This window comes from Pinus tabuliformis, chromosome Q, assembly GCF_031772625.1.
Source record: "Pinus tabuliformis cultivar Carrire ecotype Pingquan chromosome Q, CPIR1, whole genome shotgun sequence".
Lineage (NCBI taxonomy): Eukaryota > Viridiplantae > Streptophyta > Pinopsida > Pinales > Pinaceae > Pinus > Pinus tabuliformis.
The window spans coordinates 383,255,602-383,317,716 of record NC_142296.1 but is presented as its reverse complement, the minus strand read 5'-3'; the positions used below and the strand labels follow the sequence as shown (position 1 = coordinate 383,317,716).

The following is a 62,115-nucleotide window of genomic DNA, read 5'->3' as shown; positions in this document are numbered from 1 at the left end:
TTATTCCCTTGCTTCCTTACATCTTCTGCAGCCATTTGATTTGCATCTTGCTTTCGTGTGCTATCCACTATCACTTGCTCTGCATTTGGCTTCTGTGTACCCTCAACTGTAACTTGGTTTGCTTCTCTCTCTATCTCAGCAGGCTCTTATCATTGGATGTGGAATTGTTTTTATTTTGGGCTACCACTTGCCTGTTTTGCCACAAATTTGGTCTCGCGTCATCTTTTATGATTTCCATGCTTTGACTTGGAATTTGGAAGGTTTGGAAATAACCTGACATGCTAAACGCTAAGAAAAAAAAAATGCACATAAATCCTGCAACCAGTAGAAATAAGAATGACAATTGTTTCTCTTATAGATATTTCCCCAAGGCCATTTTGTATAGGCTCCCTATAAGAACGATGTGCCTAGTTCAGCAACACTCGCATCATGATCAGAATTTATAGCACATCTGCATAGCTCTCTCTCCCTCAACAGATTTATGTTGTACAGGACTAAATTCTCTGGGCAAACACTCTGTTGTAGGCAAGAAGTCGAGGCTATTGTGGGAAAGGAGCCTTGAGATCTGGGATTTCATTAAAGAAAGAAGCACAACTTCATTATCAAAAAGATCATTGAATACCACTCGTGAGAGGCGTACAGGCAGCAATATTTTGATGTGATAATCGAATGACGATCATTTATGAAGTGCTTGGAGTTTTCACGCAGCGTATATTCTGCTCTCCAGTGTGCATGAGCCCACACAAAGATTTGTGTTCAGGATGTCGCCCCTAGAAGTTCCTGGTATCTTACGGGACAGTTGTACAGGGTGCCAATTACTGGGAACAATCTCTCATACAACCAAACAGAATTGATATGGAGAAATCTAGTTATGGGAACGATGAAATATTCAGGTCCGTGAGGTCACCCTTGAAGCTTCAAAAGGACCAAAAAAAACACTGACATTGTCTCTTTTATGTTCAGAGATTCATCATCCTACGCTCACATGTTAGCACTAGCAGATGCAGATTTCGGTGAGAAACTGAGTTTAGGGAATTCAAAGACAAACCTTGCACAACATCGAGCAGAACGGATTCAATCACAAGATGAACCCAGTTTATTCGGCTACATATATGATTTCTTAAAGGCTTATTTCACTTACAATCTTGTTTGTGTGAATAATTTTCCTTTTCAGTTTGGCCAAAACCTTTTTTATATATATATATTTATATATATATATATATAAACCAAGACTATAACCTGTTGTCATATATTGATATAGCACATAGATTGAAGGACAGTTTTACAAGTTACCACAACATCACAACCCAAATGACCTTTTAATGATTTGTTTACTAGTTAACTGAATGAAAAGATATTGTTCACAAATTAATGCTTAATTCCTCATGTTCAAATTTCAGTGCCCCCATCCGTGTGCCTTCTTAGTATATATCTCCAGGCCCTTCAACTCAATTACCCTTGCCCCTCTTTTCCATTTGAAACAGGGTTTTAAAACCCAACCACTGCTAATTTTGCAGACTGGGTTTTCAGTTTCCTCTTTAGGTTGTGTTAGTGGTTTCTTCGATTCCCTATTCGTTGTTAAAAGACTAGTATATAACTTTCTTTTCCATCCTCATATTATATATAGACAAGTGCCACTGTAGTGGCAATGTCCCTACCGTCCATGAATTTGAAATTGCCTATGATAAGTGGCTATATACATGGTATGTAGTTTAATTGTTTTATGTTTTTTGGTTAAATTTATTTGAAATTAGGGAAGGATGTGCTGGAACTACAAGTTTGAGCAGTAAATTTTATACAATCTGAGCAGTGAATTTTATACAATCTGAGTGTCTAGGGATTTTTTTAGGGTGCTGAATCTATAAATGCATGCAAAATAACAAAAAATCAAGATCGGACCAAATAATATATATATATATATATATATAATATATATCCGAAATTTAGACAAAACACTCCAAAACATAAAATAGTTAAACAACCCCAAATATAACAACTGTGATTTCCATTCCAGCTTAGACAACTGTTATAGATCCTTCTTTATTGAAACTTCAAGGAGGTATACCAGAGATGGAAGATAGTAAGCAGAAAGTAATTTGCAAAGAAAAATGTTGTTGAAGAAATAAGCAGTCATGCAAGGTGTTCGAATTGCTATTGCCAATTCTTACTTCTTATTATTTTTTTAAAAGAGCATGATTGGATGCTATCTATTTTTGAACTCAAAAGATCGGCCAAACCATCCTTTGAGGGTTAGGCACATGTGCATAATACAGGAGCATTGACAGATATGACTGATTTATAATTAATGCTGAGCAACATGACAGTGAATGGCCTCCTAGAGTAGTGACCTGAAGTTGTCACGAACATTTGTCCGGCAACTCTTCGCAAAGGGGTGCTGCCAATGAATGTGTTTAAATGTCTCCAATCTCATACATTATGGACATTTGTCATCCATTAGACCAGTCTTATCGATCAGGACTATGGCAGTATTTAAATAATATATTAAATCCTAATAGGCATAGGATCCTATATAGACTCAATATAATGATATTATGCCTTTCAAGTATAACAAATCACAATTCATGCTCGTATCATTACAAGACATGATACGATATTTTACTTTTAGAAAATAAAACAACACATATCTTGTAATGGCTTCTTCATGTGTTCATTCCAAATTAACAATGGTGTGCAGGCAATATGTCAAAGAGTGGGACTTTATATTCACTGAGGTATTAAAGAAATTATATGCATGAAACTTATACTAGCGCCTTCTAGTGGAATTGATAGTGCAATAATCCGTTGCTTGCCAATATTTTGGTTTTGGTACCACCTTATAGCATATCCGGGTTCAAATGCTATTTTCCATGGTGGACAGTTGAATCTGTTTCAACTCTAATTGTTATCGAGGGGTTTCACAAGGTTGTCACATGAGCATCTGTGATGCCCATTTTGACTTAGATAGCTACCCATACTAAGGCTCTATTTTGCAGTTCCATGTTATTATTTATGAACATTATGTAATATTGATGCATTTGGTTGGACACGTGAAACTACTAATAGATTTGATATTGATGAAGGAAATGGTTGATGTATGGCCTAAATGTATGACTCACTTAGTGGTGAATTATCTAGTGCGTGACTTATCAGAATTATTTTGTTTCATATATGGCTCAAGAGGATATGATTTGTTTAAATGAATGACTTAGTGAAATTATGATGAACTACAAGATTGACACGTGGATACTAGACTTAATAACATGATGATTATATATCTTGTTGTTATATAAATGCATGAATGAGAGCTAACCCACAGGGGGAAAGAACTATATGATAGCCAAGATCTACTCTTCCATTGAGGGAAAGTCGAGACATCTCATGAGGAAGGTATAATGTACATTGTTCTATTACATTTGGTATCTACTTGATATGCACTCATATGACATGAGTAAAATGCAAATGACAGGTGGCAAGATGACCTGACTGGATTATTCGATGACAAGTCCAACCAGCTCTATAGTGTGGTTTGTATTAGGGCGTTGACCCTAGTTGTAAGGAGGGGTGGAGGCATTTCCGACCGTGTATCCTCTGAAACTTGGAATCGTGGGAAGGAAGTGGTGGACACGCTCCCTAGACATGTGATGACAATTGCCAGTTGCCTGCTGGGGAAGTTAGGTCGATATAGTCGACGCTTCCACCATGTCAGTTTTATCAGTGGTTAGTATGGTCGTTGCCACTGATAAAGCAACAGAGGATGGATAGGGTGGGAACGGAAGTAGGTCAGGATGGATAGGAGGATATAGATCAGTTGGAGACTCTTGATGGGAAGTAATGTCATTGTCTGACTTATCAAATTTTACTGCTATAACTCTCTGGTTTGCTATGCTTTCGAACTCCTTGTATCTTTTCATTCTAACTTTGGGACGAAGTTTTTTGAAGGAGGGGTGTATGTAATGCCCCACTTAAATCTTATCATGCAAATTTTATTAATGTTTACATTACCTGAAAATATTGAGAAATATTGGTGAATACCTTCATTTTGGAAACTATAAATTTATTTACTAATATAAAATTCATTATTTCTATTTTATTCAAATTCCCAACTTGCCTTCTAAAATTGAATCTTAGGTAGGATATGGTCTCCTTCCATTATATCAAATTATATATATATATATATATATATATATATATATATATATATATATATTCATCTCACATTCCCAAATGTACTCTCACATTTACTTAGGAGAAGACATGGTCCTCTCCATTTAATTACATCTCACATTCTCAAATGTACTCTCGCATTTACTAGGGAGAAGATATGGTCCTCTCCATTTAATTACATCTCACATTCCCAAATGTACTCTCACATTTACTAGGGAGAAGACATGGTCATCTCCATTTAATTACATCTCACATTTCCAAATGTACTCTCACATTTACTTGGGAGAAGACATGGTCCTCTCCATTTAATTATCAATATATATATTCATCTCACATTCCCAAATGTACTCTCAGATTTACTTGGGAGAAAACATGGTCCTCTCCCATTAATTTCCCAATTTTATATTCATATCACATTTCCAAATGCACTTCCAGATTTACTTGGGAGAAGAGAAGTCAACTGTAAAGATGGAAGAGAAGTTATTAACATTAATGAGAGGTGGTTGAGATGTAGAAGAGAGGGAGGGTATAAAAGGGAAGGAGGAAGGGAGAAAAGGGATGTGGGGGTCTTGCTTTGATTTTGGGGTTGGCTGTGATTTTAGGATTGTTGTGATTTTGGAGACCTAAGGAACCTGTGGAGGTTTCTTGGGTTTGTTGAGAGGAGGGAAATATTGTTCATCTTGGTCTGGATTATTCATCTTGGACACACACTACATCTGGTTGGACTTGGGCTCGGAGGGCTAGGGAACCTGTGGAGGTTTCCTAGGCTAGGAATTATTTCCTAGTTGGCTGGGAGGTAAATCTAGTTGGGTTAGTCAAGAGGAGCGTTCAGTAGGAGCAGCAGCTCAAAGGCATCTCCACCAGCCACCGGTACAGGTATTCCTCTATAGATTACTCATGTAAATTTATTGAAATAAAATGTTCACTATAAGTTATAGGGATTAGAATGTAAATGGTAAAATTTTCATTGTTTAAAAGTCTTGTAAGAAAGTAAATTATTGCCTCTTATTGCATTTAAATTCCAGAGAAATAGATCTGTTAGAAGATCCTAGGATAGGGCCTCACAATATTGTAAAAACTGGAATATTCTTAGATGTCACTATGGGTATTTCTCTTGTTGACATGTATGTCAAGTTTAAGTGTATAGAGTCAGCCTTCAGAGTGTTCAATATAATGCTTGAAAGGCATATAGATTCTTGGAATTCAGTGATAGTCGGATGTGTACAGAGTGGGAATAGTGATGAGGTTGTACAATTGTTTCATAAAATGCAATTGGAAGGGTTCAAACTAGACCAGTTCACTTTTTCAAGTTTTCTTAGGGCATGCACTGGTCTAGTAGCTCTTAAATTGAGCACAACAATTCATTGCAAAATCACCAAGTTTGGCTTTGAGTCTAACGTCTTTGTATGGAGTGCACTTGTTGACATGTATTGTAAATGTGTAATGTTGCACCATTGTTGCCAAATGTTTGATGAAATGCTTATATGAAATGTATCATGGACTGCAATGATTGTTTTATATGCTCAACATGAGCATGGAAAGAAGGCTTTGAAACTCTCTTGTGAAATGTTCAGGACAGGAATGGGTGCAAAAGAGTATACCTTCACAAGTATACTTCTTGCCTATTCCAGCCTAACAACCCTGAAACATGTAAAAATGGTTCATGCTTATATTGTCAGGACTGGATTTGGCATAAGTCTCTTTGTGTAGAGTGGCCTTGTTGAAATGTATGGAAAATGCAACAGTATAGTTGATGCATTTCACGTGTTTTAACATAATGTTTTCTTGAGATGTTGTTTCATGGAATGAAATAAGAGTGGGATGCATGTTGAATTTTCATGGCAAGGAGAACCTAACATTATTTGTTCAGATGTGGTTTATGGGTATGAGTCAAATGAGTGCACTTTACCTAGTGTTCTCAGGACATGTGTTAGCCTAGCAAATGTAGGACAAGGTGAATGCATCCACAACTACATAATAAAAAATGAAAATGAGTCCAACATCTGGGTTGCAACATATCTTCTTGGTATGTATACAAAGTTTGCAAGCATCAAGTCTACTTGTAAGGTTTTTACCAAAATAGTTGAATGCAACTTGATTTCATGGACTTCCTTTATTCTAGGATACACCCGGAATGGGTATTGGGAAGAGGCATTGAAAAGCTTTGGCCAAATGCTACAGACAAGTTTGAAGCCAGATCAATTTACTGTTGCTAGCGTCATTGGTGCTTGTGCAAACTTAGCAGTCCTAGAAATTGGAAAGCAGGTCATTCTTTTGCTATCCAAAGTGGGCTTGGCATAGATATCTCTGTTGGAAATGCCATTGTTGACATGTATACAAAGTGTGGAAGTTTGGGAGATGCACGAAAAGTATTTGACGAAAAATGTGAATGTGATGTTGCCTTGTGGAACAAAATGATTTCTAGATATGCTCATCATGGATATGGCCAGGAGGCTCTCCAACTCTTCGACCATATGCAACAAGTAGGTATGGAGCTAAATAATATTACTGTTCTTTTTGTTCTTTCAGCTTGTAGTAGTATTGGATTAGTGGATGAAGGGCGTAGGTTGTTCAATTCCATTGATCGAGATTATGGAATCACATTAATAATGGAGCATTGTGTGTGTAGGGTTGACCTTCTTGGTTGTGCTGGGCAATTGAATGAGGCTGAAGATTTTATAAATAAAAGGTTGTTTGAACCAAATGCTTTGGGATGGTGGACCTTGTTGTTTTCCATGGAAATGTGGATTTAGGGAAATGAGCAGCATAACATATTCTCAAGTTGGAACCACAAGATTCTCTATCATATGTGCTTTTGTCGAATATATATGTTGCAACTAGAAGGTGGGGTTGTCTTACAAATGTGAGGAAAAAGCTGAAAGATAGAGGACTGAAAAAGGAACCAAGAGTCAGTTGGATTGAGGTTAAAGGTAGGGTGCATAGTTTCACTGTTAGAGACAGAAGGCATCCACAAATAACAGTGATCTATGAGAAGCTGGAGGAATTAACCAAGTTGATGAAGGAGGAAGGGTATGTGCCCGATACAAACTTTTTTCTACATGATGTAGAGGATCAATAGAAAGAACAATTTTTATCCTGTCATAGTGAGAAACTAGCGATTATGTTTGGGATTATTAGTATTCCTGGGAGAATTCCTATTCAAATCATGAAGAATCTTCATGTTTGTGGTGATTGTCATATTGCTTCCAAACTCATTTATAAAATTGCATGGTGATAAGTTATTGTGAGGGACGCCAGATAGAATCATCATTTCAAGGATGGGATGTGTTCTTGTGGATATTTTTGGTGGTACTAAAACAAGAGACAATTATATGTATGTGATTCCCTCTTATAAGGAAAACTGATTGATTCCTAGTCCGTAGCCTCTTGCATCGACATTGTATACTCTAAGCATTGGAAGACGATCAACACTAAATTAACAGTTGATCCTTGACCTTGCTAGAATTAGGATCAAAGCCCAATTAGTGTCTCTAAGAAGACACGGGTAGTATAAAATTATATTGGGTTGGTAGTTCCAACCTTACTATTGGCAAGCACTATTGTGATTTAGTTTCGTGCCCTTCAATGTTGTCTTTGATTTCTAGTATCTTGTTACCTGGAGATGGAGTACACAATTACCATTGCAGAACATGATTTGTTGTATGTAGATACAATATCAGGGAAGGTATTTAGGTTTTGCAAGATTGGATACCTGCTTGAAGAAAGATCATAAAATGGTGCTGATGGGATCCAGGCAAGGGATTGGATGTTAGGTGAAGGCCTTCACACCCTTATAAGATCACCAGGCTAGTCTAAGAATTTGTCCACCAAAAAGTTCTCGTAAAAGATGACCACTTTTACCGTGTACAAAATATGCATTGATATCTAGACCATTTCAGTGGTTGGAATGAGTGATGAATGCCAGTTTAAAGGTAACTAGAAATCTCCACCTCATTATTTGATTATTAGATATTATTTGGAAAAAAATTCGGAAGCATTATTGCCTCTAATAAAGGTGTTGGAGAATTGAAATTCAGCGACATAAACTTCACTTGTAAAAGATTTTCTTTATTACTCTTATGTAATTAATTCATATAATATCAATTTTCAGGATATATTGTAATAGACCCAAATTTCCACTTTGTAATTTTTGGCTTTAACATATTCATGGATTCAACAATTTATGGAGGGTACTAATTTTTGCTCTGAAACTTTTGCAAAATGTGCAAAAGTATTTGTTAGAGAGAAAAAAAATAGGTTTTTGTTTTGGCCAAGATAAATCCCCTACTTTCTTGAATCATGAATGAAAGATTATAAATCTTGGGGAGACTGTTTCTTATTTGGGCAGGTCCTTCGGTAAATAGTTTTTTCAGTTGTTAATTATTGGAGATGTAAGACAATAAATTGGAAACCAAATTCAAATGTATATTAAATATTGATCTCAAAGAATGATGTACATAATGTACATATAAATACATCAAAAAATTGTTGATTCAATTTCCAAGTCTTCTTGGACTCTAATAACCACTCACCATAACACAAACCTAATCCTGAGGATTAGGTGTCTAACATTCCCCCCTTAATCTGAAGGGATGTATCAAAGTCCAAGAATGAGAGCTCAAAATGAAAAAATGCATCTTAGCCAAGAGCTGAATGTCTCTCAGAAATGGTTTTTAAAGGATGACCACAAACCAAGTATGTTAGTTTTTAAGAGAAAACCAAAAATGATGCCCACGTCTAAAACCTTCATAGAAGTTCTCAGATCAATAAAAATTTTCAAATTTGGAACCATTAATGTAGTTCCTGGAACAATTCCGAATATGAAAGTGCTCATTCACAAACAACTCATTCAGTAAAAACTGAAGTCTCTTTGGCTACAACTCTGGCTCTAACTGGGATAGGTTGTGGCTCAGTCTCACTTGTGGATCTATGACTCAGACTCGCTTGACAAATCTTCAAACCTATAGTAGACCATCAACAATTCCCCCCTTGTCATATATAGGGTGATAAGATGAAGTACTTTTCATCACTGCAAGACTAGTAAACACTCTCAAACATATCCTATGGTATGAATTGTAAATCTTCTTGGTTGTTTTTGACTAATCCCAAGAAGCAATCCATCCAAAATTTAGTTTCTCTCTTGTAGTAGTCTTCTTTCTGGAACATTTGTTTAAATGGTGATTGTGATTTCCATAATGCTCACATGGGTGAAGATCAAAACATTGATCTTTCACATGTCCAACTCTATTACAATGTTTACATTGATCAATTTGTTATGGAACAACACCATCCAGAAATTTAACACTACAAAATTTATAGGTTTAGAAAAATCAAGAATATGAAAAAGATACATTCAGGACATCCTCATTATATCTCAAACCAGTTCTATGCTTGTTTTGTGTAATTTTTTCCCATTGTCTTATAAAGTTTTTGGGAATGATAGGTTGCACATCTGTATGCAAATGACTCTTGCACACCCTTGCTTGAACATTACTTTCTGTTGCATCCAAATTTTCTCCTGAAGTTGCTTCATTACTCTTCCATTGCTATTTGAAATTAGGATCATCTGGTTGTAGTTGAGACTCAATCTGGAGAAATTCAACTGTCTCCAATGCATCACATAAACAAACTCTAATATCAACCAGACTTACTTTGTTGATATTTACAGTTTCATCAACAGTGGAACTAATGAGATTGTTTAAGATTTCTATTACATTTTTAATTTGAGCCACTTTAGTCAATCTCAAGTGTCGGTTTACAACATAATTTGACAAGTAACAATGGTCTTCAAGTACACAAAGCCAGTGATACTAAAAAGACAATGACACTACTTGCTTCCTCCTAAACCACTTCTCATAGACTTTCACCAAAAATATGCCACCAAATAAAATATTTTACTTTTAAAAAATGCTTCAAAACATGATTATGCCAACCCTGTGAGTTACTCCGACGCACTTTTACCTTGGCTGCTTTTAACTTTGGAAAATAAAATTTGTTGAATATAATTTTCCAAAGCAATTGCTTCTTGGCATGACAAACAATTATTACTACCTTAAATACACTTGTCAAAAGTCTTGTGATCTCGAAGACAGAATATTAAATGTTGCACATAAATGAAAACTGCTAGCAATTGTTAAATAATCCTTCATCAACCCTTTAGAATACATCTTTGCAAGTTTACTACATCGGGAACCAAAGTTATGTTCTCAAACAATGTAACAAAAGAATATTTACTTTGGACAATTTTACCTAGTGCAACCTTTTCTCCTCCACAAATCTTATTTCTTCCGCGTTGTTCTTCAAACCATAAGTGCAAAAAACAGCAGCCAAGTACCCAGAATCAGAGCCAATATGGATGTAGAAGTAGAAACAAGAGATGAGGCATGAATCAGAGATGAAATATTTGGACTTAGAAGGAGAAGATGATGCCACCTTCAAATCCTTTAAACTTTTTTCTGTGGTGGTAATTTTCCATGCAAATCCAAGCAGTACCTCTGAAACTTCGACTTCTTTCTCTGAAAATGCTGGAGACGAATGCCAATTCCTGTGGGCTCGTCATCCAAGTCGGAGAAAGAAAAGATGAGGTAGGTGGGAAGGGCTAACCCATTATGTGGTCTCATACACATCTTCTTCCTCATCAACACACTTTGCTACTTCTTCTTATTATGGCTATGTGAAGAATATGACGCCGATTAACGCAAGATAGGATTTTTCTTCCTTGACAAACAGTGTTGCGCTCTCGATACTACCTTCTCTGCCTTACCTTATCCTGGTTTATCTATTTGAAAGTTCTTTGGGAACATTGATCATGCTTCCTCCATCCACGCTGAAACTAACGTATCAATTTAAAGCTATGAAAAAAGATTTAGTATGCGTACGGTCATAAAGTGGAAACTCCAAAGATTAGATAGAACACAGAGGCTTGATGGTAGACAAGCAACAATTAAACAAATCATAAAAAATAATCTGGTCGTGTCACATCTAGTTCTCCTTCTTTTTTCAGAGAGAAAATCAGGATAGTTATATTAAGATAATATAGAAATCAAAATACATACAATATATCTGTGTAAGAGCAGCACGACAATACATCTAGTTCTCCTTCAGTAACGCGACTAGTTACAAAAATAGCGTATGCAATTTCATGGCGAGGAGAGCTTTAATTATTTACGGAGACAAATTGATAAATTAAATATGGAAATTGATTTTCAAGCCTCTCTGTGATTGCGCTCTTCTTCAATATGAACCTTATCGGACAATGCCCAATCATGCACGCAAGGGTATTCTCAACAACTTTGACATTGCGGGGTTTTCTGGGCGTCTTCCAATCATTTCCTTCAAACAGTGCTACATTCACCATATCGGACCACAGTCTAGTAGAGTTTGTAGGTCAAACCACGCCAAAATCCTAAGGCGATTTCTGGCGTAATCCTCATGGCACAACACAACTTTTCCAGAACTTTGCTACCCTTCATTTAGCACAAAAAGCACAACACACAATTCTAAATACGAGTGTCTGAATGATGATCTTTGTTCGGATAGGATTCATGCGGACCTCCTCACTCGATTTCATTTAACTCAAAAAAGAAACGAGTCTTGCAGTTAGATGCATCCGACAAGCAACATTCTTGGTTTCACCAAGCATTTCACCACTGCAACAACCATCAAGGAGCATTCATGAAGGCCACAAATCAAGGAGCATTCATGAAGGCCACAAAACTAGTGGCTCTAGGGAAGGTCACAAAACTTGTGAACTAAGGTATTTGACAAGGTAGATAAGCCTCCTGTAAGACAATAAATTGGAAACCAAATTGTATATTAAATATTGATATCAAAGAATAAGGTACATAATGTATATATAAATACATCAAAAAAAACTATTGATTCAGTTTCCGGATCTTTTTGGACTCTAATAACCACTTATCATAACACAAACCTAATCCTAAGGATTAGCTGTCTAACAGAAGATGAATAATAGCCAAGTTTTAAAAACAAAAATTCAAACTTGGATTAACCTTGACCTATTGCCTTACAAGAAGATTGCAATTATTGATAAATTTCTAGCAGCAGAGGACATTTGTTTCTTTATCCTTTTTCCTTCTCAAATAACCTATAAATGGCTCCAAAAGGTACTCCAAAGCTTTTATTGGGCAAGCAAGGTGGGTGAAAAGGATTGATATGGTGTCTTTGAATTTTTGGTAATTACACTTTACCCTAGTGATCAAAGGGGCACATTAGGAAACACGAGATTTCCATTGTTCCTGTGGATTTGTACAACAGCTTCACAAGATTTCTATTGTTTTGGGATTTCCATTAGAGACTGATGTACTTTGTGCCTATAAAAATTTCCATTATTCTCCGTCGTTCATTGGCATTGAGCAACAACAACGGATAACGTCCATTTAATGGCCCCAGCACGGCGACCTTACATTATTGGCATTGAGCAAAAACAACGGATAACGTCCATTTAATGGCCCCAGCACAGCGACCTTACGTTCGTGTCTTCAAGTACGAAGGGTCCACGCTGAACTGCACCGGAAGGGGCCGTAGGCCCAGCTGGCTCAACTATGGTTTTTTTTCACCAAACATTCATAGGTGGGCCCACTCGAAGGGGCCTAGCCACCTAACTTAACTATGGGTGCTGACGCAGAAGGAGCTAGGAGAATCAAGTCTGTTGAGAAAATATAACTTAATATGAGAAATTTAGATAGATAAATAGAAGCTGTGTTGTCATTAACTTTTAGGGGAGATTTGCGTGGGTTTTTTTAAGTGGCCATTGATGGCAAAACCGTGAAACAGAAGTCGTTGAGAACATAAGAGGCGACTATTTCAAGAAATAAAAAACGTTGGTTTCATATTAACGAAAAATATCTGTGCCCAAAATATCCTGATGAAATCAGTACCCTTTTCTGATAGCGTAACTTGAACTTAAATCTTGCAGTTAACGTAATAAATCAAAGCAGGATTCAGCGATTGTGTGCATGAAATCAGAATGATATCCACGCACATAAAATAAATATTCTCAAAAATATCAACGTGGCACCAAAATATCTTGTTCATTGGTATTGCATCAACGTGGGACCTGTATTTCTTTCCCTATTTGACCTGTTTCCATCTCTTTGAGTGCAATCTTAACGGCTTAAGCCTTTGCGTGCAGTTTCCGCATCAATTTCACCACTAATTTGATGGCAGGTGGCGAGCCCAGACGCTTGGCCTCTGGGAGCTGGTGGGCTGCTCCAAAAGTTCAGTAACCATTCCCAGTGCCCACCTCTATAAGAATAAACATCCAGCAAGGTCTAAAGTTATCACTTTACCTGCCTTACTAATAGCAGTTCTCAGAGTCTTTAAGAATCAGCTCTGTTAAGCTGCCCATAGATCTGTCGAAAATGTTTAGTCTCACTTTTACGTGTTCTTCCAATTCTAGCAATAACATCCTCTGTCGCTCTGAATGTTTTGCGGAGCAAGTACACGGTCCGAAGATATGCCTGAAAAATAACATCCTCTGTCGCTCTGAATGTTTTGCGGAGCAAGTACACGGTCCGAAGATATGCCTGAAAAATCCCAGGAAAGAAGTTTGTCGAATGAATGCCATGAAGCTGCCTTCTTTGAGAATTTCACAGCAGCAGAGGACCGGGTTGTGTAAGGCCTACAGTGTGCAAACCCAGACTGTTGTTGAAAAAGAGTTAATGCACCAAAGCCCTGCTATTAGTGAAGTAGCGATTCAAGGAGTGCCGGTTTTTGTGATGCTGCCTCTGGATACGGTGAAAGCCAATGGCACCCTTAATCGAAGGCGCGCCCTGAATGCTAGCCTCATGGCGCTGAAAAGTGGAGGAGTGGAAGGCTTAATGGTGGACGTGTGGTGGGGTTTGGTGGAGAAAGATGGCCCTGGTAACTACAACTGGTCCGGATATAAGGAGCTCGTTCAAATGGTTAGCAAGCATGGGTTGAAGCTTCAGGCAGTAATGTCTTTCCATCAATGTGGAGGAAACGTTGGCGACACTTGCAAGTAAGCATATTGTCTTAATCTTTCCAAGCGTTTACCTTAAAAGTCCAGTGAATTATGCATGTTTTTTGTGTCAGAGAGAGACTGATGTATCCCCAATTCCGTTATGTAGCAATATGTCAAATTCTTTCTACTGCGCTCAATATCAATTTTTTAACACACACAACAACTTAACTACCTAGTCGGTAGCAAAGAATTGAGAGATTGAAATGTTTGGGGGCATAACAGTCCGGAATCAAATTCAATTTGTACTTAGCTAGCCAATTAAATAGTCGGTTCAGCTATTTGCAGAGCAGCTTCGAAAAGTTTCTTAGCTCTTCGCCAGTCCTGTTCATATTTGGGAAGAATTGTAGGCCGCCCCGGGAACGGCGATGCGCCACAAAATTTGTTGGGCGAAAACGAGCACGGAAATTCTGAAAGAAGAGTTTGAGGCTCAAGTTTATCATGTTAAGGCCGTCATTGTGCTTTACTTATACTGCTGTTTGTTCTGTTGTGGATGTAGTATTCCCTTACCTCGCTGGGCTTTGGAAGAAGTCGAGAGCAATCCAGATTTGGTATACACCGATAAGGCTGGAAGGAGAAACAAAGAGTATATCTCGTTAGGGTGCGACACCCTGCCTGTGCTTAAGGGAAGAACGCCGATTCAGGTATACGCAGATTATATGAGAAGTTTCAGAGATACGTTCAGAGATATGCTTGGAAAAGTCATAGTGGTATGCCCATCTAATTCTCTCTCCAATTAATTGAAACGTAGATTTAATTTCCATTTCAAATCTGCGGTTGATCCGAACAGGTTTTGTTTGTTACCTTCCTGAGATTGCAAGTTTTACAAATATGCAGGAAATTCAAGTTGGAATGGGGCCTTGTGGAGAGCTGAGGTATCCCTCATATCCTGAGAGCAACGGCACCTGGCGTTTCCCTGGGATTGGCGAATTTCAGTGCTATGACAAGGTAAAGCAGCTTTCCTCTTCCCGGACAATTGGAAATTCAAATCTGTGATACAAATACGAGAATCCAATATATTTCTCTGTATGACCGACTTAAAATTACAGTAACCACCTAAATGTTTGGAATCCAATTTTTGTACAGTACTTGAAGGCGTCCTTAATCGCCCGTGCAGAGGCCGTTGGGAATGGCGAGTGGGGGCTAGACTGCCCTCGCGATTCAGGGAATTATAACCAGTTTCCGGAAGACACTGGCTTCTTTCGGAGAGAAGGAACATGGGACACCGATTATGGCAGATTCTTTCTCAATTGGTATTCGGAAATGTTACTTGCTCATGGTGACAGAATTCTGAGTGCTGCAGAAGGCGTTTTCAGGGGCAGCGGTGCCAAATTATCTGGAAAAGTTGCAGGGATCCACTGGCACTACGGCTCAAAATCTCACGCTGCAGAGCTGACTGCGGGATACTATAACACCAGAGAAAGCGATGGGTATCTCCCCATTGCACGCATGTTTAAGAAACACCGAACTGTTCTGAACTTCACCTGCTTCGAGATGAAAGATGAAGAGCAGCCACAGCACGCACGGTGCAGTCCGGAGAGGCTTCTGAGACAGGTTACGGAGGCTACCAGGAAATCAGGTGTGGGTCTTGCTGGGGAAAATGCGTTGCAGAGGTTCGATGGAAGTGCATACGCCCAAATCATGCACAATTCAAATCTCAAGCCGCGTGATAGCAATGATAGCAAGTCCCAGATGTGTGCTTTCACGTATCTGAGGATGAACCAGCAAATGTTTCAGAGCGAGAATTGGCATCGCTTCGTGTGGTTTGTAAGGAACATGAGCGAAGGACGAACGCTGAGGTATGGAGAAGAGGATCGTTCTGAAACGGAGCTCAAGTTCAACGCCGCTGCGTATCTGAGAAATGATGCCGCAGCTCTGATGCACGCTTAGCTTTATTCTTGATTCTGCCTACCAAAGTGTGTAAGTAATTAAGAGGGTGTATTATATGGTATCGGGATAAATTGTGCTTATCAATAGGTTCGTGTGCAGTATGCTTAGCATAAAATGTCCAGAGCATAGTTTTATTAGTCAAGCGATTCAGCCTCATTTCCATTCGATGTGAGGTATTTATACCAATGGAATCCTCTACATACTGTATAAAGATTTATGAGTAGAATACTCAATACTTTCTATAACATTCTTCCCATTTGTAATGTCGACTTTATATCATCAATAAAAAGTAATTGTAAATTGATATTTATCTGATATAGAAAAAGTTCTGCATTTATTAAGTGTGAAGACTGAATCACTGTCTACAAGTCGTTAATATTCAAAATTACCTGAAATTTTAGATAGCTCAAAGATTCTGCAAATACGTTATTTATTTCATTTTATTTTTGGATTTATTTTGGAAAGCGTATATTAAAATTTTATAACTAAAATATTATATCAATATTTTCAATTTTTAATTATTAATAAAAATGAGAAGTTATATATATATATATATATATGATGGTGACTAATGAAATATATATATAATACGAGGATGATTAATGTTTATTAAGATTTATATATATCACGGTGATTAATGTTTATTAAGATTTATATGGTTTATAGAATCATAATAGTCTAAATTTTTTAGCATTTTATTTCTATCTTTAAAAAAAAATGGGATAAATGCTCCTAAATCATCATAGTTTTATTGACTCAATAGGTCAAGAAAGCTAGTAGTATGACAAATATCTTGAAAAATAAATCTAATGTGAGCAAGTATAAGATGGATAATCTAAAAGAAAATGTTTTTCATCTTCAACTCTTTTAGGATTACACAAGTGACAAACTCTTTCACCCAATGGTATTTTGGGAATTGAGCAACTCACTATATTACTATGAGAATTAGTTTTTTATCTTTGCAATGTCCATTTTCTTTTTTAAGGGAAAAAAGTTATTTTGATTTTCAAACTTGGGGTTAATCACTTCCTTGTGATATCTTAGTTTCCTTTTTCCCTCTAGCTTTTTAGTGCCCCACAACTTCTATTTAAATTTTGAAGTAATATTTTTAATATTATCTAAATTTTACAATATCATCTCCTCCTTTATTCTCAAATGGACCAATCAAGGCTACGCATCCTTATGTCACTCTCACTTAAGCCAAATGTGGGGCTTTTGGCTAGATTAGAAGCAATTTTACGAAACCTCTTAGCATCCATGTTGTCTAACATATTCTTATACATAAGATAACTAGTCATGGTCATGCTTTCAACGAGGACATGCTTTCAATGAGGAAGGCTTGCTTTAATTAGGAGGATATGGTAGAGAGTATTTCTTTTAATCTTGAGGTGTAGGTTATAAATCTCTTTTGGATCCGTGCTCGACAACTCTTTGGATATATTGCAACATCTCTTTGGATATATTGCAACATCAAGCCTCACATCCATATAGAATAACAATTTGAATGATGAAAGTCTCAAAGACGAGCTTTTTCTTTATCACAAATCCAAAAGTCTACAAACTTACAATTGTTTTCAAGCCCATAGTAAGTTTTCCAACCTCCATTTATACTTTTCTCAATTCTAATATTCTAATTGAGCTTATGATGGATGTTAATTCCCACATATTTGTATAAAGGAACTTTCATTGAGGAGTTTTTGTCATAACTAAAAGTACCATAGACGATCTTGTTGGATTTACTTTTGTCGGTATTAATAATCTTACCCATCTTGGAACAAAAATCTTGGAGCATTATGAAATGTTTGCCAAGATTGTAATGGCTTCTTGCAAATAGAACATCATTAACATAAAGGACAACAGTTATGACCATACTAGTGAGTCTGGGGCAAACATAACCTGCATCTTCCAAGCACTCTTCTATCTTATCAATGTATATGGAAAAAAGGGTAGGGTATAAAGGACACCCTTGCTTGAATTCAATATTGCATTTAATTTATTTAGACTAACCCTTAGTGATCCTAAGCTTGGCAATAACATTAGAAACAACATTACCACAATGACCATCAACAACTATTATCTCTTTAAGCCTCTTCCATAGCTTTGTTCTAAGGATGATGTCAAAAGTTTTTCCAAAGTCAACAAAACAAAGAGGAACCATTATCTCTTTAAGCCTCTTCCATAGCTTTGTTCTAAGGATGATGTCAAAAGTTTTTCCAAAGTCAACAAAACAAAAAAAGAGATCAATTCTATTATTGTGGAATTCCTATACAATTATCCTACTCTACAATTATTCTAAGGGTAATAAGATAGTCCACAATTCAATGGTATCTCTTAAACATTAATTGACCTTTAGCTTTTTTACCATGGTTTTTAAGCCAAAGGCTAATCTTCTTTTCCGGCTAAAATGTGATTAACCATAATGGTCTTGGAATTAGATGGAATATTTTTATCCCCACTCTTAAAGATAAACACAATAAGACTATGTGTCCAAAGCTTAGGGAAACCTTGCCTCATTGCCAAATTAAAAACCTTGTTTATATGAAAGATAAAGATAGATTCTACTCTTTTAAAATTTTCAACTTAATAACTTTCAATAGAATCAAGATAGATTCTACCATTTTAACTTTCCCATTAAAAAATTAAATAAACCCAAATTCAACCAATGCTATATATATATATATAGATAAATATAAAATAATCTCAAATTCAACCAATACTATATATATATATATATAAAATTCATAAAAATATAAAAATAACTTTCCATATTTTTGATATAAAAAATATTTTAAATTACCATTAAAAAATAAATATATATATTACCTCTCACTATTTCACAACTTTATATATAAAAAAATTATTATAAAAATATTGAGCTATATCAATATTTTTAAATATTATATAGGTAAAAAATGCTTTTAATCCCATAAATATAAATTTTATAAATATATAAACACATTTTATCCATTTACTATAAACTTCCATGAATATTAACATAAATATTTTATTTATATTTATTATATTTCATTAATATTATTTTATTTTACACATTTTATAAAGGAGTTGTTTTTAGTGCGATTTTTCTGGACTTTTCACTGCCGGAATTTGGTTGAAAAAATTGAAGTGAAATTTTGATTTGTGTTATTTAAATTAGTTTTTTGAGTGTATCTATGGATTCAGCACCCTAGAAACACCTAGAGCACTTCGAGTGCACAAAATTACCTATTGATTTCAATAAATTCTTCCCAGAAAAAATTGCACTAAAACAACTCCTTAAAAAAATCCATTTTATCCCTTTAAACTATGTTAAAAGAGAGTTCCATGAATATAAACATAAATATTTCTAAAAACAACTCTTTTAAAAAATCCATTTTATCCATTTAAACTATGTTAAAAGAGAGTTCCATGAATATAAACATAGATATTTCTGAAGTTTATTGTACTTCGTTGCACCTATTTTTTTATCGCACACATCTTTCAGTGCTCCAACTTTACGTTTTCCTCCGTTATAAACATTTAAAAGAGAAGTCTTATAATGCAGGGGTATTTATTATCTTCAGGGCTTAAGTTCTTGCAGGCGTTGCATTTTCTAATATTCAGTGACGAAGATCTAAATATCAATTCAACCCATTTGATTGTGCTAAAATTGAACAAGTACGTAATGTATAAAACTAATATATATTTTTTCTTTAAATTTAAATAATAATTATCATTATTATTAACTATAATATTTAATCTTTTTATTTTTATCTTATAAGTTATATATTATGACTATAATGATTCTCCTATCATCGTAGTTTGTTGTTAGGGAGACTAAACCAATAACAAAAAGAAGGGTAGTAATCTAAACATTTACAAAATCAGACATATTGGTTGAGCCAATTTCTGGCATTAATAATGCTATCAATCTTGTGTAAACAATATACGTGCTTGAAATAAAACTTGAACTTATGTGTATATAAATTGTATAATAGAAACATGGAGCCACAAAGAGAAACAACCATACAATCAAAACATTAAGCCATCTAGATTAGCTCAGGAGGAAGTCAAAACATTAATGGGGTTTGTTGAGGTGTTTGGCGAAGTTGGGTCCTTGCCACGAGTCAGTGTGGCTTCTATGCAAGTTAGCCAAAGCACCATGTCCCTGTGCTCAACCTATGGGTCATCCATTTGAAGGAGGATTTATCTTTTGGACTTGTTCCTCACAATGAGGACCATGCCAAGGAGTGCTTTGATGTGCTAGTAGAGCTCAATTCTGCTAAGATATTGGTTTTTTCTATCTTTGGTGTGGCTCCTATTGGGAACCCAGTTGGAGACATAGGCCAAGACTTCTATGTCAATAAACTCCCCTATATCTGCCAAGACCTCTTTACTTGCATGATGGATTTTTTCTTGAATGTCTGTCAGAGTATGCAAGTGGAAGCATTGAGCCACAAAATGTATGCGAAGACAAGCTCGAGCATTGCCATCCACAAGACTCAATGAGTCGCACTGGCTTTGAGCACATTATCGGGGCATGGTGGAGGCAAGGGGGAGGCATTGCACAAGCAAGGAGAGGCACATGCAATAGATAACAAGTGGGAGAAGTTGCGGGATGGTAAAACAATGAGGGAAAATCGGGGCTTGCAGAGGTTAGAGGTAAAGAAGAAACTAACAATGGCCCAACAACACCCATCGATAAAAGTCGATGAGAACTAGAATAAACCAACATCGCTCGACGACAACCATCTACCAAATATCCAACTAGAATAAACCATCAAGAATGCAATGGCAAATTTAGATAGAAGCATGCTCCTCTGACAAGCAATGGGAGCCAACCATCAATGTGAAAATTGGAAATGAAGCAACTAGAGTTCAAACTAAAAGATGCCAAGAATGATTGTCTCTAAGCAGAGCCATAACACATGAATTGAAATTCAAGCTCGTCATCGCCCAGCTCGCCCTTACATCACTAGGGAAGAATTGTAGTACTCAAACAAAGGTGAGAGCCAAATTTACAAAGTTGGGAGAGGCCATGCCAAGGCAACTTAGTCCTTCCCCCGAAGAGAAATTAGAAAATTTCGTGAGCCAATGGGAAACATTCTTATGAATCACTAAACCTAGATAGAAAAAACCTAACTTTGCACAGTGCGAGCTAAGAAATCTCGAATAACCTGAAATCCCAAGAGCCACAATGATGCAACCATTCCATGACCATCCTTTCACCAGCACCCTCTAACATTACAAACAATGTGAAGTGTGTCTAGTCAATTTAACGTCTTAAATTGCTCTACATAAATTATCAATCCGGGTATCATAAACTGATGAAGTGTGGTGCACCATATGTGCTTAGTTAACATTTTTCTTACTTCGTTGTTTTATAGTTTATGTTGTTTTTGGGGTTTTGTTCTTGTTGGTTTCCTAAAGTGTTTAATGCAAATGGAAATCCTATTCTAAGGTCTTAAGAATACTTTTAAAGGTCAAGTATGGATGTAGATTTCAAGACAAGGTTTATGTCCCTTATGGTAACTTCCAAAACTTAACATTTCAAAAGATCTCAAAACATGTTATTGATCAAATCAGTACTTGAACAAAAGTGTAAATATGCAGCTACTTAAATCAAACAAAAGATGAAATACTGATCATGAAATCACTGTCTCTGCTACCCATCTAATTACAGAAATAAAATCTAAACTATTGCACTTAAACAAACCAAAAATTGCAGACTAATGAAAGTAAAATCAAGTCACTTCACTTATAATCCGATAGCTTGCCAAGTAGCATTTTCGGGTTAAGCCATGGCTCTAGAGATAACTTCAATAACATGAAGAATTGATATCTGAATTACCTACTTGCAAATGAACGTAAAATCAAGTCACTTCACTTATAATCCGATAGCTTGCCAAGTAGCAATTCGGGGTTAAGCCATGGCTCTGGAGATAACGTCAATAACATGAAGAACCTGATAGCTAAATTACCTACTTGCAAATGAAAGTAAAATCAAGTCACTTCACTTATAATCCGATAGCTCACCCAGTAGCTTTTCGGGGTTAAGCTATGGCTCTGGAGATAACGTCAATAACATGAAGAACCTGATATCTAATTGCAAAGATGAAAGTAAAATCAAATCACTTCACTCATAATCCAATAGCTAGCCAAGTAGCTTTTCGGGGTTAATCCATGGCTCTGGAGATAACATCAAATGACATGAAGAATTTGATATCTAAACTAACTAACAACAACAAATAAATAAGACTGAAATCAAAGCATAATTGAAATTGAAAAAGTTCAGTAGAGAGGCAAATCTTATGTCACTATTTGATGCAAAAACATGTAAAGAAAAACTAATCTACAATCAACCGGTTGAACACACTTGCATGAATTAAAATTGCATCACTGAAAACTATAATCTATCAAACTTGAAAGCAATCAAATGACATAATGAAATCAAATCAAAATTACAAATAAAATCTATTCTACCTTACATTCTAATGTGCTCCATGACATCTACTTCACATCTCCTTCCATGTTGAGAACATCAAAGCTTTATTCAAATTCTTCAAAATTACAAAGTACAACAAAGCTCTCCAAAGCTTTCCAAAGCCATCAAAGAAGAACTACAAAGCCAAGCTAAGCTAAGACTAACAAGCTAACAAAACTAACAAATGAAGGAGAGAGATCTCCTATTTATACAAAAAGATGAGAAGCCATCTCATTAATGAGAGTCCATGAATCTCTCCCTCTACCTCTAGAGTCCTAATCAAAATAGGAACTGATAAGACACGTCTTCTTAGAGTTCCAATACAATTAGGAGATGTGACACATATCCTCATGATCCCATGATTCTTTCCACTCAAATTCGAATTTGGCCTTAGAGTGCCACATAAAGGTCTTCTAGAAGCCTCCTTTTGACCTACACATGTCAACAATCTCAACCCATTTGTTAGGTATAAGCATATGCACATTATTTCCTAATTTTTAACCACAAATTCACTTAAAAATGCTAAGAATTAATAAAGTTTGGAAAAACATAAATGTGGCCCAATGATAGTGAAAGTGGGACGAATGTAGTGACGTAGTAGTGAAATGGAGGTGATATAATGGACATAATAGTGAAAGTGTAATGGAAATGAATGACATTTTCAAGACCCAACAAAGTGTGTTAATGATGGTCTAGCTATTGAAATAATATCAAGGACAAATGAGGGTGGGTGGTGCCCATGCCTCCTCTCTTTATTGAGCAAAGTGACAACAGGGTACCACCCCATCTTCACGTCCCCATCATTCCATTTGTGTTGTGTCTCACCCCATACGAGGAAACAATGATTTTTTTATTTTGTTTTAATTTGAATTTGAAAGAGTATTTATATTGTATAGTTTTGTGCCTGGTTTGTAGCAAATACATCGGCCAATATAGAGCTAATTCAACAATTGTTTCCAACTATTTTCTACTTTCAAATAGGAATACATGATTTTCTTGAGGAGAATATATCTTAGCAACAAAAAGAAGGGTTTTGTAGGTGAATACCTTACAAAATATCCCCAACAAAATAAATAAATTTACAACACATAATTGATTCTAAAATCCTTCATGATAGGTCAAGTCCCATTAGCACAATTGGTTGAGGATGGGCCTCATTAGCAAGGCGACCTAGGATCGAACCTCATGGAGGCTGTTGCGCCTGTGTTAGGGGGAGGAGACATGCTAAAATCCAGCGAACTTAGGGTTGGTGTGGCCGAGGCCGGGTGTGATCCCCGAGTGATTTTGACGACTTAGATGCGCCTGGGTCGTGGTTTCTCAAGCCACAAGTCAAGCCTCGATAAACACAGGTCACTTGACCAAAAAAAAATCATTCAAGATAACTTCTTTGTATGTATATGTTTCTTCATTGTTGCAATAAAGTCAATTGGGACCCTTAATTTTCCATTTTTATATTTTCTTGTATCAACCAATTTAACTATTTTTTTAATAGACCTCATCTGCTATTACAGAATTATAACAAACCTAATTTGGATATTAATCTTTAATTCACCTATCTTCAATTTACAACCCTTGTTAGCATACTTGTTTGCTTCTTTGTTGAAGTCTCTTAGGACATGGAAATATGTTTTGGATGGGATATCTTCTGCAATTTTCTTGATTCTTTTCATGATGTTTTCCATAGATTTTTCCTTTGGGAGGGAGTATTTGACCAAATGATACAAGATTAAGAAAGAATTTCCCATAATTGTAAGTGTTCCACTTGATGTTTTTTGGCTAACAAAAATCTTTGGTAGAGATCATATATCTCTACTTGATTATTTTTTATATTACCTTGACCCCATAAATAGCTGAAGACTTTGTCTTCCTTAAAGTCACAAAATACCCCCTCTTACCATCTCTAACCATGATATTTAAGTTAATTGTTATTTTTTAATAATTATATTTTAATTAGAAGAATATTTATTTAAAATAAACATCTACTTGTGTTTATCTAAAATGCTAGTTCATATTTTAAGAGTGAGATTTTCATAAAATTATATGATTTTATTAAACTAAATTTTATTACTTTATTAAAATATATTATTATTTTTCTTTAAATATTATTTATATTATACAAATATTTTTTAAATTTGAATAAATATCTTCAAGACTAATAAATATTTTAGTGATTCATTGATAAATTAAATTAAAAAAATTAATGAAACAATTTATTGTTTCTCAATTAAAAAAATAATATATAATATTTAATGTATTTTTAATATTAATAACACTAAACTTTATAATGTAATTATATTAGTGATCAATTGTCATAAATTCACATAATATTGAAAAGAGGAAAAAAGGGTAAATTTTCACTAGGAAACTTACTTTTTTATGGCCATTATTTTTATTTTTGATAATATTATTTACCAATAGCACTAGCTCATGTATATAAGTTAAAAGTTTTTAGATGGTTACAAAGGATCTCTTCAATCTGGATTTCTACAAAGGAGTTCTCCATTGCTCATATATGTGCATCACTATGGATCCGACACGTATCATGTTCAGCCATTCCAAATGCTTGGTATATAGTCTCAATGTCGGCGAATGCTATTTCCAACCCTATAGCTCCATAAATGCCTGTACTTACACCCCTCCTTACGTCAACATTCGATGGATGCATGGTTGGGAGCCTGCGATGACGTAAGGAGAATGGGTCTCTGGGCTGTAAAGTACAGGCATTTATGGAGCTATAGGGTTGGAAATAGCATTAGCCAAGTACAGACATTTATGGAGCTATAGGGTTGGAAATAGCATTCGCCCTCAATGTCCTGGTATGTATCGAGTCCCTGTTTAATTATCAGCTGCTGCATGCACGGGTACCTTTTTGCACGGGTACCTTTTTGCTCCATTTTTCATTGAATATTAGTTTACTATAATAGTGTCTAATGTACATGTATCTGGGTATAAATTCTCTCTATTTTATGTTAGCTGTAGGATATATGGGAAACAAATCTTTCCCTTTTTCATATATTTTCTGTATCAGACTTCTATTGCGGTTTATATTAATATATACAACTTTTTTTCGTACTAAAAAAAAAAATTAAAAGTTTATGAAGGTCATTAGATTTGGGATACAAATGTAGATAAAAAGACAATTATGGTAATAAAGATGGAAAGAAATCTAATTTTAAAATTGGAAGTAAGTTATACACTTAAAAAAAAAATTAATGACATAAATAACCAGAAAATCTTTATTTATAAAATGCAAATAATTTAATAAATTTAATCACAACCTTAACAATAGGAAACTTTCTTTTTTATTAAATCTTGAACATACACGTAATATTTATAATAAGAAAACTTGAAAATCTAACACTCTTTACAATATAAACATGCATATTAATGTAATTAGATTTATCTAAAACCATAATAATTTCATATGTTATGTATTGTTTAATCAATAAATTAGTACTTATAAAAATTTTTAAAAGGAAATGAAAAAAAAAAAAAAAACCTAAAAATATATTGGTTTTTAGAATACAAAACTATATTTATAATAAATATATATTGTATATAACTTAATTATTACAAATATTATTTATATTTATAAAAATCATAATACTAATTAATATTTAAAGTTATTTGTATTTATAAAATATTTAATTATGTCGGTGTTCCTCTGCGGGGTTTTGTTGGGTAGATTCAACGAATCACATACGCTTATTTTTGTCCTCCTTCAAACCAAAAATTGACACACTGATGCTTTTCCTCCGAACTTAGGAAAGCTGCAACAGCTCGGAAAGCTGGCTAAATTGACACGCCGGTGTTTTTCCTCCGAGCTTAGGGAAGCTGCAATAGTTGGGAAAGCTGGCTAAATTGACACGCCAGTGCTTTTCCTTTGAGTTTAGGGAAGCTGGAACAGTTGGGAAAGTTATAACTTAGCAATAACGATATCTGTGGAGAGCTATGAAATTGGTTCCTGCAAGCAACTTCGGAGATTTTATCATTCAAAAAAATAAAACTCTAGTTTGATACCTGTGAATCTCAGTGCTTTACGTCGATGCTTTTCCTCTGAGCTTAGGGATGCTACAACAATTGGGAAAGATGGAACTTAGCAATAGACAACTCGGTGGAGAGATTCTTGCTTAAATTGGTTCTTGTAACTAGCTTGGGGAGATTTTATCTTTCAAAAAAACAAATCCCCAGTTCGATACATGTGAATCTCGGTACTTTATTAGTACTTAATTATTTATACCTTGGACAATCTTCTCACATGATTCATTCCTTCTAAGCTCGGGAAGCAGAAGTTGAATACCTTCAATGTCTCGAAAAATCGTTTGTTTGGTACAGTTCATTTCACGTTTGAGAGTCTGGTATATAAAAAAAGTTTTTTTGGGAAATCCAAGTTCTATAGCGAGGACGTTTTTTATGACATGGCATATTATTCTAAAGAGCAAAGGGAAAACACAGGTGCAGGTCTAGTTGGTGGTTGCTTCATTGCTTGCTTATGTTGTCTCTCATTATTCATCATTGGATTCACATGGTTTTACGGAAGGTGTCGAAGCTTTGCAAATTCAGAGAAGAAGAAGTCAATCAACAAACCTTCATGCATGTTGACTTCATTAGCTTTAGTTGGAGTTCAAGAAGTTCCATAAATTGAAACAATTCAACCCTTTCACGGTAATAGTATTTCTTTCTTTTCTCTCCAACCCTCTCCAACCCTTAACCTAGGTTTTTCGTATAGAGCTCATAAAGCTCCAAAAACTGAAGGAATTCAACCTTATCATGGTAACATTTTTTCTTACTTTTCCCTCCAACCCTTGTTCTAGCTTTTTCTATAGAGCTCTAGGTCCATGCTAAAAAATTATCTAACCCCGAGGATTTAGGTGGATTGATCGAGCTTGGTTTTTTGGCTATGTTATGAGGTTCAAATTCTTGAAGGGTAGGGTGGGTGCGTGTGTCAGCAAGAGGGTCATCTCATATTCTGAATCTTGTCGTTGCTTAGGGCTAGGGTCTAAAGAACTAATGTTATAGAATTATTTCTTGTTGTCAACACCTTCTTCTATCCTGGCCATTGAATACTACACGTTCTATGCTCATGGTAGCCCTCTAAGCTTTTTCTTATGCCCTAGTGGTCACCTCTTTTACTATCCTCGAAATCTGGTATTACGAAATTTGTGCATAATTTGATGGGAGTTAGTCTTATATCATTTTTGGTGAAGCGATTTTTGGGGGAGTATCCAAAGAGGCCAAAGAAACCTTCTCCTTCATATATTTTATGGTGCCAGGAACAATGGAATTTGGTAGGTATTATTAGAAAAATGTAGGTGTGGAAGGAAAGACTATACTAATTATTAAGGGAAATATCCCAAAAGTCCTCTAAAAAAGGTGTTTTATTGACTTCCTCACAATATAAGGCCTTAACAGAATTCAGATGGCTTGGGAACTTTAGTCTTCAATATTCTCATCACATGTGCATATTGAATATGCATTTCCCTCATGTCATAGACCATATTGGTATTTTCTAAGACAAATGAAATATTTGATTCTCTCATAATTTCATTGTGCAAATTAATTATGGCATTAGAAGAAAGGCTTTGATTTTTATTTTATGAATGTCTCACATATTTCTTTAGATTGCTCATTTTAATCTTTTGCTCAAATTTGTTATGTTATGCTACCAACAAGTGAAATTACAAAATCCAAATGTTATTTTCAAGGATATGGGATCCATTTTGGGAGAAAAATGGAAAGCATTAAGTGCAGAAGAGAAGAAACCATATGAAGGGAAATATGAAGCTGAAAAGGAAGAATACTTGAAGGTAAATTCTAAAATCCCCAAAGTATATTTACTATGGACCTTTGTGTTTTCCATTCGACATTCGAATGGCTTATCAGTATTGTGATTTTGAAGGTTGTGGGACAAGAGAAGCATGAGATTGAAGCGCTAAAGCTTCTCCATGATTAATAGAAGCAGAAGACAACACTTGAACTTCTAGAACAATATATATAATACTAGAAGGTAAGGCCCATTCAATTTTCTCCATGATTATAATTACAGTAAGGGAATGAAAACCACAAACTCCAACAACTCTCTAAGAAACATTGAAAAGTTGTTTTTAATTTTGATAGGTTGAGAGCAAGGGCTCAAATTTAACTCCGCAAGTACCTACATTCTCTTTGTGACTTGGGACGTCACCATGGTCATGTGTATAACAAGCAACGATCCTTATGACCTGTTTGAGAAAATAAACTAGAAAAATTGCCCATTAGTTCATTTAAGTATTGCCTTACACATTTTAAAAATGAAAATTGAATATGAATGTGAACTGTTGTGTAAGTATGCTTATGAAAAAAATTTCTACCCGTGTTGTGGTTATTACAAGATGTAAAGGGAAAGGATAAGAGTAAATGAAAGGCATTGCTAGTTTATACTCCAAGACAATTTTAGGCACAAAATTCCATATGGCAGCTCAACAATCCCAAATAGAACAAAAGATGAGTTTGTTGATCCACGTGGGCTTTTCCCTCATCTCGCTATGGGTCGCCTCAAAATCCAATTTCAAATCTCCCTTCACTTATGCGATAACATTTCTTTATCTCTATCAAGTAATTCATGGGATTTTCGTTGCTTTTTCTATTGCTTTTTATAATAGCCCTAGTGAAAATTCCATGTAATAAAAGTTAATAAAGGCACAATAATAACCATGGTTGATGGGACACTTATTCCAAGTTGAATGTTGGGCAAGACATCCTAGTGTGGGTGTTCATTTGGTTGTAAATGGCTAAGGAAATTGGCAAAGGCAATGGCTAAGTCTTTGGAAAGGAAAAATGGCATTTTTTGCACATTTATTTATGGAAATAATGGAAATTAGGAGAAAAGGGAGGTGAAAGGTCACAGGTTGCATGTGAGGAAGAAAATGAAGGAAAATAATGGAAAATGAAGAAAATAGAGGCCTCATTAATAAAAAGGCTTATGAAGATCAGTACATAGACTTTTGTTAGTTTAGTTTTGGAGCTCTCTCATTATTCTCTCTCTCTCTTGTACTCTTAGATACTTAGAGTTTTCTTGGAGCACTCTTGGAGAGTGTGGAATACTTGGATTTTTGGAACAAGAAGGCAAAGGAAGAGAAGGAAAGGCACAAGAGGACATCACGATCAACAACTACAACGGATTTGGCTTGTAGTGATCCGAATGGAAAATGGCATCAACCCATGGTACTCATTCACCCATATTATTCATCGACCCATGGAATTTACCCATGGTATTGTAAATGGCATCTGCCCGTGGTATTGTAAAATCCACCCATGGTACTCTTCCACCCATATTATTCATCGACCCATGGAATTTGCCCATGGTATTGTAAATGGCATCCGCCCGTGGTATTGTAAAATCCACCCATGGTATTCATTCACCCATGGAATTTACCCGTGGTATTGTAACTAAAAATACTATAAGTAACAAGTCACATTTTGTAAAAGGACAGATTGTCCGCCACAATGTAGCCTTTACAGTTCAGAGGCATGTAGCCATCACATCTCTTCTCAGAGATAAGCTACCATCGCCCTAGCTGATTTATCAAGGATTACTATTTTTAATAAAAAGTTTCTTTGTGGTTTTGTTTATTGGGCATTCTCCTTATTTTTCTTCTGGCATTTCAAGTTTTCAGATCTTGGGGGTCTCTCTACCCCAAGATCCATTTCAATATTTCAGATCTTGGGGGCCTCCTCCCAAGATCCGGATCAGTGGTATCAGAGCAGGTTATGATTCCATGAGAATGAGGGTTTCATGCATTTTTCAGTCTCAATTTTTTTGCAGGATTTTTTTTTTTGGGCGGCGACTTTTCAGATCAGATCTGAAACATCTGGTACAAAATTTACAAAAACAAATACCAGATCTGGATTCCTCTCGAAAAATCACCCAATTTCAAAAAAAAAATGGGTTGAATCAGAGTCCGGATGAAGGAGATATCGCTGATTTAAAAAATCAGTGGGGTTGGAGAAAATTTTTCGGGGCAGCGAGTTTGCGGCGCAGATCTGGACGTTCTGGTGCAAGATCTGCTAGATCTAATTCTAGATCTGGAATCTTTGTGAAAAAACACCCACTTTCAAAAAAAAAATCAGTGGAATCGGAGTCCGGATGAGGGAGATATCGCTGATTTAAAATCAGCTCTTTTTGCAGAAATTTAGGGTGACGGCGGCAGAGTAGCAGCGCAGATCTGAAATTCCAGTGTCTGAATCAGGATTTCTATCACATGGGAAGATGCAAAATGGCCCTTCTGCTTCCAAAAACAGGTTATAATAAATATTCTGAGTTATATTGGCCGAGTTATGTCCATTTTAATTCTGGAGCAGCATTCGGAGTGGGTTTCCATTGGAGACGTGCCCTCCCACCCCACTTTAGTAGGCACCTGCTTCACATTCATCAGTTTCAACATAGCAGCAATCGGCTTGGGTTATTTGGAGATGTGCCCTCCCACCCCAGGCTATGTAGGCACCTGCTACTTCATCAGCAACAAAGATCACGGTTATGGGTCATCCACAAACATCGAAGTCCATTTGCTCGGCCGCACATTGTCAGTATCACAGTTGGTCACAAGCATTACAGGGTATCTCTATCCTCGGATTTTCATGGTTATGGGTCATCCACAAACCAACACTTCATCGAAGTCCATTTTCTAGGCCGCACACTGTCATCATCACAGTTGGTCACAAGCATTACAGGGTATCTCTATCCTCGGATCTTCGTTTATCATGGTTATGGGTTAACCACATAAAACCCTTATCTTCAGTGGCTCTTCATATTCAACAAAGGCTTTGCAGGAGGGAACTTTACGCAATGGGGACCATTGCTTCTTAAGGAGGGAGGAATGATCCGAATGGAAAATGGCATCAACCCATGGTACTCATTCACCCATATTATTCATCGACCCATGGAATTTACCCATGGTATTGTAAATGGCATCTGCCCGTGGTATTGTAAAATCCACCCATGGTACTCTTCCACCCATATTATTCATCGACCCATGGAATTTGCCCATGGTATTGTAAATGGCATCCGCCCATGGTATTGTAAAATCCACCCATGGTATTCATTCACCCATGGAATTTACCCGTGGTATTGTAACTAAAAATACTATAAGTAACAAGTCACATTTTGTAAAAGGACAGATTGTCCGCCACAATGTAGCCTTTACAGTTCAGAGGCATGTAGCCATCACATCTCTTCTCAGAGATAAGCTACCATCGCCCTAGCTGATTTATCAAGGATTACTATTTTTAATAAAAAATTTCTTTGTGGTTTTGTTTATTGGGCATTCTCCTTATTTTTCTTCTGGCATTTCAAGTTTTCAGATCTTGGGGGTCTCTCTACCCCAAGATCCATTTCAATATTTCAGATCTTGGGGGCCTCCTCCCAAGATCCGGATCATGTAGGTACCGAGTTTCATGTATATTTTCCTCACTAGTTTTGACATGCATGGCATATGCGTGTGGATTATTGGTCATGATATGTCACTGGCATGGAGGATTGCTTGGATTGGTAGTGGATTCCCTAGCCTTTCCATTTCCTGGATAGCCATAACGATTGTGGGTTTATTTTCTTGTTTAGTTTTGGTTGGTTCTCATGTTTCCTTTAGTTTGGGTTGAATTATTAGTTCCTGGAAGCCCTGGTTGGACAAATGCTTTAGAAGTCCTGTAACAGCTTAGGTCGAGTTACTAGTCCTAGAAACCTTGGTAGGAAAAACGCTTTGGAAGCCCTTGGTGGGTTGAGTTACTAGTCTTGGAATCCCTGGTTGGACAAACACTCTGGAAGCCCTAAGAGAGTTGTGGGTTGAGTTACTAGTCTTGGAAGCCTTGGTTGGAATAAACACTCTGGAGCCCTGGAAGGCTTGGGTAGAAACCAATCTGATGATGGTTTTGTGATGTTCGACCGTGAGGTGGAATCACTGTTTGATGGGTTGAGGTGGTTGGCCTTTGGAAGCCCTGGATGGTTTTGGATTGATGTGTTCTATGAGATCCCACATTCATGATTGGAATATGGCACGGGGGTGAATGACTAAAGAGAGATTTGGCTCCTCCATTCTATGGTCGGGTGGAATGTAGAAGTGCCATCTTAGGTTTGGATTTTGCATCATCAATAATATGAGGTTATTTATCCTTATATTTCTATAAGTATTATAATGGTTTATATGTGGATTATATGGCTCTGATTTCCTTGGTATTTATGTTGCTATTATGTTGGTTATATATATGTTTTATGACAATAGCTATGTATGGCTCTCATCATGTTTTCACTTGTAAATGGATGAACAATGTATCTATGACCTAATGGATGAAATGGAAGCTAATGTGTTGAATACTTCTTAGCAATTCCCAGCTAAGTATGAGACCCCTATGCTTAGATCTATTATTTACACATGTAGATTACATTTTCATGATATGTTTGATGAAATACCTATCATGGCTAGTAGGGGTCTAGTTAAGGGCTTGTTCAAGTATTTGATTTTGCCTCATTGTCTCCTTATTATCTTTCTATTCTAAAGGTGTCATTCAGTTATGGGCAGTGATTGGGCTTTGGGCCTAAAAAAGTGGCTCAAATCTCGGGGACCCAAGCACAACACTAAGAAAAGTAGTCCCTGGACACTGGAATGCCTTTTCATGAGAGTGTCCAGAGCCTCCTAGACGATGGCAGGCCTATAGCATGGGAGCTTCTAGGGATCAAGTGGTCTAAAATATCAGTGGCACCCAGGGGCTGATTGGCAGAAAGGTTGGGATGGTTCTTGAGGGTCCTAATGCTAATGTTGAAGGTCTCTATGGTGTGTTTCCATCGTTTCCACTTCCTTAACGTGACTTAGGAGGTCGAATCATATCATAGTAGCCTCTCGCCGCATGCTTACCCCGGTTGGTCGATTACTTGGGTAGATGTGGAAGGAGGGTGTTACACCTTTTCCTTGGAAAAAAGTTAGCCTTGGTGGTAGCAACATCTATAGCTAGTGTTTTCTACACATACAACAAAATCAGAGTCCAACCCGATGTAAATCATATGATATGGGTAACAATAAGTATTATGAGTTAGCTTCTTGATATTCACGGGATCTAGAAATGGTTAGGTATTAGTCTCACTACAGGCACTGTGTTGAGACACAGGGGCCTCTTTCACTTAATTGCTTGAAATGGTTAAGCGATCTGTTGAATAGTGTGGTCTGGATGTTTAGTCTAAATCCACACAATTCAAGATTTTGGGTGAAATTAATGAGTGTGCCAAAGGTTGAAATATATGAAGTTTATTTGGGTTAATAATAATTGTTTACACTCCAATAATATAGTAAGCATGAAATAATACACCGAACATAAAATGATCGAGGCAGAGTGCCTCGTGTATCCATTGAACTTTAATACACCCAAATGAAAGAAAGTAGAAAACTATTCATTCAAAGCACGGTAGAAAGTTTGAAAACAGCTATAAGAGCACAACCCAAATGGGATTGTACTTCCTAACAATCACAAAGAAATATCAAAAGCATGGATTTACTATCAATTACAGGAAGCCCTAGAGGCAGAGTTGAATATTGTCATCTGGTGAATGACCTAGGTTGAAGGGAGCAGTTGGAAATATCTTCGTGGATAGTATATTAAGTAACCTGACTTTTTTCTAGGCACGTGAATGATTCACAAGCATAATGGGATGAAACACCACCATAATTACCACCGTCCTTTTATTGATATAGCTGACAGACAGGATGACAGGATATAGGCTGATATGAGTCAATTTCTTGAGTATTTTTTGCAACTACACTCGACACCTTCATCTCATCTATTACATTTATATTTTTATGCTATGTATATGTTATCTATTTTGATATAGATGTATAGAAGGTCACTTAGGATAGATGTTAACAAGAACTTGTTTTTAGACAAAAATATTTTTTGGTTTCTGGATTTGCAGTCACTAAAAAATAGTGGACAAATTAGATGGTATAAACAACTAATACAGTTATAGTAAAGATATTATCTATAACAGTTGCTACATGTAATTTTCGTTTTCTCATTAATGGAAAATATGATTTTTCCTTTGGGAAATAAAGTAACCCGACTTTTGAGTAAAAGTTAAACATTTTATCATTAAATCATCTTATCCACTTTTAAAGAAATATAGTTTTTTATTAAGATGGTCCATACATGGAAAAGTACATATATACAAAATCAAATGGGATTATCATTTTTTAACAGGAACTGGTAGATAATTTTGTGTTATAAAAAAAAAGGCCGAGAGTGTTGTAAATTAACAGCCTTTTAACATTTCCCAGGAGTTCTTAATTATATTCTACCTTATATTTAAAGCAAAATGATCACTAACATCCGATTTGGCAAGAAAGATAAAGATCCATCAATGTCAAAACATACAATAACTACCTTCTTTGCATTCATCAATGAATGGTGTGTTGGCCCATTGGCAGAAAATCACAATGTTTTGTAGGTTTGTGTTGTTTTAAAAACCTTAATAGTAAACATCATTTTTTTCATTTTGATTTCTCTAGCTATCTTGTATTCATGGATGAGCTGTGACAGATTGCAAAAATAATTGGAGGAGGAATGGAAAAACATGACCAAGGTAGAGAAAACACCATATGAATAGGCACATTCTCATTCTTTGTAGAATTAATGACAATACTATGATTACTGAATGCATTGCGTAAGGCCTCATCATAAATAGGGTCCTTAAGCTCTTAAATTTGTTCCTTCGGACAGTGCAATGTAGCCTGGTATGATAATAGGATTTCCTCAAGCCATTCACTTTTGAAATTCCAACCAGTTGAATGGATACAACAACAGTCACTTTCAGGGTTCGGGTAGTTCAGTGGTCTGATTCCCCCTCCATTTCCAGTTTCAACCAATGTTTGTGATTGCTATATGTATAAAACACATTGGATTTGGGTTTTTGAGTGGGGTGTTTTTGGGGTTGGGTTGATGTAAAGATTCAAAGAATCATGGAGAAAAAGGATGGATATTGTAACAAAGGACATGGATGAATTTAACAAGCATGGTTTCTAAATCCTTACTTAACGAGATCCTTTTATGCTTCTCAATCCTTACTTAACGAGATCCTTTTAATGAATTTTGTATGACAAGAATGGTCTATATTTTCATATTGAGGCATTTAAAAGTTCTCTCTTATATTCTAAATCTAAGACAAGTTGTGAAAGGATTGGATTTTATTGATATGGATTCAGTTATTGTTTGAAGTTGTTGCTCTTTATTTAACTGCATATCCTAGAAGAACTAAAGTTTTTCCAATGTTCAAACTGAATATTTTTCTTGAATCTTCTCAAGCAGAGGATAGCTAATCAAGATCGGGTGAACCTAAATCTCGAACCCGAGTATGGAAATTGCACATTGTCTCCTTGACTAGAAAATAGATAAGCTCAGAAGGCCATGCTTGGCCCAAATTTATTTGTGTCCCCTCACTGTCATAGAAAGTTTAATAGGATTTTGCAATTCAATTTGTCTCAAGTGTTAGTTGTCATCTATAGTGTAAGTTTAGATCGGAATCATACTCAATTTGTTCTTGAAAATAGATAATCCAATAACCTCCTTTGCATGATCAGGAAGAGAAAGTAATATTTGCTTCTACATTAGAAAAATTTGAGTGAAGTCAATGTTACCTTGGAGCCACCTAAAATGTCGAGATGGTCATTGGCAGGGAGCCCAGTGCAGAAAGAAATAGTAGGGTTTCGTTGCTCCGAACAGGTCTTCATGAAATTTTCACTGTAACTTTTTTTTTTGCGATGTTTTAGAAGATAAGCAAAAAACCCATTTGAGAAGAAATTTTTCTAAACCTCGGGTCCGATTTTCAGATCTTGTCTCGCTATATTTTCGAAGATTTGATATGAGGAAATTAGAGTTTTTGCAAGCTCCAAAATTCAATCTCAAATAGGTCATCGTGTAATTTTTGCTATAAGTTTTTTTCTAAGAAGGTTCAAACTTTGAAATTAAAACCCATTTTAGCCGAAATCATGGGGAAGCTCGGGCCTGAATTTCAGATCTTATTTCACTATATTTTCGGAGATATAGTCCAAGACATTTAGGGTTTTTGCAGGCTCCCGAATTACATCCCAAACAGGTGACCTGGGGAAAATCGTCATAACTATCTCTCTGAGCATCATATTGAAATTTAGTAAGAAGTTATAGAAAGAGGACAGACTGTATTTTTCTGTGTATCTTTTTCAGATCCGAAGGTCGAAACAGTGACACGTGGCACTTCGTACAAGTTTGCTCTTCTGAAAAGGTATATAATTAGGTCATCTTGGGAGATTGCGCATAACTCTCTCTTGGAGAATCCCATTTCAATAACACTGGTGGAATTGGAAAGAGGACACAGAGGGCTATCGCAGGTCGCAATTTCAAAACTAGGAGATTCGAAATTACAGATTTAGAGTCGTTTCAAGATCAAGCTCCTAAAATCAAGAAAAGGCGATATGAGGAAGTTTGATGGCAAGGATCCGGTAAATTGGATACTACAGATGGAGCAATATTTTGATCTACATGAGGTGCAACTGTTACAAAAGGTACATATTGCATCTTTATATTTAGAACCGAATCAATTTTTATGGTATGAAGGGCTTTGTTCTCGTAAACCACTTGTCACGTGGTTAATTTTCACGGAGGAAATGATAGCACATTATGAGGATACAAAGAGAAACACCTTCTTTAGCCAATTGATAAATCTCAAACAAAAGGGTTCAATGGCAGAGCACATTGAGGACTTTCAAAAATTGAATATAAGGGTAAATGATATTCCAAAGAAGCAAAGGATTGATGTCTTCATAGGGACTTTAAAGGATAACATTCAACATGAGGTTCGTCTTTGGGAACCTGATTCATTGGAGAAGGCATTCAGGTTGGCAAGAAAAATTGAAAGCGGAATTATGGAAACAAGGAATCCCACCACTCACAACTATAAATATGGAAGTGTTTTTGCTCCTAGCCTTCCACAACCTACAAGGTTTACACCACAGTAATTGAAAGAAAAAAGAGAAAAAGGGCTTTGTTACATTTGTGATAGAAAATACACTAAATGTGTTGAGAAGAAATTATTTTACATAGATTGTGAAGAGGAGGAAGAAAATGATCAAGAAATGTCAAAAGAAGAAGATATACACCAGGAACCAACCCTAGAGAAAGAAAAAATGAATCCGACCATATATTGTAAAGCATTGGAAAGAATTACCACTCCTCAAACTCTCAAGATAGAAGGACATATCAAGAAGAAAAAGGTTCAAGAAGTGAAAGATCACATCGAGAAAGAATAAATGAATCCGACCATATCTTGTAATGCATTGGCCAGAATTACCACTCCTCAAACTATCAAGATAGAAGGACATATGAAGAAGAAAAATTTTAAGAAGTGAAAGATCACATCAAGCATCAAGAAATGAATCCAACCATATCTTGTAATGCATTGGAAGAAATTACCACTCCTTAAACTCTCAATATAGAAGGACATATCAAGAAGAAAAATATTCAAGCAGTGAAATATCACATCGAGCATCAACAACAAGTTCCCTAACTTTTAAAGGATGATGCCCCTTTGGTGCAGAATCAAATGAAACAACAGGCAGATCAACATCGCAGTGAAATAAGTTTTGATGTAAGCGATTAGCTATTTTTACGGCTACATCTCAAGCAAGCTATTTATGAAAAGGAAATGTTGGCAATACTACATGCATTTAAGAAATGTCGACCTTACCTAATGGGAAGACACTTCGAGGTAAAAAGGGATCATGATAGTCTTAAATACTTTTTAGAAAAAATATTATCTTCAGAAGAATAGAAAAAATGGGTCACAAATATGTTGGGTTATGAATTTGAAATCATATGCAAAAAAGGGAAGAAAAATGTTGTTGCAGATGCGCTCTGAAGAAAGGATGAGGATGTGGAAGCATTGTTTTGTGCTATTTCTATTATCCAACTAGATTGGATAAACAAAGCAAGGGATGAATGGAAGAAGGACAAAGAAGTATGGCCACTCATTCAAAAGTTGCAGAAGATCTCAGTTCAAACAATATTTCCAGAACTTGACGACGAAGGAAAAATCATATTGGAACATGGAGCATTCACTGAAACAAGAACCCGGGAGCTACAAAATTGATCAATTTCAGAGTATCTCATCAAGTGGAAGAACTTACGTGCTGAATATTCCACATGGGAGGACAAGAATTTTATACATAAGCATCAAGAACTACTCAAGCGTTGAGGACAACACTTTTTGAAGGAGAGGGGCATGTTAGGTCCCTATACTACTAGTGTAACCCCTTATTGTTATTAGTACAACCCCATTATTATATTATTGTTCCCATGTAGTCCCCATATTGTTATTATTGTGCCCTTACATTATTATTGTTATGTCGGCTCTGATTATATCATGACCCCTTAGAATCCTATATATAGAAAGGAGGTCTTGTCATTTGTATCATCCAAGAATTGTTCATTTGTGTAATGTAAAGGAGGTTGCCCCCTCGAAGAGGCTGGTTTCTAAGTCATTGATCTATCTTTTCTATCTTTTTGTCAGCTGGTTTCATAATAGGTTCCCTCTGAAAATTCCTTTAAAGGCCTTAAATGTTATTTCTCATAAACTGGCACTTAATTTGTTTTCACTTTCATGTAAATAGTTTTTTTTGCAGTGTAAATAGTGTCTTGGATGTGTTGCTCTCGTAAACGATTCAAAATAACACTCATTTGTATGTTATTAAATGTGTGCTGCTATGAGAAATAATCCATATCTTAGAAATTCACAATGCAATACATATTATTTTGTTTAGTGTCAAATGAAGCACTTGAAGAAGTATTTTTTTCATACTTTTAGAAGTGATCGACACTACCAGTTCTTGTGCTGAGATTTCTCAAAATGGGAAATTTATGAGCAAGTATTGTGGAAATAGGGTTGCCATTGCATACCAGAAAAATAAATTCTAAACGAGGTAAAGCAAACACGAAAATTTATTCCATTACTTCAAAGTAGCATATTTACATAATAAATAACTACAAGCTTCTCTCAATCCCCTATAATAACATCATTGATGTGTGAACTCATATGAGAATTAACAAAAAAAAAAAAAACAAGATAATGCCAAACTTATGAGATAGATAAACCATGCAGCATGATCTTTGTGGCAAGGTTGTTTAGAACCTGGTTTCTATAACAACGTTTGAGCAAGTTGTTTGTAGAATACATCATTCTACATATTACACGCAGACAAAGAGCCACTCATCTACATAGACACATCAAATGTGATTATAAATGAGGCATAACAGAGATTCCATAAGCTTAACCCCGTGAAAGAAAATTTCAAGTGTTTAATAATTGCAAAGTTGTTCCAAATTCATTATACAAACCATCAATGCTTTCATCAACCTACGATTCAACACATTTTAACTTTCAACCGCTACAACAAATTAACAAAACCTCATTCAATACGTTTTAACTTTGAGCCAACTACAACAAATTAACAAAACCTCATTCAATACGTTTTAACTTTGAGCCAACTACAACAAATTAACAAAACATCTTAAGAACATTGTTCATTTTAACTTTGAATCGGTTACAACAAATTAACAAAACCTTCTAACCACATTTTTCATCTTCTCTTTCTATAGTGTCCACTTTCTCCTCCATCAAACTAGGAAAACTCCTCTTCCTTTAAATATTCAATCTTGTCCGTCCCTATCTCAACTTTTGAACTAACAAATAATCTTTCTTCTACTAAGGCATTATTGTTATCCCTTCTCACAACAACCCAAATAGTGCAAGGATCTGTAGGGAAAGGTTATGAAATCCAAACAGTTGAGAAGAATGCCATGGCATACTGGTTCATACAAGAAAGGAAGAACTCAACTGTAGGTTCTACTGTGTGGAGCTCTAGTGAAGGCTTTCCCTTTAGTTGGTAAATGCTCAACATAAAATATTGGAAAAACAAATAGTGTGAAAGTAGCAGAAGCACCCTGGAAAGGTTGCAAAGGAAATTATGGACTATTTGAGGGGGAGTTGATAAGATACCTCGATCTCTTAGGAATTTGTTCTTTGGAACATGCAACTTCAAATGATGGCAGAAATGCTTGGTATCAGGTCTAAAAGTTAGAAAAATATTTGGACTTACAAGTGGAAAAGGCCTAGGAATGGAATCATTTTTTTAAGCCTAAATTCCATTACCAAACTTTCAAATCATGATGACTTCATAACTTAATTAAGTTTTCATACAAGCAAAATATGGAAGAATATTTGGTCAGGAAAATATCTCGGTCGTGGAGCTTAGTTTAGAATTTAGAGATTATTTTAAAAGTTATCATTTTCTTTGGTTAGATTTATCTAACAAAAGTTAAACATGGAATAATTGCCAAAAGAGAAATTACAGGGTCTTGGAAGATGTATATTGTTTAAAACCAATGAGGAATCTATGGATAGCTTGTTTATTTCCTATTCTTTTTCTAGAGCTATTTTGTTTGAGATATTTCATATTACAATTGGGAAAAATAAATTGGAGCAGAGGGCTTTGTTAGAATTTTTTCACCCTACAATAGTAGATAAATCAATAAAAAGTTTTCATGGATTTACCTTGCTTTGTGACTTAGGGTATATGGATATCTAGAAATAGAATGATCTTCCAAGGCTTACAACTGCACCTAGCTCAGGTGGCCTATGAAATTAAGAGCACCTGCAATGAAAATTGATCTTCCACAAAAGAGAATCGAGTCAAAAATTTAAAGGATAGATAAACCATGCAAAATCAAAGTATAGTATTTAACAAGTAGGTGTAAGTGTTAAGTTCTATGGTCATATACAACCTGGTTTTCGTAACAACGTAACACTAAAATTTAAAATTTAAAATTTAATATATCAATATCATTTGCATGATTATGAAACCAAACTACAACTTTTTCCAATTTAACAATCCTATCGGCGTACCTTTGCACCTTTTTGGGACAATTGCTAGTATATATTAGCAAAAGATGCGTTCTTCCTGCTTTCTTCATTACTCAAGCACAGTTGTAAAGTTTCACAATGAGAATCACAAGCAAGTGGATGATTTCCCTTGAGATTATATTCATATTATATTTGAAAGGATCTTTCTATAAATATTTTGTAATCTTTATATCTATATTTATGGTAACTTGTAACTAATTATTTATTTTGAATGAAAGATGCAAAATAATAATTTATTCTTCATATTAAAAGTAACTAAACTAAAAAAGTATTATCAATAACAAAAATATAATACAATAATAATAAGGACTACATAGTAGCTAGTACTTACAGCTTAGCTTAAATTAACTTAATTAAACAAAAAAATAACAAAGACAAAGATTTCATCACAAAAAATAAAGAAATATCATTAACTTATATGTATATATATATATATATATATATATATATATATATATATATATATGATGATGATGATGATGATGATGATGATTAACGTCCACTAAGACCAATATGGTCTATTGGACCTTAAGAAAGAAGTGGTTAATTGAGATTATTTAAGATTTTATTTCTGTGATAAAAAATGAGGGAAAGAAGCATTTGAAGGTCATTATAGTTTTCTTGAGTGAACAAGTCAAGGAGGTTGGTAGTGGGGAAAATGTTATGGAAATGAGAACGGATGTGAGTAAGGGCCAAACACTCCAAGAGAAAGTGCTTTTCATCTTTGACTCTCTTAGTATCGCAAAGGAGGCATATTCTTTCGTCCCAAGGAATATTGGTAATAGACCAACGCCCAGTTTCACTCCGAAGCTCATGAGAATTAGTTCTAATCCTTGCAATATTCATTTGCTTCTTAGCATTGGTTAATACATAAAGGTAATTATGGTTAGCAAGTGTGGGGTTGATTACCTCCTTATAGTATCTTAATTTTCTTTTCCCCTCTAACTCCTTATCACTCCACAACTTATCTTTAAATTTGGAAGTCATGATGTTTTTAATGTTATCCTTAATCCCCAATAGGAACTCCTCCCTTATCTCCCAATGATCAAGCTAGGACTTGGCATCCTTATGCCACCCTCGCTTGAGCCGAAGGTGGTTTTGACTAGAGTTAGAAGAGATTTTTGGGAGCCTCTTGGCTTCCATGTTGTACAACTTCTTCTTATACATCAGATACCTAAACATAGTCATGCATTCAATGGGGGAAATGCTAGCTTCAATCAAGAGAATAGGGTAGGGAGTATTACCTTTAATCTTGAGGTTGTAGGTTATGAATTTCTTTTGGATCATTTCAATCTTTCTCCATGAATCTCTAGATAGACTACAACCCCACACCTCACATCCATATAAAATAATAGGGGTGACAAGAGTCTCGAAGAGGAACTTTTTTTTACTCCAAACCCAAAGATCAATTGTCTTACAATTGTTTTTAAGCTCGTAGTAAGCTTTCCAACCTCCTAAATTCTTTTTCTCAATGATATTAATATATAATTTGTTTAAATTAAATTTATTAAAATATATTTTTAAGTGGAAAATTTACAATTCATGAAAATAGAAAAAAATAAAAAAAATACAACTATTATTTTGTACTTTTACACCGATTATTTACTCGTAACCATATGAAGTGGTATTTATTCAATATTATTCCTGAATTATTCTAATCTTTGTTTAGAATGATTTTTAACTAAAAAGCTCAAAACTATTTTTTCGAAACCATAATAAAAATGACAAATGGCCAACCTTTCCACAACATTAATGACCTTAGTTTTTCATGATTGACGGCTCACTTTTCAAATCCACTAATTAAAGACTTTTTTTAACTTTTCCCCACTGGTTACTGTACTTTAAATTAATGCCTAGCTTTTACACCATGAATGTTTCATTTTTCAAAGTCCACCAATTACTTGGCCTGTCTTTATTCTGTGTGTGATAGTCTCCAAAGTCTAGCATGTGCTTGATATCTTCATAGAGAAGAATATACGCAAGTTGGGTAATTATATATATATATATATATATATATATAAAATCGTCAATAATTTTTTATTTGTTTTATTTTTTAATAGATTTAAGAATTTACTATTTAAAAATATTAAATATTTGATTAAAGTATTTTTTCCATTATGTTTTTAAAATAATTTTTCTTTTGAGAATTTTTAAATATTTGATTAAAATAATTTTTCTTTTGAGAATTTTTAAATATTTGATTAAAGTATTTTTTCCATTATGTTTTTAAAATAATTTTTCTTTTGAGAAAATGATTATCTTATATCTCAGATATTTAAATATTTTTTCCATCCTTCCATATTATTAAAAAAACAAATGATAAATAAATTACTATTTCATTGATTATAAAATTAAAATTTGTAATTTTTTTTAATAAATTACTATTTCATTGATTATAAAATTAAAATTTGTGTAACTTTTTTTTAATAAATTAATTAAAAAGTTAAATTACTATTTCATTGATTATAAAATTAAAATTTGTAATTCTTTTTTTTTTAATTTTCATGCTAATTTTATTTGGAAATTCAAAAGATCACAATCTTATTAAAATTATAATATTAAATTTTAAGTAAAAAATCCGAACTATAAAATAATTAGATTACACCTACAGTTAATAATATGTAAATTAATCTTTTTCCGTAAGTTGATAATTTCTATTAGGTCATTTCAAAAGTATATTGTGAGAAGTTTGCTTTTAAAATGCTCTTTCTACTTCATTCCTACTAAACTTTTTGGCAAGAAGATAGTAACAAAAAAATTGACAATAATAAAAAGAAAGTGAGAGACCTCATGCAGATAACCCAAACTTACCAAAAGAGTTCAAGAACCAAAATGCAATTAACCCTCATCTTTGATAAGCTACATTACCTAGCTCTGGGGCAACTGGTCCATTACCACGCGGCTGAGGAGGATGAAATGCTTCATGCATGTGAGCTTCCATATGTGCAAATTTTCCTTCCAATCGGTCATGTCTGTCTTGGAAACTTTTTTGACCGTGACTGAGAGAGACCATCTTATCCATCACATGTTAGTGGTTGTGCTGAAGGTCATTCATGAATGTTATCACCTTGTTGCATTCAACATGCCTATCTCGAGCTATTTTTTCCACTAGTAACATAACTTGTCGAATTTGAGCTTCCATAGAATCAAATGGAGGGTGTAAATCAACTCTACCTCGCAAATTGGCAGGTCGATGGTCTACCTCTTTGTCATTATCCCTGAATTTTGCATGAAAAATGCCCTCGCCCCGAGGTCTTGCGCCCCTATGGGCACATCCTTGCTGACGTGGCATCCAGCCCCAACCTACTTACCTGTGTGTCTCTCACAAAGACTCACACCAGAAATACACACATTTGGGAGCAACCCAGAAAAAAACACCAACATAGAAAAAGCTAGTTGTTGAATATGCAGTAAGAAAGTCTCAATTTTGATTTGCCTTAATCAAATTGAGGAAATTCGAAATTCAACATTAGCAGACAACTTGGAGGAGTTAACTGAGGTGACATGGCTCTTGTCACTCGGTTGAGAACACTCAATTCGAGTTAATGAGTTGAAGTTCAGTTTGCTTAAGTTGATTCCTAAAAAATAGGAGTCTAGCTCATTTAATTCGAGTTAGGGGCATTAAGTTTTGTTGTGTACATTGATTCCTAAATTTTAGGAGCCTAGGTTGTATTAATTTTAGTTGTAGCAATTTAATTAAGTTAAATTGAGTTATGGTTAGTTAAACTAGTTCTAACTGTTGGAGGAACTAGTGTAAGGTCAAGTTGTGGAAGTGTGACTTCAACCACACTTAATGGTCATCTTGATAATTGACCAATCATCCTAAATTAGGTCATGCATGCAGAGAACTCGAGTTAACCTATCACGCCCCTACACCTGTGGTAGTCTTTCAACCGCTTATAGCGAGGTGCGGCACTACCAACCGTTTTCTTTTCACCAATACTTACGATTGTAGACTACACCTAACATTCCATAGTTTATTTTTCGTTACCAAGTATTATTCTTTTATCCTTTATACAAGTGAAAGCCCATAACATTCACATAAACAGCATTATACAAGAGAAATGCACAACAGTATAAAGGGAGGGGAAACTCCCTGCAATATGAGTCTGCCCAAATCAATATATATAATCTTCTTTTACAAGTACAAGTTAAATCTTGGGAACCCCAAATTTACACTTAGCCAATTTTCAAACTTCAGCAAACTCGGTTGCCCAGCTCGTCAGCGCCTCCGCATGGTTGCTGCATGACTCACCAACCCTTCGTTCACCTCGTCGCACGATCATGTTGTTTGCCCAACTTGGGCGCGTCTCGTCGTAACCAAGTCACCACACACGGGCGCCTCCGCACGAGTCACACCTTCGTTCACAATCTCAACACTTCATTGTTTCCTCTGTTTCGTCGTGCACGGCGCGCCCTACCCGGGTCGCCCATCCACACGATTCTTCGTTCCGGCGTGCCCTACCCGGCTCGCCCGTCCACACGATTCTTCGTTCTGGCGTGCCCTACCCGGGTCGCCCGTCCACACAATTCTTCGTTTCGGCGTGCACGGCGCGCCCTCGCCTGTCCGCATGTCTACCCGTTCACCCAACTTCATTCACCCGAGTCGCCACACCCCTTCACCCGAGTCGCCACACGACTTCACCGGGTTCGCCCGAACGACCTCACCGGGGTCGCCCGAACGACCTCACCGGGGTCGCCACACGACTTCACCCGGGTCGCCCAAACGACCTCACCCGGGTCACCACACGACCTCGCTCGGGTCGCCCGAACGACCTCGCTCGAGTTTTGCTTGAATGACCTTCCTGAACGAATTTTATGAACGACCTTCCCGAACGACTGTCCGAATGACTTTCCCGAACGACTGTCCGAACGATTTTCCCGAACGACTGTCCGAACGACTTTTTCGAACCACTATCTGAATGATTTTCCCGAACGACTGTCCAAACAAATTTCCTAAATGACTGTCTGAACGACTTTCCCAAACGACTGTCTGAACGACTTTCCCGAACGACTTTCCTGAACGAGTGTCCGAAAGACTTTCCCGAACGAATGTCCGAACGAATTTTTTGAACGAGTTTACACCCGAGTTCCTCCCGTCGTGCGGGCTCATCCACGCACTGTAGAACTCCTTATTCGAACTTGTGTTGATTGAATGATGGTCATTTGCCTCCAAACGACCTCCAATATATACGTGCGGGTGGCGGGTTGTGTCACCTGGCCGACCCACACCAAACGCCCAAGCTGACTCGTTCAACATGTGTTGTTTCGCCCAAGAGGATGGTCGGCCTGCCCAACTCATGGGATCGCCCCCTCAACTCACCCAAAACCTTATAAACTCGGTTCTTGGCTCGTTTCATTTCATATTTTGCACGCACTTCGCACGGTGGAGTTGCCCTGCCCGTCGCACAGACCGCAGGTCCTAACATCCTCCCCCACTGGAAGTCATTGTCGTCCTCGACAATATCTCATCCTGGCAACCATCTATCACCAAGATCACCATACCAAGGTATACACCCCATCGGTATGTCATACATCGGAAATCATCTCAATCCATGATCATCAACCACCCTGTCACAATCTCCACATGCTGCTCCCCATCGTGGAAGGTTGGTCCCCCCATCTCAAGCTACATGCTTCCTGCAACATATCGTGTCGACCTCATCATGTATCGTCCTCATGTGAACTGTTGCCATGATACTCCAACACAATGCTAACACATCTCTGTACACTGGATCCCCTCATGACTCGAACTAGTTGGGTAGCTAATCCAACTGTCACGCTCAAACCATGAGAATGCACATCCTCATGCCACCATCAATCGTTTCTTAAAACATCCCATCACATCCTCAACTTGATCAAGAATCCATCTCCATACAAGTGTAAGCCATGCTCAGGTCCATGAAGTAGCCTCCATCTCATCTGCAACATGCTGTCCATGATGTTTGGTACTAATGTGCTGCATGAAATCAGTCACATCTACCCCAACATCATCATCCATATGTGTACCTCCTCAATATGAAGAGACCATCTCATCAATCTCCGACTCTCGATGTGCCACATCTAGGTCCATGAAGCAACCTCCATTATATCTGCAATGTGCCATCCCTCAAGTCTGCCATAGAAACAAGTATATACCTGTCTCATCTATCCATGTGTTGCCTATGATCATAGATCAATTAGCTCTCATGTGTCAAAAGTGGTTGAGTCTTGGCTCAACCCATGCCCAAGTGTTTCCACCAAGGCATCATCATCATTGTAACTCCATCACTCCAAAGTGTCTGATATTGATCTTCCACATCAAGTCACTCTTCCAAGCCATTCCCATACATGTACTTGAAAGTATGCACCCCATCCTGCATTAAAGTCTCTGACCTCAGCTCCTCAATGCATCAGATCCTCTAAGTCCACCATATATGAAGTCCCCAAAGTCACAACAATCTCATGTCATCATGAGCTCCATGAGTCATCTCCAACCAACATCTAGCAAGCATACAAGTCTCGGCCCAAAGGTCTCTGCAAGATGCCTTAGCTCTCCATGTAGTAGGAATGCTCCATAGTCTGCTCACAACTCCATCCAAGTCCATGGCCTTGCTGTACATAAGTGCACAACCACTCCATCAGCTTATAAGCAAAACATCTCCATCTCACATCAGCAAATCTACCTGCACAACATCCCTGCCTTGGCACTCCTCATTGGATGTCCATAAGTGACACCTCTTCAAGTGCTCCTGCATCATGTCCCTGTATAAGACTACCATGCTCCATGTCTCCAGCCTGATGTCCATGACTAAGTTGCCCATGTAGTCCAACCAAGTAGACCCATCACAACAATCGGTCATCCTCATCCAAGTCTGCAATCTTCGGTCTAGTGAACTCGGTCACCCAACCATATCATCATCACATCATGAGTCCCTTCCATCATAGCTCCCCCACTGAAGGTTCCACCAAGACTTGCTCTTGGTCTCGGCCATGAGAAGTCCACCCAAGCATCTCAAGTGTGTGCCCTTCTCCAATATGTCCATGAGTCATGCCGGGCACTTAGCCAATTCTCCATGTGGCTAAAGCATGACCCAATCCTTCACAATGATCATCATGTTCCTCCCTTGTCACGGGCCTTTGTACCTTCTACCATAAGGTCACAAACAACCCCAACAAGTCCTGCAACAATCAACAATCCTTGCTTCTCCATACAAGGTCTCATCATAGACATCCATGGTAAGATGCTCCCTTGCATCGACAAACTGACTTTGCTCTTCCCTGCATACGGTCCATCTACCAAATGCTCAAGTGAAACAAAAGTATCAACAGTACTTACATCATCATCATGAGGCTCCTCCATGTGAGTATCCTCATCCATCCATGTCTACAAAATGCACGATCCTGGTCCAACTTAATCAATCCCAAGTTCATCTTCCATCGTTGTCACATCTGCAACATTCTCAATCATCATGGCTTCCTCTTCCTTGTCAGCACAACCTGCAACTTCATCTTGCTCCATTGTCCAACCAAGTTGAAGAAGTTCGTCTTCAACATTCCTTTCCAACACTTCAAGCTTATCTCGAATCCGGGGGTTCTCTTCCTTCATATGCTTCAACCTGTATAAGGTATGCAAGAGATTCCCTTCGCATTCTTCCAAACTTGCCATGTCTTGCCGTTCAGCTTGGCCCAAGCACTAAGCTTCACCTCTGCTAAACCTGTTTCACCCTTCACCTGAATCACCCTGATATTCCACCTGTCACCTGCAAAACTTGAACTTCCTTCCAAGTCTTCAGTCTTCGTAGAATCAGCTCCTTGATTCAGTTCACGAAGTTTCTTGCAAAACTTGGACCAGCTCTGATACCACCTGTCATGAAGTGCAGGTGTGTATCAACTTCAATTCTTCAACACCAGCACTAGCTCCCCGGCACTAGCTTTGATACCACCTGTCACGCCCCTACACCTGCGGTAGTCTTTCAACCGCTTATAGCGAGGTGCGGCACTACCAACCGTTTTCTTTTCACCAATACTTACGATTGTAGACTACGCCTAACATTCCATACTTAGTTTATTTTTCGTTACCAAGTATTATTCTTTTATCCTTTATACAAGTGAAAGCCCATAACATTCACATAAACAGCATTATACAAGAGAAATGCACAACAGTATAAAGGGAGGGGCAACTCCCTGCAATATGAGTCTGCCCGAATCAATATATATAATCTTCTTTTACAAGTACAAGTTAAATCTTGGGAAACCCCAAATTTACACTTAGCCAATTTTCAAACTTCGGCAAACTCAGTTGCCCAGCTCATCGGCGCCTCTGCACGGTCGCCGCACGACTCACCAACCCTTCGTTCACCTCGTTGCACGATCGTGTTGTTTGCCCAACTTGGGCATGTCTCGTCGTAACCAAGTCGCCACACACAGGTGCCTTCGCACGAATCACACCTTTGTTCAAAATCTCAACACTTCACCGTTTCCTTCGTTTCGTCATGCACGGCGTGCCCTACCCGGGTCGCCTGTCCACACGATTCTTCGTTCCTGCGTGCACGACGTGCCCTCGCCTAGCCGCCCGTCTGCACGTCTACCCATTCACCCAACTTCGTTCACCTGAGTTGCCACATGCCTTCACCCGAGTCGCCACATGACTTCACCGGGTTCGCCCGAACGACCTCACCTGGGTTGCCACACGACTTCGCCCGGGTCGCCCGAACGACCTCACCCGGGTCGCCACATGACCTCGCCCGAACGACCTCGCCTGAGTTTTTCCTGAATGACCTTCCTGAATGACTTTTCTGAACGACCTTCCCGAATGACTTCTCGAACGATTATCCGAACGACTGTCCCGAACGACTGTCCGATCGACTTTCCCAAATGACTGTCCAAACGATTTTCCTAAACGACTGTCCAAATGACTTTTCCGAACGATTGTTCGAATGATTTTCTTGAACGACTGTCCAAACGACTTTCCTGAACGACTGTCCGAACGACTTTCCCAAACGACTGTCCGAACGACTTTCCCAAACGACTGTCCGAACGACTTTCCCGAACGACTGTCCGAACAACTTTTTTGAACGAGTTTACACCCGAGTTCCGCCTGTCATGCAGGCTCATCCATGCACTGCAGAACTCCTTATTCGAACTCGTGTTGATCGAATGATGGTCATTTGCCTCCAAACGACCTCCAATATATATGTGCGGGTGGCGGGTTGTGTCACCTGGCCGACCCACACCAAACACCCAAGCCGACTCGTTCAACATGTGTTGTTTCACCCAAGAGGATGGTCGGCCTACCCAACTCATGGGACCACCCCCTCAACTCGCCCAACACCTTATAAACTTGGTTCTTGGCTCGTTTCGTTTCATATTTTGCACGCACTTCGCACGATGGAGTTGCCCTGTCTGTCGCACAGATCGCAAGTCCTAACATAACCAGTTGAGATGGAGATTCCAAGGTAGTGTACTATCAGTCGTAGATTATTTTGAAGTGTACAGGTGGTGCCTACAATAAAAGGAAGGACCTAGAGGAATTGTGCAATCCCATTGAGGGAATTTCCTAAATAATAGGGGCTAATTTCCTCAAGGAACAATGCAAGGAAATAGGAGCATGGAGGGATTGAAAATTGCCTAAGTGTTGGCAAGAGTCAGTCATTCAGGTAGAGAGATAGACTATGCACTTGCAGGTTGTGCTCAGGCTTGAGCAAGCATATGTATTCATCTTTATTCTTTGATTAATGAAATACAGATAGGAAGGGATTTTGAGTAGTTGCTTTCCCCTAGATAAATCTATGTGCATGTGTGATGTTTTCTTTTGCATGTCTATGATTTGTGTTATAGATTGTAAATTAACTTCTGCAAAACCGTAGAGTATCTTCAAGTATTGTGATTTAGTAAATTTCATGAGAATTTTTGAATCTATAGCCTAATTTCTACATGGTATCAAAGTTGGATTCACATTAGAGCAGGGAATTTGAAGTTGGTTCTTAGGAGTTCAATTTTGGAGATCAGTGTTGCAGGTTTTCTTTAGGACTGAGAAGATGGCTTTCAATGGAGTAAGGCTAGAGTATGCCTTGGAAGGCACCTCAAATTTTGTTGCATGGAATGACCACATGGAGGCAGTATTGGATGAAAATGGGTTGTTATAATACATCAAGATAGATGTTGCAAAACCCCAAATATATGATGCCCAAAACCTTACTCAGTGGAAGAAATATGTAGCCAAGGTGAGGAGAATCATCTTGGAGGGAGTACAGGATCATATTGTCTTGAATCACCACGGAAAAGAAACTTTGTTCATGATGTGGAAAGAATTGACATAATTTTTCGAGAATAGTAGTGACCACAGGAAATTGGCGCTCAAGGATAAACTTCAAAGTATGAAGATGCAGAAGAATGACACAATTCCATAGTATCTGAGCAAGTTTACACAGTTTCATGATGAACTTGGTGGGGTCGGTGTTAATGTCCCTAAAAAAGACTTGGTAGCTCTATCCCTTTTGGGCCTTCCCAAGAGTTGGCATAGCTATCAAGATTCAATGAATGGGAGGGAGAAACTACCAAGTTGGGAGCACTTATGGTTCGACTTGGTGTAGGAGGAAATAAGGCAAAATACCATAGATGCTACCTCATTCAAAGAAGAGGAAGAGGACTTTGCATGAGTCAACAAAGGAATGAAGGCCAAGGGAAATAAGTACCAAGGTGAGGCTAAATCCAGTAAAGGGGTCAAGAAGAAAGACTTGTCTAAAATCAAGTATTTCAATTGTCATGAATTCAGGCATTATGCCACGAAGTGTCCACACAAGAAGGCAAGCAAGAAGGAGTCTGTAGTAGTAGCAGCAGGTGAAGATTTGGCTTCACAGTTCAAGCTTGACTTCACTCTCATTGCATGCATGGCCAACACCATGATGGGGAATGTGTGGTACCTAGAAAATGGTGCCTCGTTCCCCATGATAGGGAATAGAGAATTTTTATGTGCTTTGGAGGAGAAAGATATCCAGTTGAACATTGAGTTTGGGGACGACAAAAGGTATAGAGTGACTATGGTTGGTACACTCACCTTTCAGAGGGATTTGGGCTTCCCTCTCAGACTCAAGGATGTCATGTTCGTTCCAGGACTAAAGAAAAATATCATCTCTATTGCAGTTTTGGAAGACCGTGGTTACGATGTGATCTTCAGTGAAAGGAAAACATTCTTGATATACATAGCCATGGGATATGTGAAGCATATCGAGGTTCGATTCAAGAACATGTATGCACTTGAGGTAGAATATGCATGTAAATCCTTGAGGTGCAAGGAAAATACTAGAGACATGATGGCTGAGAGGGAGTATGTTAGACCTCTCAACATGTAGCCTCAGAAGAAGCCTCAGGGAGTTGTGGAGTAGCCACAAATGGAGAGGTAGAGAGGAGGAAGTGTGGAGACATTCGCTAAAGCAAAGACCTCCAGTAAGGAGACAGTTCGATCCAAGTGGGCAGAGGGAGCATATGCAACTATACCTCTAGGAGCGAGGTGAAGCGATGTGGATACTTAGTCCAAGAGTTGCAGAAATTTGGGAAGGGTCCATTGAGGCATTCTCCTCATGGATCGTTACCTTGCTATGAGAGCCATCAATATTCAATAGCAGGACGATGAGTGTCAGTCAGATATTCAAGACTGCAGAAGCATGTTGATATTAGAGCAAGAGGCTTAGTAGCAGAGTCAACAACAACAAAATTTTCCCAGTAGACATATTTAAAACACAGTTGATTTAGTTTTTTATTGGATGGTTCTTAGTTGCAGATGTAAGACATTAGGATTTAAGTTAATGTCTATCAAACCATGACCTTTAAAATAGATTATTATTATTATTCAATATAATATATTACCATACATACAATTTGTTGTTTATCATCCATGGGCACAGGAATCTTGTTTTGCACTTTAAGGAATGTTCTTTACCATTAAAACAAACACCCACAAGAGTATGAATGTTGGACTACAATAAGTGCAAGCATAAAATGCAAGTAGCTTTGCCAGAATCTGCATTATGTGAGCCATGAAATATCTAAAAATGATGACTTAGATATACACAAATTTAGAAAGGAGCTTGAGTTTCCATATTCAAAAAGGGAAGCATAACAGTGACGATCACATCGCATGTTTTAAGCAATTGGTCGCCTTAAATAGCCTTCCATTATCCATTGTAGTAGATATGCATTTAACTCTGAATCTTTACATCCTATGATTGTTTTAAACACTAATATTTTATAATCTCTCTCTCTAGGGCTTTGTTAAACACTTTGTGGACACTACATCTGATTATACATGGATTGATACAGATCCCTGCGCCAAAAATTTGATCATTTTCCTATTTAAAAATATTTTAAATATTGGTAGAATGTCCAATTGAAGTTATAAAAAAATGACACTTTAATCTTGTTAGGACATTCTAATTCCAAAATTCATAAATGATTATATGAATCCCTATTTCTCCTCCATGTCTATTGCAGAACAACGCTTCGAAAGGTAGCATTGGCATGGAAAGGGCTTCTGCATTCTTGCATTTGGATAATCTTATACTAACCCAAAAGTGGAACTCGACAACCTTCCCCGAGCACTAAAAAATGGAAAAATACCACGTGAAGTAGGTTTACTACAGGGTCAAAATAGAAGGAAAATCAACAAAATCCAAGCCCAAATAAAATCCCTCAAACTAATAGCCCTCAGACCATCTCAAAAGATGTTTCATCAAATTGTTCTACTGCAGAAATCATTTCAACAGTAGAAAATTATACGAAAGCAAAATTCCAATTTTTGGGACCTAAATCTTAGTCATTCTTGCTATCATCTCATATCACCTAATCAAGGTGATCTCATATCACCTTATCAAGGTGAGGAGATGGAAAACATCCTCACTATCATCTCATGTCCAGTAAGATTGCATGCACGGTGCCAAGTGTTCTATTATTTGATTTGCATGTTATTTCATATTATACGTTTAATTCATTTAAAAAATACTCATAAAAAATAACGATTCAATATCCGTACATACACTCATATTTTTCATGCATTACACGTTTAACCCAGATATTATAGGAAGCTTGAAAGACAAGTACCTCCTCTGCCATTGTTTATTAATTTATTCATTCGATTTTGTTTGATCCACTTTCACTTCATTTTATACCTTCCTAACTTGATTTCCAAACTTGACTGTGAGTAATATATAATATACTTCCTTGCAATTCACCATGTTTATACTCAACTTTACTTTTTATCGTTGTTTCAAACTCATGCTAAGTTTCAGCAAGTCAACCTCAAGCGGAGGAAGGTAAATTGGCAGTATAGACAGGAAATGCACCTAAATCCTACAATGTTGAAACGAAGATCATACATCAACCCCTCAATCAATCCAACATGGCATGGGTAAAAAAAATGGGGATCACCCACAAGAGATAATTCCCCCGCAAGAGCTACTTCCCCGCATCGGGAAGGAAGCTTCGTTCTTGCTGGAGCTGCAAAGCTCTTTTAGTAGGAGCTCGGGTCGAAGCTTATTCTTTTTGTTATCCTCTATATGCTAAATGCAAACCATCATCTCACTTCCACCACTTTCTTTTTTCTTTTGTCTAATTCCATATAGAAACACTGGCCTGAGAAACCCCACCTTAACAAGGGGGGACAACCGCCTCTACCGATTGTGTTCCTTTCTCTGTTGCTACTGAAATTGTTGGTTGTTATGCTGCTATCTCTGCTTCTGCTACCTTTGCCTTTGCTTCTACGGGTGGAACTCAATCTCCATCTAGGTGAGCCCTTATCTACACGGAGAGCAAGTAAGTATAACATAATCAATTGAGTCAACTTAATTTATTGTTGTTGATGTTGGGTCTGACCCGAACAGAACCTAAGGATGACCTTGAAATTCCAACCGTTGCAACCCCAAATTATCGTCTCACTTAAATTATTCAGGGAATCACCCATCACCAGTCCACTATGAATAACCCATTTATTCCATAGAACCTCTTTACCCACCTAAAGACCTAGACCTGTTAGCCCTAGAACACTTGAGGAATTCATTGCAAGGCCTGCTATAGACTTCTAATCGTCAGAGCTAAAAAACTAAAATCACTCACTAAATAAGGGCATGAATAATAGAGAGGACTACAATTCTATATTGTAATTCTATGAATATAATTCCCAACAATCACTGATACAACTAAAGGAATATCCCATTGCCCCAACAATCCCTTATACAATTAAAGGAATATCCCAGTTAAGCATAGTTTCTTTTAAGAGTTTGTTCTTATGCCTTTTATATTAGACATAGTTGTTGATTTAAGCAAAATTGTAGTTTAGTTGATCATAAGTTTAAGAGATGATGTTGTTTCTTCAAACACATAGTATACTTGATGGCAGTTACTTCAATGGTAATGATAATGTGTTGTTTTGTACATTTGACATAAGCATTCTGTGCCATTTTGAAACACGTTTATATTGTTGATTTCTCAAGTTCTTACTAAATATAATGTTATGTTAGTGCTCATGAACATCTCCTATGTTACCAGAAAAGCGAAGTGAGAAAAAGAAAGGGAAAGGTAAAATAGTAGTGGGCTCAAAAGGTTTTGGATACAAAAAATAGGGTTATGAAATTAGAAATAAATAAACAAATTCCAAATATAAAAATAACCTTATTTGTCACATATAATGTGTTATGTGACAAACATATATGAATTGTTGTGTAACAGTTAAAGTAAGTCCTAACTCCCAAAAGGTGATACTCTATTGGATTTCATTTAAAATAATAAAATTTACATTTACAATGTTCCCAATTACAAACTTATGAAATATAAATAAGCTAGAGTTTTCAGTCTAATAGACAATAAACAAATAAGCAAAGGGTACTCAGTCATTTGGCATATTGTGCATTCTCTTGCAAAACCGCCAAAAAAAACTCTCTATTCTCGTAATTTTTGTCAAATTCCATAAACCTACATTATAGGTGTCCACTAAGGTATTATGGTTGCTACTAGGATTAAAGACAAAAATTTGAGTTTCCATACACCAATTCTTGAGATTTTTGTGAAGTTAGGTGATCAAAGTTGATAACAGTGTATTTAGGACAATGTTGATAGACTTCCACAAAACTTAGCTAAATTTTTGTTCTGTGTGCCTCTGTTTCATCATTAAATATATGGAAGTGGATTACATCCTTTCTAATGATTATCCATGCTTTGCTTGGTGTCATATTTTTAAAATCCCAAGTGAGAGTGCAATTACCTATGTAGTTTTTATAATTTATAGTCTCCAAAAATCAGGACTTACTATCTTCAATTGGAGCATGCAATTAGGACTTACTATCTTCGATTGGAGCATGCAATTAGCCATTTCCTTCAAGTGTTGTTTTGGGGTTTTCCAAATGATGGACCCATTAGGAGAGGAGGCGGGGCACTTGAATCTTAGGGGGTGTTGAAATGGCAATGGGGCCTTTTGTCATCAATGGGAATGATATTTGATGCATTAGGTCCATTAGATATTCTCTTTGTTAATGAGACCCATGTGAGTCCCCACTATTTCTCAGCATTCTTGGGTTTCATTAGTTTTCTATTTGTAGATAGGACATGAAATGCTCTAGTGGCATTTGAGGTTTAGATGGGATAGCTTGTTTAATTAGAGATTCTCTTCGAGGCAGTGTCACTATGGTAGCTACTGACAAGTTTGCAAGATTCACATGGATTCAAATCAATGTTTTAATTCTTCTTTCTAAAGACATTTACTCTATAGTTTTCTACTTGTCCCCAACATTTTCTTATTTTTCCATTTATAGTGATTTTGTTTGCGACCCTTATCTACACTTGCTAGCTGGCATAATTCAATTCTTGTGATGGGCGATATCATCCTCATGGATATTTCAATGCATGCACCACAGATCGCCAACTTCCTTTCCATGTCAGTCCTGATGCTAGAAATTGGAAGGGTTCCAAGGTAACTAGATAATGCACATTGTCACCTTATGGAACCTCTCTGCACTTCACAGTAGTGCTTTCACACCATAGGGGAGAATCCCTCTGCAATCTCGAAGAAAATTGTGATGTTTAGGTTCCTAAAATTTTGTTATACTGTAATAATTGCTTGCTCTAAATTGAAATAATAGACCTGTAAAACACTAAAACAGCAAACAGAATCACAGATTTAGCCCTAGGGACAAATTTCTATGTTGGGAAATGTGCAAGTCTGTGGATAGGACACAAAAATCCTCCTTAAAAAGGACAAGTTTGCTTGTGAGAATGTAAAAAACATTTAAAGAATGGAAATTATAAATCATGATTTCAATGCATTGAATTTTATGTGTTATGGAGTTAGAAAATTGATTAAGAGGGAGTGATATCAAATGTTCATTGTAAATTGATCCATGGACTAAAGTAACTTGAAATACATAACCATTATTCATGTATGGCTGCCAAATAGATATTAATTTATTTCCAATGTTGCAAGTATAAAGTTTGGGGGAATATAAACTCCATTTACAAGACTTCCAATGGGTTTCAAATCTCTTCTATAGCACATTCTCACACCTAGTTGAGGAATGCCTATTCTATTGTGAGTTATTGCCTATTTCACAAATCAGGTGGGCATGAATAACATTCACTTCCAAGCTGTGATACATTTTAAATATACCTATATGATTGGTTACAATTTAAAAGGTTGTGATTCTCATTTGCAAACATTTTTATTGGTTCTTGGTGCAAGTTGTATGGGAATTTGTTAATTTGATAGTAAAAAACCCTATCATTACCGTTGGTGATATTTGTTCCAAATTTCCTTTTGTTTTACAGAAAAATAACTAGAAAATCTAATTCATGATTTATGCTTGATATTGTTGCTTTATGTTGACATAACTTAACTACACGGGCTGACAACCACTGGGTTGCCCACTTTTATTGATGTTGGAATTTGCTAATTTGATAGTTAAGAAACTTGGTCATTACCGCTAGTGATATTTGTTCCAAATTTCTTTTTGTTTTTCAGAAAAATAACTGGAAAATCTAATTCATGAGTTATGTCTATATAATGTCTTATGTCTTTCCACCGATAATCTATTTTTTGTTGGGTTGTATTATATTCTTTCCACGACTAGCTTTCCTAGTCTAACCGGGGGGTTAGAGGGGGGGTGGAGCCCCCCCTTTGTTGCACCGACTGCATAGCAGGGGGGTCACAGAGGGGGGCGGCATCCCCCCCTGTACGGGGGGTTTGAGGGGGGCAGTTAGCCCCCCTCTACGAGGTCTGGGGAAAAAAATTTTGGACCCTATATTAGGTGGGCAGACCTACCTATGGTTTTGTGCATGGTTTTCGCACATAGTTTTGAGCGTGATGGTTTTCAGTCCATGGTATTAGATGCTTTGGCATGTATATATATGTATTGTAAGATTGAAAGGAAAATAATCAAAAAATCAATCTGGTAGTCCTGATTTTGGGATCCAGGGGAAAATCTCTGTGTATATTTGTTTTATGTGTTATGCTCTCGCTATTGTTTATTTTCTGTGTTTTAGAATTCGTATGCAGGGAATTTCTATACGAGGTTAAAACCTACATTTGGTATCAGAGTTGTTTTGGCTTCAAGGGGGCACCTTTGTTGCTGATGGGTTTCCGGCCTGTGGTAGACCCTGTTTAGTGGGAGATCTGCGGGATCAATTCTGGTGGTGAAAGAAGATGACGAGCAGTGGAAAGATAGAGATTGAGAAATTTAATGGTCAGAGTTTTGAGTTATGGAAACTCAAGATGGAGGATCTGTTGATAGATAAAGATCAGTGGATCGTAGTAGATCCGGGTACTAAACCAACGAGAGTGTCTGATGAAGAATGGAAGAAGTTGGATCGGAAGGCAAAGAGCAAAATATGATTGTGTGTCTCAGATTCAATATTGTTGAATGTATCAGGGGAAGCTACGGCTAAGGATTTGTGGGAAAATTTAGGGACTTTGTACCAATCTAAGTCTCTAGTGAATAAACTGTTCTTATGGAAAAAGTTGTATAACCTGAGGATGAAAGATGGAGACTCAGTGACAGAGCATTTGAATGTATTTAATACTGTGGTAAGTTAGTTATTATATGTTGATATTAAAATTTCAGATGAAGATAAGTGCATCAGTTTGTTGTGTTCTCTACCAGATTCATGGGATAGCTTGGTTATTCCAATAGGTATCAATGTAACTGCCTTAGAGTTTGATGAAATAGTCTCATCCTTACTGACGGAGGAGATGAGACGAAAAAATATGGAGAGACAGAATGGTGATGCCTTGTTTGTATGAGGAAGGTCCTAGAACAAAAACAAAAATAATTCATCAAGTGGGAGATCTAAATCTAGAGGGAGATCTAAATCTCCAGGAAACCCTGTAAAGGTGTGCTAGAAATGTGGAAAGGAAGGGCACTACAAAAGGGGTTGTAAATCTAAATATCTTGAAAAAGGAAAGGGATCTGATGATGCTCCTCCTGCAGAGGCGAAAACCACCTCAGATGAAGGCAGGGATGTGTACTTGGCTTATTCAAGTACACATGTAGATCATGAGGCATGGTTGATTGACTCAGGTGCATCCTTTCACTTCACTCCCCATAGAGAGTGGTTCTGTGAGTATGAGAAATATGATTGTGGTGATGTCTTCTTGGGGGATGACAGGAAGGCTAAAATCATTGGTCTCGAAAAAGTTAAGTTGAATTTGCAAGGTGGAAGGATTAGAACACTTCTGGGTGTTCTACATATTCCTGCATTAGCCAGAAATTTGATTTATGTATGCAAGCTAGATGATGCAGGTGTAAAAACAGTGTTCAAGAAGGATACCAACAAGATGGTTCGGGGAGCACTGGTATTGATGCGGGGAGTTCGGATTGGAACTCTATACAAGTTGCAAGGTAGCATTGTTGTTGATGGGTGCAACAGTTTTGTGGTTCCTAAAAGTGGAGCAGAAAATCTAGTGGTCTCTAGAGAAAAGACCATGTTATGGCATCAAAGGCTTGGACATATTGGAGAGAAGGGCCTTCGAATACTTCATGGTAAAGGTATGGTAGAAGGTCTGAATAATAGCTTTCTGGATTTTGATTTCTGTGAAAATTGCGTATATGGGAAGTAGAATCGGGTGAGTTTCCCCTCTGGTGGTAAGAGGGCGAAACAAATATTAGAGCTTGTGTACAGTGATGTGTTTGGACCTGTGAAGGTTCCATCATTGGGTAAGTTTGTGTATTGAATACATGGATATATTTTCTCAAGAAGAAATCTGAAGTCTTTGACAAGTTTAAAGAATTTAAGGCTCTTGTGGAAAACCAGACAGAGAAGAGGATAAAGGTGTTGAGAACAGATAATGGTGGAGAGTTTTGCAAGAAGGAATTTGAAGAATTTTGTAAGAAGTGTGGTATAGCATGGCAGAAGACTACTCCATACACACCTGAGAAAAATGGAGTTGCAGAAAGAATGAACAAGACGTTGATGGAAAGGGAAAGAAGCATGCTCAGTGGTGTCGGGTTAGGACAAGAATTCTAGGCAAAGGCGGTGGACACTGCCTATTACCTGGTCAATAGATCACCTTCATCAATGTTGGAGGATAAGACTCCACAAGAGGTATGGACTGGTAAGAAACCCTCTCTTTCACATCTGAGGGTATTTGGATGTGATGCATATGTACATGTTCCAAAGGAGAAAAGAACAAAGTTGGATAGTAAATCTTTATTGGGTATAAGGATGGTTTAAAGGGTTATAAACTTTGGAACCAGTAACAAGGAAGGTTGTGTATAGCCAAGATGTGGTGTTCAAAGAGGTGAAAGATGTTATTAAACATGAATTCCAACCAAAGGAACCTAAGAAGATAGAGTTTGAGCTAAAGGACTCTACAACAGAAGAGGAATCAGAAGATGAACATCCACAAACTTTGGTTGTGAGAAGATCAGTTCGAGAAAGAAGGCAACCAGAAAGGTATAGTCCATATGCTTTCTGTTCAAATTTTTCTTTATCTATTATTGATCATGATCCCAGAACTGTGAAGGAAGTAGTAAATTCAGAGGATGGAAAACTCTGGAAAGAGGCCATAGTTAATGAAATGGCATCTTTGCACAAAAATGAGGCTTGGGATCTGGTGGAGTTGTCGGCTAGAAGGAAACCCATTGGCAGAAAATGGGTGTTCAAGAAGAAGACAAATGCAGAAGGAAAGATGGAGAAATACAAAGCTCGGTTGGTAGCAAAAGGTTATTCCAGGTGTCGGGAATTGATTTTAATGATATTTTTTCTCTTGTTTCCAAGGTAGCTTCTATTAGATTACTTTTATCTACTGTTGTTGCTTTTGATTTTGAGGTAGAACAGATGGATGTGAAGACACCATTTCTTCGCGGGGATCTGGAAGAGGAGATCTACATGAAGCAACTTGAAGGCTTTGCGGTGAAGGGTAAGAAAGAAATGGTATGCAAGTTAAAAAATTCTTTGTATGGGTTAAAACAGTCACCAAGGATGTGGTATCAGAAATTTTATACATTTATACGGGGACTTGGCTTCACCAGAAGCAAAGCAGATCACTATGTGTATTTTAAATTAATTGGTGACTGTGTTATTTATTTGGTCGTGTATGTGAATGATATGTTCCTGATTGGAAATGACAAAGAAATTATCCAGGATTTGAAGATCCAATTGTCTTCCAAGTTCGAC

General features: G+C 36.9%; 1 protein-coding gene across 1 annotated transcript; it reads left to right on the top strand.

Annotated features, from left to right (window-relative positions):
* The first annotated feature begins 13,456 nt into the window (after positions 1-13,456).
* On the top strand, positions 13,457-16,398 carry LOC149219787 (beta-amylase 3, chloroplastic-like). The gene is made up of 4 exons (XM_089384486.1): positions 13,457-14,167; positions 14,667-14,877; positions 15,005-15,115; positions 15,254-16,398. The coding sequence occupies exons 1-4, from the start codon at positions 13,548-13,550 to the stop codon at positions 16,055-16,057; spliced, it is 1,746 nt and encodes a 581-aa protein (XP_089240612.1). The 5' UTR covers positions 13,457-13,547; the 3' UTR covers positions 16,058-16,398.
* Positions 16,399-62,115: the final 45,717 nt, after the last annotated feature.

Bases quoted from the DNA above. Each gene is read 5' to 3' on its own strand.
- LOC149219787 (XM_089384486.1), top strand. From the start codon at position 13,548: ATGTTTAGTCTCACTTTTACGTGTTCTTCCAATTCTAGCAATAACATC. The intron at 14,878-15,004 runs GTATGCCCATCT...ACAAATATGCAG, and splicing joins TGCTTGGAAAAGTCATAGTG to GAAATTCAAGTTGGAATGGG. The intron at 15,116-15,253 runs GTAAAGCAGCTT...ATTTTTGTACAG, and splicing joins AATTTCAGTGCTATGACAAG to TACTTGAAGGCGTCCTTAAT.